Raw genomic sequence first — 69,541 nt, 5'->3', positions numbered from 1 at the left:
CAGCCAGTCAAGTTACTGTCTACTTTTATAGAATAAATTGCTATAAATTAAGTTAGCAGCAGTATAAACAGAGGTAATAGATCCCTGTCTCTGTAGTGGCAGCTGACAGCATTATGGAAATGCAGAATGTCTATTTCTGAGTTTATTCTGATGCTGATGAATTTGCACTGATGTTCGTCTCTCTCATTTCTCATTTTATCACCTCTAATGCAGTGATTTTTTCCCCCCACAAGCTTCTGCTTCCTGAGGTTTGATTTAGTCAAGTAAATCCTAAAGCCTATTTTAAAACTGAGCCATAGGAAAATGCTTGGAGTTGGCATAGTGGGTAACACTTACCCTTTTGTTTGAATACCAAAACTTTGTTTCGAAATAATAAAAGTTGTCGCAATTGAATGCATTCAGTTCAATAAAAGTATAATCCATTTTCCCCTTGAAATATGCTCATAATAAAAGAGAGCATGTATTTTTGCTTTAAGTCGATTTCAAACTTCCAACCCCTGCTGGAGGACAGCATGGAGAAAGTGAAGTAGGCAAGAAAATGAGGAAAAGAAAGTTTGGAACCTTAAATCCGTGAGTGTCTGAGTGTGCAAATATATAAAATGGTCTCATTTCCTTGGAAGAGTCTCTGTCCAGGGAAGTGTTTGAAAACCCTGAGTTTAGAAGCCTCTGTCTGCCTTTTGCTGAGCACAGCAGCATTTTTTTTGATTTTGCAAGAGTTTGGTAAAGGTGGTTTTGATATTGATGACAAAAACCATTTCCTTTCCAGTAGGTTTGAACAAAGTTGTCCTGATCTGTTCCCAGACCTAAAACTCAATTTAAAGGAGCTCTTTTAGGAGGAATAAATGTGTGGGTCATTTTGGGGTGTGTTGGGTTTTTTTTTCTGCTAAAAGAAGTAACAAGGAGAATCATAATAACCTTTCCCTCTTCCTCCTGCCCTAGAGCTTGGCTTGTCATTGAAGCAGGCAGGGAAGGAGCTATTGGATCCACAGAGACCAGATCCTGACTACCAGAGGAATCTTTCTCCTGGTTTTGGTACTGACAACCAAATGGCTCCTGGAGACTGCTCAAGTTCAGTGAGGTTTCTTGGGAAAACAGGCAAAACAACACTGACACTGCCAGCCAGGCTGCTTTCCTGCCTGTGCACCCATCCGTGAGGCTGCTAGGGAGTCTCAGTGTCTAATGGCTGTAGCTGGAAAACTGCCTTGGAATTACTCCTTTTAATGGGAAATTCCAGAATTGGAAAACTTGAGGACTGTTTCTGACCAAAATTATTCTGAATTTTGTAATACTTCTGGGTATTTCTCTCCTCTTAGCATTTTGCTTTTACCATTTTACTGAGCAAAACCGACTGAAACGGTGGAACAACAGCAAACAGCACAATTAACAAGATTCCTATTTGCCTTTTTCATCCCTGAGCCATGAAGTCAACCTCTGCTGGTTCCAGAGGCAGTCTCTGCTCTTAGCCAAAGCTAAATTAGTTACCTTGTATTAACTTCGCAGCATATAACATACCATAAAAACGCAGCCATATACCGGTGTCTGCAAGCTATAAATTGGGGCAATTCTGGAGAAAAACAAGGCATCTGCAGAAAAAATAGAGAATCATCTCTTAAAACCCAGCCTTCACGGAGGCATCAAATGGAGAACATAAATCTTTTGCTGAGGAAGAGGCAAGTACCTTCTCAGTAGGTATAGCTGCCTTCGCATACACTGCAAAGCTGGGAACTGTGGTTACAAGGAGCACTCCAGAGCACGCAGCTGTGACCAGGAGTCCAGGACAAGAGGAGACCAGAAAAGACTCTGCTGCCATCTGCTGATTTTTACAGCCCTCTGAGCTTAAGGAAAGATGCTGTAAATCTTGCCAGGTAGCACTAGCTTAGCAGTGCAGGATAATACGTACATAAACTGTGAACTTAGCTGTGGTAGAGAGAGGAATACGGTGAAAAATTCAGCGCTGGATGTCTTCAAAATATAATGAACATTCAGAGCGAATGGAAGAATGTCATGTAGATCCACATTCAGGCAAAAAATATCGCTGAGACATTATTGCTGGCAATGACTGGAGCAGGAACATTTAAGAAACGCTGCAGTTGACATTTATGTGATCATTTGTCTCCCAGGAGCATTTCTTGACAAGTTCTCAGAATCCAAATCTTACTTCTGTTCTGGAACACAGCAGGGCTCTGCTTTCCAGAATGGCAGCGTTTAAATAAGAATGCTTTTGCAACTACAGTAATTACACTAGAGTTAACACAGGAATTTCCACATTTGTTTAGAGCTGTGCTCCTGGACTCCAAGAAACAAGAAAGCAGGGATTTCCACTGCCTCCTTTTGTTGTATCGAAAAAAGCTTCCTTTTAGTAGTCTTTTCCTCTCCACTAAACTCTGCTTTCTTCCTGTTTCGTAAAAAATCAGCTATTAGTGGTCACCTCTTCTCCCGCACTGTGCCTTGTATGGTGAATATTTCCTACCCCTTCTCTCTTCGTCTCTTCACTAATGTTTCAATCTTTATTTATATGGGAATTTCTCCATGCAGACTCATCCTGGTGGTCTGACTCAGCTGCCCTCTCCTCCTCCTTTGAAGGTGATCTAAACTGAACTGAAAACTTCTGCTGAAAGCATAGCATCGATTTGTGTAATAGCACTGCAATATCCCACATCCCATACTTGGTGCATTTTGTTTCTCTTTAACCACTAATTTTGTCCATCCAGAGAAATTATTCATTTGCTGAATGTGCTGAAAATATGCAAATGCACTTAATAGAAACGGAAGAATGTCTGTTGCTTTTCTCCTTGCTTGATCTTAGACGCTGTCCTCATCCTCCCACCTACCAGAGCTTATAATTTACCAGTGCTATTTCCAGGACAAATATATCTAAAGAGTCCTAAATTTCAGCTTGGTAATAGGATTGCTAAATCAAAATACAGAATGATCCAAATAAATATATAGAGGTTTCAGCCCAACCTCACTCATTTTACTAGAACACTGCTGTGGGGGTGTTTTGAGCTGTGCTAATTTGCAAATTTCTTGGTAATAATCATCTTTTCTTCAGGTTCCTTCAACTGGAAACTAATGCATTTCAAGGAGGAAAATGTGAAGAAAACATCAACAACTGAAATAGACTCAGTGGGGAAGGTTTTCAGATTTGCTTTTTATTTGGTCATTTATTTCTTCAGAAAAAAAGCAAGCAGCTCAACTAAATAAAATAGAAGACTCCTTGCTTATGAAATCCAGCAGACAATACAATGGTCTCTCAAGTGATGTGGTAAACGCTTCCATTGCCTGAGACATCTAACCATGAATTGAATTTAGGACCATAAAACATACCATTCTTTCTGTGCTCCAGGTGCAGCCCCACTACTCAATAGCCTTACCAGGCTGGTACTGTTAAAAAGATGAGTTATGACTGGGATGTACACCAACACAGTCTCTCTACTTCTCTCTGCATAGGTACGCTGAGTGTTGCATCCTCCACAGAAATGAACAACAGCTTTTTTTCTTGTTTGGGACCCCCCCAGTCTGAAACCTTAATTACAAAACACCAAATTCTTCCCCGGGTTTCTCGCCAAAATAAATGTGGGGCACACAGACCTGTGTGCCTTATTTGGAACCAGCACTTCTTGGGAGAACAGTTTATCCTCTGCTGTATAGTGTACAACTGATCAGTACACAGCCCGGGCATATGGCAAGGATCTGGGGGTCACTGGGAGGCTGGTCAGAACCGCTTCTCAGACTGTCACAGCTTCAGCACCCCCAGACAATGTTGAAAATCCTCAGCTACCATCTGGACAGGTATTTAAGGAAGAAAAGAAGAAATTTCAAAATATTGTTGCATGGTGAGCTATGAGCTGAAGGAGCTTCCACTCTGATCCCACTCAGAGCACCTCAACTTCTTCTGTAGGTTTCTGATGCAGATTGCACAGAAAATGTCCTCATTGCAAGTTTACACCATGTTTTTACTTACACTTCAGACCAATACTGTCTTCATACAAAAAACTTAGGCTCAGCTTTAGGACTCTTTTGTCTGCTTGGTGCAAAGTATAGTTAAAATTCATTTTATAAAATTTTTATAAAATTCATTTTATAGAGGCCTTCCCCGCATTAACTCAGTCATGCCCCAGACTGCAGACTTCCCAGTTAGATAGGTCTCTTGTACCATGTCACAATGCCACAGGTCCTTATTTTTAGGTTTTCCAGTAACCCAGAAAAGTGAGCTTGAGTTAATATTTATTTCAGCTTCTGGCACAGTGAAAGATGACGCTTCTTTAAGCAAGTTTGTTAACAAACACTAGTGCAACCACATGAAAAAGTCTCTGTATCCCTGAGTGGATGTATTTACCCCAAGGCCACGGACCAGTTGCCTTTAGATAGCTGGGGAAAGGTGGGTTGATGGCTCCACGTAGCACAGTTTCTCTTTCCTTTGAGTGACAATTCCCAGAAAGGTCAGCACTCCAAGGTCTTTCTACCATGTTGTGTGCCCCTGCACACATAAGCCAAATGACCAGGATAAATATCCTCCCTCTAATAAATGTTATAATCATCTTCCATGTTCCTACTTCCGTAATTTCTTCTTGTATTCCATCTGCAAATGCTCCAAGTCTTGTAATCTGTCTGGCACAATATAGCAAACAGTTAGTTTTTCTTTAAGACAGTCAAAACTGGTACCCACCTAAATATAAATCAAATATAATCTCAGACAGATGTGGGTCAAGCAGGCAGCTGAGCAGTTTATGGAGAGTGGTAAAAAGAGTATCTGTATTCAACCAGCAAAAGGGTCATAACTGCATGTTCAGCATCCACTGGCACCTTGACTATCAGGAGAAAAAGTGGTATAGGGAGAAAAAGAGAAAAAGAAGAGAAGAAAGATGGTGCAGCCCTGCAGTAGCTAGGGCATGATGAAGAAATGAAGCAAAAGGAAAGTCAGTCCTAGTCCGTATACGATCAGCACCCCAAAACCCCCAGCATGACGGTGGTGGCCCACCCTGCAAGGTGATATCAGAGAGTGCTACCTACCTGAGACAACAGTCCCTCCTCCACATTAGATGTGCTGTAGTTACAGAGTAAACCTAGAGCTGAGCAGGCTCTGTCCTGGTCCCCAAAATGCCAGGAATAAGCTGTATATATGTCCTTTCTTTGCCATATCCCACTGTGACTACAGGAGAAATGATAATGCAGACTGACTCTTGCTGTTATCTTAACAGAAAGTTGTATCCAAATGTTTTAGGAAGGTACTCAGCTCTTCTGTCCTCACAAAAAAAGTACTTCCTCTAGAGAGAGGGTAGTATTAGGGTCACTGTGTAAGACCTTGGTGAGACCTCTGAGCAGACTGTGTCCATTACCAGTCACCCAGCTTCAGGGAAGAATTCAATATGAACAAGCGCAGAGGAAGGCTGTCAGCGTGGGGAGAGGAAGGAGGAGGCCAACAGCTATGTGGGAACTAGGAGAGCATGCCTTGTTTAGCCTAGCAAAATCAGAATTGAGAGGGGGTATGACGACTCTCTATAAATACATCAGAGCAAAAACAGCAACAAGAGACAATAATTATATTAGCTGAAAGAAAATGTTGGCACAGGAACAAATGGATGCAATCTAACCATGAATACATTTAGGCTGGTAATCAGGAGATGGTTTCTAACCAGCACATGAAGGAGATTCTGGAACAGCCACCCAGGGAGCATTGTCAGGGGATGAGACTTGATTGCTTTTAAGATAAAGATCGATCAATTTACAGTACGGATTGAATGACAGTGGGCCTGCAATAGCAGGGAACAGCACTTAGTGACCCAGATTATCTCATCTAGTCTGGTGACCCTGAAAACATTGCAAATTACCTGCTGCGTAAACAGCTGCAACATATAAAATGTCCTGCAACACCACCATATTCCCCCAATACACACCACTCTGCAATGCATGCAGGTGTACAAGGCACCTTTTGTTATTCCTTACCTGGTCCCAACACCAGTGCATCTTCTTATTGTCTTTGCCATGCCTCCAAACTTTGAGAGTCTGGAGTCCATGTGGAAACACATCACCTCTTGCGCATATTTTTGCAGCAGCTCCATAGATCACAGCACATCACAGTCATGAGGTTGACATTAGCCCAGCCAGCAACCCAAGAGTTTTGCAGGCAACATTGTCCTCTCTCTCTCTCTCCTCTGCAAACTCCGCTGCCATTTTGCAGCTGTTCGGGGAACAGAGAAGTCTTCTGCTCCTCCCAAAAGTTCTGATCTCCAGCTACAACATCTGTAGCCAGAAGCAGAAGCAATATACAGGCTTGGTCCACAGAAACAGCCATGACCCATCTACATTATTTGAAGAGAAATTTTAGCAATATAATAATTTCTGCTACCCAGTGCAGGACAGATGCTGAAGCTGTGGTTCTGTCATAAACAGAAAACTGCAGGAATGAAGCAGCCCAGAGTTACAAGCATTTTCGTACAGATGAAGGATCATGCCACTCTGTCTGAAAAGAGAGGAGCAGGACAGTCTGGCCTGTACAGAAGAGGGGTATAATAGAGAAAGTCAAGATGTGAGAGGAGGAAATGAAATAAATCACCAGATCCAAGGGAGAAAAAGGAGAATGTAAAACAAGAATACAGCTAGACCTGAATGCCTGATGTTTTATGGGACCAGGGTTGTGAGGAATTATGGTCAGCAGAGACCAGCAAGGTACCCAGGGAGTAGGCATAGAGGGAGAGCTGAGCACTGAAAGCAGCATAGTCCTTGTATGGCTCTGTGAAACTCAGATTAAACCACTTCTACCACCCTGGAAGGTGGTGAGGAGGAGGAGACCAAAAATCAGTGAAAAAAGGCAAATCCAAGACTGATTGATTCTCTGCATTTAGCCTTTCCCCTATGCATACTATCCCCAGACTGTCCCTTCCCCTTTGCCTAACCACACGCAGGAGCATGCTCTTCCTCTCCAGACCCCTCTAATCCTGGTGCAACACACGGTATTGTTTCCTAACCAGATGGATGAGGACACCGTTCTCCCAACTCGCCTTACCTCTCTCAGCATGCAAGTACAGTGGGGGCAGCGGTAGGAGCAGGGGGAGAAGGTGTGTCCCCACTGTGACAGACGCTGTGGCTCTGGGGAACATCCAGGCTGTTCTACTGATGTTACAAATGAATGCACACACTCTTGTGGCTTTGTTAATGACTATATTCCCAGATGAAAAGGCAAGAAAATGAATGCATCCTGCAAAAAAAAAACCACCAAAGATAAATAGGAATTAATTTAAGTAAATCCCCAACACTGAAACAATGCACATAACAAATCTTTTTAAGTTTTGCCTTTCTAAGGAAGGAAGTCTTTGTATTCAAACAAGACTCACTAGCCTTGTTTAAAAATAACAGTAAGGAAAATATACGGCTGAGGAAATTGGCACTCATGGTCCATTTCACCTAAAGTCCACTGTAACATTGTAGTCACTTTCTCCATATATTCATAGCCTTTTAAAATATATTTATTTTTCTTAGAACATATCCAAATGTAACAAGCCATGCTTCCTTTTTAAGGGCAGTTTGGTAGCTAGTAACATACAAGTGTTGTAGTGTGCAGAGAAGAGTAGCACTGCCTGTGCAAAAGAAAGCAGGTCTTTCATGGATAGCTGGGGATCAGAGATTTTAAATCAGGTCCCATTCCAGTTAATGCCAAATCATCTTGGAAAGGTCCCTTCCAACCCAACCTATTCTATGATTCTATGATAGTTGAGATAAAAATTACGGAAAAGTGGGGCAGGAGCGAAAAGAGTTTTGTGAGTTGCAGTCTACAACAGGGAGAATAGATAATTGTTCATACAGCTCTGAGCGCCATATTTTATTCTATACATAACTTGGCTGTGGGTTTGTGCTCCTGTTACTATTCATTCCCTTTATACCATTGCACTTGAGAGCCTGCTGAACTAAGCACTAAAAGACAATGAAACAAAGAGAGGGCTACTGAATCTAGAAACTTGCACCTTAGTGCAGGCAGGGGAAAAGAGGCAGACAAGGATAGATCGTGGATATAATCCAGGGAAAGCAAGACCATGTTAGGTGGCGTCATGGGCGTTAACCCTTAGCACACAACTAATCTTGCATTAAGCATAGGAATGTATACACACATGCTAAAACGTTATGCACTGGCAAGAGCATTTCATACAAAATGCACCTCACTGCCAAGAGGACACCTCAGGGAACATACCATGCACCTTTCTGCAGTTTCTCTCCCTGGCACATAGGCAAAAGAATGCAAGGTGTTCTGAACAAAAGGAATAAGCAATATTCTCACAATAGTCTGAGACTGACTGACTGAAGCTGCACTTCAGGTCTTAAAAACTATGGGGACTGTCTGATTTTCTGATTCCCTCACTACAACGTCTTCTATTCAAGAGTAGAATGAAGCAATTCCTTTAGGTGTTAAGGTCTTTAAGGGGCACTGACTCTTTTGAATTTCCTATCAGCGTCCTGACATTTTCCCCACCTGACCTGTATAATGTAGGTGCACACTCTAAAGGCATCCCTGGATTTTCTAGAAACACAAAAGGCTAAACTGTTTGACAGCACCCAATAAATGCCAGTGTTTTGTATTGGCTGGTTCCCTTTATTAGCTCTGAAGAAGGGGAATGATTGAAATTAGTTTTTCCAAGCATTTCTGCACAGACAAAAAGTGCAGTAGGAGGGACTACATGTTGTTGTTGTTGTTGTTATTATTATTATTGTTCTGTGGGAGGAAAGGAGCATTGATAGATCTCACCACGGGAAATCTGAATGACTGGTGCTTCAGTGGCTTTATGTGCAAGATCCTGCTCTATGCTCATTTTTGCAAATTCACCTGCAAATTCATTCTCTCTCCTCCACATACAATCACTGACACAATCTAATACCTATGAACCATCCAGCACTAAAAACATAAAACTGCAGGGGAGCTAGAACACTTTCTCATTCTAGGGTGCAGAATATTAAACATACTAACCCTACATATTTACTAGCTATCATTATCAAATGCCTGCCATCATCAAATACCAGGCTAATTTAGACTTTCAATTTTCAAAGCAATCTCTATCCCTGTTCCTTTAGGCTGCATCTAGCCTCTCCCAACCATGCTAATGGCTTATTTTGACTTGCTCCCATTCTGCCTCCACCTGACCCATAGGCCAAGTGCTCCCAGAAGTTAACTGATGTTTCCATACCGTCCATGATACGAGCAAGAAAGCTGAAGACTGTAAAATCCTTGTGACTGGAGCCATGTTTTTGTTGTACTGTGCATTGCTGAATGGGGTATGGATCAATCACTGGGACCCCTACAAACATCATCAATAATTGGAGGTAAAGAGTTCAACTCTGGCAAGGTCCTGGTCATAAATTTGCAGAAGTACTTGTCCACCTGGTTAACTCCTCCCTGGGTTATAGGCTGGAGGGCAAGGAGTGATTTTAGAGAGAGTTTCACCAGCAGCAGACACACACGTGTACATGTGTGAGACCATCTGCGCAGGCCTTGTGTTCAGCCTAAGGGCTGGTGGGTTTTAGTCTTGTGTTACAGCTGCTTCACCTGCAGATGTTGACCTGTGCATAAAGGCTGTACCACTGACTTTGGATCAAACTATACTTTCACAGAGCATAACAGGAGTAGGCCCCTGTTCTCTTCTAATTCCTCTAGGCTCTACCGTACCACAAGTAATGACTGTCATCATTATGTACTTGCTGGGACACAAAAGCATCCTCAGAACCAGAAGGCGAATCTATGAGTGCTGGGGAACGAGAATGTCTGTGATGGGTCAAGCTTAACCTCGGGCATGGCTGGGAACTGTAGCCTGCAGACAGCATGTGACTGGAAGCAGCCTCTGACAAAGGGCCGTTCGACTGTCTCCCAGCATCTAAATAAAGACTCCTGCATCAGTGGAGATGATGGGATTTAAAGTAAGAGTCAAATGAGCTTTGCTGAACATGGACCTCCTGAGAGCAAAGAAAGGCTAACCTGGCGGGAAAAAGATTTATCTTTTCTGACCAGGCTGTTTCTTGAGGTTTTTTACCTCTATCTTGAATCCTTTGAGGTAACCAGTGAGCCCTTGAGAAGGTGCTGGGGGTAATTTGCCTTTCTCTGGCCTGCCACCTTCGGACAGTGGACTGGAAGGGTGTGAGGGCTGCATGACGCCTTCTCAGGCCTGAGTGTGCTCTTTGGACACGCGTATCTTGGCTCCAGCTGGTCCTGACTCTCCACCAGTGCAGACCATCCACTCAGTTCCACAGGGAATCAGATGGGCTTACAGGAGATGTGCCCGTCCATGTGCATGCATGACTAACCTCAGGGAAGTGCTGGCTCTGTAACTGCTTAATAGCAGGAATTCACCCTTTCCCATTGACCCACCGTGGCAGGCACAAACCTTCCAACAACCCACCCACGCTGCAAGCCCTGACAGCCCCGAGGCTCCTCTCTTAAACGGGTGACAAGAGAGAGGCAGGTGGGCGCCGGCTCCGCGGGGAGAGCAGGGCCGGGACTTTGAGGGGGCACCCGGGTGGGGTGCCTGGGGTCTCGGTGGGGTGACCCTGCTCAGAGCCCCGGGAAACGGCGCTGCCCGCCCCCGCCATCGATACGCTCGGCAATCCCGCGCCCCGCCTTCTACCCCGCCCTGCGGGTGCCACGTTGGAGGTACTCGGCGCTCGGCTGGCTGCCCCTCGGTCCCGGCGCCGGGCGGGTGTCCCTTGTCTCCCTCTCCAAGATGGCGGCCGCAGGCGGCGGCGGCGCGGCGGGAAGCGGCGGGGCTGAGTGAGGCAGCCGCGACGCATCCCCACCCTGCGGCAGCGGCTCGGCACCAGCGGGCCGGCAGTCCCGCCGCCGCTGGGCGGCTCCGCCGCCGGGCCGCGCTCGGACCTGCTGCAGGGGTGGAGCCGCGGGCCGGAGCGAGGCCGGAGCCCGCTCAGGTGAGAGAGCGGGCGGGAGCGGGGTGGCCGAGACCGCTTCACACGGAGGCGGCAAGGAGGGGCGCGGGCGGCGGCGGGCCCGGGCCCTGAGGACGGCGGCGCGCATGCGCGGGGCTGGACCGCGGGGCGCTCCGGGACAGGCCCGGCCCGGGGCTTTGCGGCGGGGCCGCTGTCAGCGTTCGTTCCCTCCGCCGCGCTGGGAGCTCCCGGCGGGGCCCGTCCGGCCCCGCGCCTCCACCGGGGCGCTGGGAGCGGCGGCGGGAAGCGAGGGAGCCTGGCCCGAGCTGCCGCCCCTCCGCTTCCACCTGCCGCCGCCTGCCGCCAGCGGGGTGCGCGGCCTCCCGCGGGGGCCGGCGTGCGGAGGTCCCGGTGGGGGTCGGGGTGCTGCAGAAGAGCAACGCGTGGCCTGGTCCCGCAAGCATGTGCGCTGGGGAGCGGGAAACGTGGAGAGAGAACATCTCCCCTGAACCTCTGCGATTGCTGCTGAAACCGAAGCATTTGAAGCAGGGGAACCTAATTGGGATTTATAGGATGAGGCAAATTAAGGATATGGTTTGTATTTGCAGGGTTAGAGATCTAGATTTTAAACCCCTGTGAGCATTATCTACCAACCTTGATACCTGCCAAGCAGGTAACATTTTAAAAGAGAATAAAAGGTATGCATGTAGCTATAAACAAACCTTAGTTTCTCCAAGTCATCCATTCATGAGTGACTGTGTTCAGTTCTGTTTTGCTGAAGACTGTCTACATTAGGCCTTTGTCCTCTTGAGCACAATGCTTTAGTATCATGTGTGTTCCCACTGAAGTCTATATGACAACTGAACGTGATGGAATGTTCACAAGATCTGGCTGGAGTTTTTGAGCCTACAAGTGGCAAGATGCTTTTTTATTGCAAAGTGCAGTGCTCTAGTGTGAGTACATACGTGGTGCTTTTGTGTGCAAACATAAATTCAGCCTACAAATTGCTGTGCTTGCTACCAGCAATATATAATGGTCAGAATACTGTCTTCAAACATTTTGTGGCAGATGGTTTCCCAAAACCTGAAGAAATAACATGTAATCCTATGAATTTAAACAGAAACATCTCCTGTGTACCTGCAAGCTTGATCTAGTTGGGACTTCGTTGTTACACTTAAGTAACCACTACAGTTGTACATTCTCGGTCTCAGCCAATTTTTTATAAAACTGAGGTAGACGCAGGGGAGTACAAGCACAATTTTCCCACTCCCAAGGTATTCAGTCTAACTTCAGTGTGGCAAGATTACTGTGACAGCTAGAATGAACAAGCTCCATGGTCTTTGTGGTTGAACCCTTACACATGTGCACACACAAAATCAGTTAGGTTCAATTGGTTTAATGTCTTATGAGCAGAAGGTCAATCTTTTCATGTTAAGCTGGTTGCTGACAGGAGAACAAAAGCTGTTTACTCTGAGAGAACCTGAGTGCAGCCATTCCACAAGGGCACTGTGCTGCTATATGCCAGCAACCATGGAACAGAATGACTCAGTGAGGAGGCCTGAAACCTGGGAGCTGACAGGGGTTTGGGTGCTGCGGAAGGCCTAGTGAAAAGGAGTGCTTTCTTATGTTCCCTCTCCTAGGCTGGCATCCAGAATGGCTGCAGTGGTAGTGTTGGGAGACACATCAGAAGGATGTACACCTTCACTACAAAATGTGCAATCCTTTAGTTAAAAATATGTCTGATAATTCTTTTGTAATACAGTGACTCCTGCCTGGTTCCTTCTTTTCCTTCACTTCATCTGAGATTCAAGGGCCTGGAATCTCTTTTTAAACATCCCACTTGCTACCTACAGTGGATCCTGACAAAAAATGGCTTTGACACAAGTTCGGTTGCAGTTTTGTACATCATGAAAATCAAACTCAGCTGTCTTCTCACCCTCTTCCTATTTTTGTAAATAAATTACTTCAGTGATTTGGAGATTTTACAAGGAAGAGGTGGTCTTTTATATCTTCAAAAGAATAGAACAACCTCCTCCAATTTAATTAAAAAAAAAAAATTTCTGTCAAGCCTGAAGGGTGAACATGAACTGACCAGAAGGTAGACTCCTTTCCTTTCCCACTGTCTTCTAGAGAATCTTAATTTGGTTCAGAGGAAGTTTCCCATTTTACATCGTGATTCTTCTTTATGGGAGGGTTATTTTCATTCTTTGTTTCTCAGACCTTTTCCTGTAGATGGGAAGGGGGAAAAAAGCCCAGACATGGCAACACATTCTCAGGCTCCTGCAGAACCACCGTGGCTTATGATGACTCCAAGAAGAAAGAAGGTATTACTGCTTCATAATCTCAGAAGGAGTTGCTAAGAAAAATGAAGTGTACCCTCTGCAGGCCTTGCCAGGCCATGTAGTCAGAGTGGGAAAGGAAGCTAGTATGCTGTGGAGCCCTTAAACTTAACCTGGCCAAGTTGCTGGAGGATCCCAAGCCCTTGACTTCCAGATATAAGGTACTGGGATTAGAACTGGAGAGAAATGGGTGGTATTTCCTAATGCAAACACCCTGACTGGAAACTCTGCCACTGCAGCCTTTCTTCTTCCTGCCAGGTCAATGGAATGGGAGACTAGGGATAGGGATATGTTTAGTCATGGAAACATTTCTAGGTCCAGTTGTCTTTAGGAGGAAATATACAAGGGTTTGAAATGAAATCTTGAGTGATTGTGTTATAGCATTAGAACACTGAGCCCCATCCCTATGGTCAGAAAGTACAGACTGTTATCTTCTAGGCCCCTGTACTTGTTGGGTTTTGTGCATCACTCTGTGCGAATGTCCACGTCTGTCATTCCTTAGTGGGGTAGTTAGTTTCTTCCTTTTTTCCCATTTCACGTAAATCTTAGAGTTCCTAGAGAGTGACCAAAGCGTTGATGACATGGGGCTGGCAACTGACAGGATACAGTGAGAGAAAGAGTGCTCTACAAGGGTCTGCTGCAAGAGGAAGATGAGATAGCAACTCAGGACAGGAAGCCCTCAGAGAAAAGGTTGAAGGTGTAAGGATATGTGTAAAGCTAGTGACTGAATGGGATGGATGGGTTTCTTGTTCTTTTTTATATGGAAATGCATGTAGAAGACAGCAAGAGTAGCTAATTGTGTCCTGTATTGTTCAGTAACTTTTCTGGGGAAAAGGAGGGGGTGAATCCCAATTACAACTGATTCCGATTTCTTTGGCCTCAGAAAATAGGATAGTAGGATTGATTTAGAACCTTGCAGGTTGTAAGATAGCACAAATAACTTTTTACACACACACAAAAAAAGATTTTTAGAATTTACAGTTGTATAAATAGCTAGCAGAGGATGAATATAATGTTAACTGAAGCGCTGTTGTCTTCCTGATTCTGCAGACAGCCTGAAATGATAGCTCTTGAGAGGTATGAACTTTGCCTGTTCACCTCTTTGGGGCCTTAAATCACATAGTGACAACTTAAGTTTCTTTGAAACTTTCCTCTTTCAGCTAAAATTTCTGATGTTAGCTCAAAGGTGACTATCCTGTGATTATTTTTATTTATTTTTTAATCTGGAGAACAAGTTCTAGTTGAAAATGAAAATTTTCTTCTACCATGCAGATGGAATTCGATAAAGGAGCTTCATTTTCAGACCATAAATTGGTCAAGAGACAAATAATAATCGGGTTACATGACATTACGGTCAATTTTTTGGCCTGTCATTTTAATTGTCACCTCTCTGTACCTCCTTTCACTTCTTTTATCTTTTTCAGTATATTAAACATGAACTGCTCACCTTAATTTTCAAGGCTTGACAGCCTATGCATGCTTAGTTATTTCTCAGCTGTATTAAGAGGTAGATGCCTGTCTTTTTTATCAACTCATCAGCTGATCTCGAAGTGCTGGCTTTCACTGCCCATTTCTTAACACTTTCAAATGTATTTTTTCAAGTTTTTCTTATCTCTTCCCCCTCTCGCTTGGGGGAGTTCCCTATAGAGAGAGATCTCAGTTTCCTTATAGCCCTGTTGTGCTGCAGTGCCTACAGCAAGCTTGATGCTGGTTAGGCGGCTGTTGTGCTGAGACCAGTCCTGACTAATACCATTTTTTGTATTCTTCCACCTATCTGTACCATGCTTTTTGTTTCTTACCTTAAACCTACACTGTGGGCTCTTGGGGACAGAGTATGTTTCCTCTGTTTTAGCACCTAGAATAATGATCCTGGTTTATATACCTAGGGTTCCTTGGTTATAGTAGTACAAATAACTCTTGGTATCTCCTACAAATTATTAACTGTGTCAATAGTCCATGTGAATCTTGTATTAATTCGCTCTTGTGTGTCAGCAGCTTTTTTCTTCTTATTCTAGGACAGTGAGCTTTTTCCAGGGACAGAACCTCACAAAAAGAAGAGAAAGCACTCCTCGGATAAACTTTGCTGCAGCGGTAAGATAGTAATCAGGCAGGGGAAGGGGCTAACATCATGACTTTGAGGAAAGGATGCTGTTAAACCAGTGTCATCAAGCTTTATGGTGAGCACTTTATGGGGGGAAGGTACCTCAACCTGTCATAGGAGAAGTAATCAGAAACCTGATGCTCATCAGCACCAGGCAGCAAAAGATTAGGGAACGATACTTTCAGAGTCTGGCTTAACAAGTTGCCATTGTTGGGGTAGAGATCTTCCACCCCACTTTTCACTGACAAGTTGTAGTTTTGTAACCCATGCCTTCCTTTCTGGCATTTGCATATCTTTTTCCCTGTTGCATTACAAACTGTAATTTTACTTGAAGATGGTGTTACTTTCTGTGAATTTATAAAAATAGAATGCATCAGGGTGAAAAGTAAATGCTTTTGCGTTCCGTTTAAGTACAGAAACATTATTCTCACAATTAATAAGCTGGCCAGAAAATGACAATCCGCTTCATAAAAGCTTAACAGGTTTAAGATTTATTTTTGGCCCAATGAAAAGAGAAAGCCAAGCTGAAATTTTGTCAAAATCTGTTTTCAGAATGAAAAAGCTTGTATTTTAAATATTCTCACCTTGGCTAAAAATGGCATGAAAACCTTGCACTTGAGATGTAATTTCAGGCTCAATAAGATACATTTGCATCAAAATATGTTCTTTCACAATAGAATGCAGAGATTGACAAAACTTCATGAACTTTCCTAATCTGTCTTCCTGCCTTAAATTATTTGACCAACTCAGGCATTACAGCTCCTGAACTGCATTAGTAAGGCTGCGCTGAACTGGCTCCAAGCTTCAGAGATCATCTCTTTAAGCCAGGATGCAAATCTGTTAGCTGTAGTCATAAGTCTTGCAGGATTCCCACTTCACTTCTTTCGGCTAGTATAATGCTGACTTTAAGGGAATCATCTTGATGTACATTTTCCTTGATCTTTTTCAGGTGTTTCACCTTCGGATCTACCATCAAAGAAGAAAAAAGCAGTTTCTAGCCCATCCTCAGCTGATAGAACCATGGATTTGCTCAAGGCTATCACCTCACCTTTAGCCACAAGCTCAAAGTCTTCGAAGAAGGCCTCTGAAAAATCATCTTATTCCTCCTCTGGCCATTCTGAAAGCAAAAAGGAGCACCACAAGAAGAAGCTGAGTGGGAGCAGTGTGGAGCACTCAGTGGATGATGGCAGCTTCCACAAATCTAAAAAAATGAAACCTCTCTACGTGAACACAGAGACACTTACTCTTCGTGAACCTGATGGCTTGAAAATGAAGCTCATCCTTTCACCGAAAGAGAAAAGTAGTACAGCAGATGATGATTCTTTCTCCTACTCTTCAGCACCAGCAACTGCAAAGAAATCTTCAAAGAAATCAGCACGAGATGAGCAAGGCTCATTCCTGCTGGGTCATGAACTGCAGGGCTTTCTGAAGACATCCCGGAAGAAGCACAAACCACCTCCGGACCCACATCCACCTTCTGAGAGTTTTGGTGCCGACACCTCCCTTTTTTCAGAGGGCCATGGGAGCGAGTATGAGATTTCAGGTATGGAGGCACCGCCAGAATCTGGTTCCTCTTCTGGTGGGGAGTTGGAGGCTGGAGAGCTAGTGATAGATGACTCCTACCGGGAAATCAAGAAGAAGAAGAAGTCAAAAAAAAGTAAGAAAAAAAAAGACAAGGAGAAACACAGAGAGAAGAAGCACTCTAAGTCGAAAAAGAGTTCTGGGCATGCTCCTGTGGCAGCAGCAGAAGTAACAGTGTCACCACCAGTTCCTCCCAGTACCCCTTATGTTCTTCCTCCACCTCCTCCTGCTGTTTTTCACACAGATGGTCAAGGTGAGAAGAGGAGGAAAAAGGAAGACAAGGAGAAGGACAAAGCTGATAAATGGGAAAAGGAAAAGGAAAGAGAAAAGGAAAAAGAAAAGGAAAGAGAAAAGGAAAAGGAAAGAGAAAAGGAAAAGGAAAGAGAAAAGGAAAAGGAAAAGGAGAAAGAAAAGGAAAAGGAGAAAGAAAAGGAAAAGGAGAAAGAAAAGGAAAAGGAAAGAGAAAAGGAAAGAGAAAAAGAAAAGGAAAAAGAAAAGGAAAGAGAAAAGGAAAAGGAGAGAGAAAGAGAAAAAGTAAGGAAAAATAGAAGGGAAAATATAAATTGGGTGATGGGTAATGGTGAATTAGGCACTCCATTACAAAAGCATGTTAAATTGAAACAGAAGGATAACTAATACCGGGATCGTCAGCTTCACTGAAGCATGTCTGGAAAAATGTGTCAGCCACTGCAATTTCTGTTCGTAGCAAAAGGAATATATATCATTCTGGGTTTGTGGCACATGCAGTCTTTAGCCAACAGAGGTTCTTTGAAAGGTTATACTTAATGTGGTACCTGTACCAAGCATGACTCCATCATTTGCGAAGGTAACCAGTTTAGCTGTTGCCAGGGAGACTTTTGGACCAGTGATCTAGTCCGTCATCACAGTTCCTGTAAAAAGGAATTGACCTCTAACCTGAAAAGTGAAGACATTTATCCATTTACTCCTGTATTCAAATGAAGTTCTAATTCTTAGAGAGTACCACATTCCCGGTTTTATCATGTACTCATAAATTCAGTTTTCCATGGTTAGTGTGTAAAAATATGAGTAGGAGAAATGGTAGCTGGCATATGAATGAGTTTACAGGTGATATAACTGTAGCCGTGTGAGATCGTAAGTGGGGAGAAGCAGTTTGTGTATGTTCAGATAGACAGGAGTTGCTTTGTGTCAGGAAGTGGGCAGATGTAGCCCAAATTTGTTCAGCCATTATTCTGTTCTATTTGGTAACTTTTCTCTGGTCATAGCTTGGCAACCGCTTATGCCTCTGCTGTCAGTGTACATACACTGTCTATTTTCCTGCCAATTTGAAGTGTTGTAAGGATGCAAGGAATGGAACAAAACATTATGATGAGGACTGAATTGTTTTGACAGATCTATGACAGGTACTATGAATAGTATGACAGATCTTTTAATTATTATTTTAACTTTTTAAACCGAGATATTTTAACAGAGTTGTATGTTGATCCTGGATTTAACACAGCAGGTTGTTGTAACTTATGAATGAAATGCATTGATAGAGTTGTTGCAAGATAAGCCTTGTACTAAGACTGCTTCCATTTGGTTCCTGTGCTTTCATAAACACTAAATTCAGCCAGAACATGTAAAACACTGCTTTTTTAGGTTCCTGATCTAAGCACCACATCTTTCTTTAAGTCTTCAATAAATGTCAATTTCTTACTGAATTCGAGTAGTCTCATTACAAATAAAAATCTTTTTTTCCTTTTCTTCTTCTGACTAGCCAAAGAAGAAAAATATGTCTGCCTATCAAGTGTTCTGTAAGGAATATCGTACAACTATTGTGTCTGAGCACCCTGGAATAGGTGAGAGAATAATCGAATGTTGATAATCTAATAATGTTTTCGTTTCATTGCATTTTAACCAAGCTGTGAATCTGGATAAAGAAACGGCTAGCTCTTTCTTTCTCTACTTAAAGAGTTATCATCATTGTGTCACCTTCCTGTATATACACGTGTGATTATATTCCTGGTATCAGCTTCTTTTTTTCATTTTGAACAGTAATGGGAATGCGTACTGGCAGTCATTTTCAGGACAGCGTGGAGAGTTCCAGTTGTAGAATGGGTTGCTTCCTATGCATGGGCCAATACATTTTCTATGTTCTGTTCATGATTTTATGATTTTGTTTGTTTTAAACATTTGTTTTAAACATTTTTCTTCTTTCCTTCTGCCAGACTTTGGAGAGCTAAGTAAAAAACTGGCAGAAGTATGGAAGCAGCTACCTGAGAAGGATAAACTGGTGAGTTGTGTGTGAGATGTTTTTGTAAAATGATTTCTGTAAACTACGTGCTTATGCCAGAACATTCTGGCAGCATTGACACCATACCTTGAAAAATGCTTACCTGCATCCCCAAAGTGTGTAAAGGCGGAAACCTTGCCCTTGTGATCATAACAGCATCCATTTGCTTCTCATGGTATTGCTTCACCAGTTAGCTGCATAACATCATTCTGCCTCCAGGTCCTGGCATCAGGTAACAGAATTACCTAATGTTATGAATCTCTCTTTTCATACCTGGTAACTGCAGATCTGGAAACAGAAAGCTCAGTATCTCCAACACAAGCAGAATAAAGCAGAGGCCACCACTGTGAAGAGAAAGGCATCATCTTCAGATGGTGCACCAAAAATAAAAGGTAGTTGTTCCGTTTTATTTGTTCTATTCTTCTTTCTTGGACAGGGAAGGTAGCGTTGCCTGTGGAGTAAGGAACAAAGGTCCTTTCCTGCTTCACACCCCTACCTGATTTCTCACAAGTCTTGACATTTAACTCATCATATTACTCAAAAACAATGTTTCTGTGAGAGTGAGAATGATGTCAGTATTTAAAAAAAATACTTCCTTGTCTAATTTGTAGAATGGTATTGATTTTAGCAGTTTAAGGATTGAAATGTAAAATAAGAAGAGGCGGCAGGGAAGTTCTAGTGGGGTGGGATTAGTTTGCTGCTAGAGGAAAAAGGCTTGTTCTTGGCTTAGCATCTCTGTTTATCAAATCTCCCAAACCAAACCTCCCAAATTGTGTTCAGCAGAGGTAGGTGCTTTGTACACATAGAAGGAAAGTTTTGACTCCAAAGACCATAGGACCAGGTCCACAGAACTATTTAAGCATCTCATGCCTTTTGAGATTTGAACTTAGTAAATAGGCCTGTAACTAAAAGAATAAAAGAAGAGAATATGGAATTTTAATTTGTGTGTTTCCAGCTTCTCCAACAGGAGTGATTTCCCCTCATAAGAAATCCCCCACTAGCACCGTGGTGGTGTCTTCTTCACCAGCCAAAGTCCCTGAGACAGATCCTATTGATGTAGCTGCACACTTGCAGTTGCTGGGTGAATCTCTGAGCCTCATTGGACACAGACTGCAGGAAACAGAGGTGAGTCTGTAACCAGGAATGTCACAGCGATGTTATGTAACCTGCACACAGGATTGGGGGACTATTATTGTATTTTACTGAAAAGTTTAGCCAATGCTTTTCTGTTAGGAAGAGAAACTAGAGATGGCGTGGCATGTTTCTTTGATGCATTGCTGTTTGTTTTCAGTGAAATAAAAAGCCTTGTTTCTCAGTAAATGCTAGGCATCAAAAAAAGACAGGTCCTTTGCAGTTCTAGGTCCTTGAAGGCAATTCTTAGTTCAACAGACTCTTTAGTCTTTGCTTACTATACGTTTACCTTGGATCTGGTAGTTCCTTTCTATCTTTGCCAATCTCTGCAGAGAAGGCCTTTACCAAGATGCTTTTTGCATGTCCTGTTGTTTTCTGGCAGTATCATGTTGCCAGTGCTTTGGATAGAGGCTACTATTGTTTCAGTTTACCTGGTAACGAAGATGATGTTTGATTTTTAGAATCACAGAATCATTTAGGTTGGAAAGGACCTTTAAGATCATCAAGTCCAACTGTTAACCTAACACTGCCAAGTCCACCCCTAAACCATGTCCCTAAGTGCCACACCTACCATTTAAACCACTTCAATAGTTTCCTACTGTTAGATGATAGTGTTTCTGTGCACGCACACACGCATGAACACACACTTTCAGAACTCAGCCCAGCCTGTAAAGAGAACACATATTTGTCTCAAATCATATAATTGAATTTTATGGCTAATGTGATCATCTCATCCCACTATGCTTACTTGTTTTATAGGCAGTATAATAAACGTTCTTGCATTTTGTTTCTGGTGTGTCCGATTGAGAACATTATTCAGAGGAACAACTGGACTAAAATCTCTCCCTTTACAGAAAGGCACCTTGAATATTGTGTTTAGTTTTGGGCCCCTTAGTACAAGAAGGACAACAAGTTGCTGCAGCGTGTCCAGAGAAGAGCAATGAAGCTGGTGAAGGGTCTGGAGAACAAGTCTTATGAGGAGACATTGAGGGAGCTGGGGTTGTTTAGTCTGGAGGAGGCTGAGGGGAGACCTTGCTGCTCTCTACAACTACGTGAAAGGAGATTGTAGTGAGGTGGGTGTCGGTCTCTTCTCCCAAGTTACTAGTGATAGGACAAGAGGAAATGGCCTCAAGCTGCACCAGGGGAGGTTTAGATTGGATATTAGGAAGAATTTCTTCACCGAAAGGGTGGTCAGGCATCAGAACAGGCTGCCCAGAGAAGTGGTGGAGTCACCATCCGTGGAGGTATTTAAAAGATGTGTAGACAGACATGGCACTTGAGGGCATGGTTTAGGAAACATGGTAGTGTTGGGTTGACAGTTGGACTTCATGATCCTGGAAGTCTTTTCCAACCTTAATGATTCTATGATTCTAAATTCCCTTTTCTGAAAGTGTATCAATGACAAAAGCATTTGTTAGAGTTAGCATTTCTTTAGACTTCAATAATAAAACAACTATTGTCGTAAGGACTCATGTAGTTAAAAAAATAGATGGTACAAAATGGCAAAGAAATTGCATTACAAAAAATTGTGGAATTAAGTGTTTAATGCAGCCAACAACTTTCTGACCTTTTCTGTTGTGCCCTACTTCTTGTGAAAGAAACATAATTTCCACTACTCGTCTCTAGCCATGTTTTTTCTTTCCTTACTTCCAGGGAATGGTGGCTGTTTCAGGAAGTTTGTCAGTACTTCTGGATTCAATCATCTGTGCTTTGGGCCCGTTAGCATGTCTGACCACGCAACTGCCTGAGTTGAATGGCTGCCCTAAGCACGTTTTGGTGAGTTCCTTGTGGTTATTTCCATTCTAGCACTGTTAATTTCATTAGAGTCCAGCTAGAGTTTTTTTTGATGAATCAGTCGTATCATGTGATTATAATTGCAGTGCAGTAAGAAAAATGTCGTGGTTATACGCTTCTATAGAGGAACATTTCTTGAAATTCTTTTAAGATGAAACTGTTGGACAGTACTGTGCAACTTTTTTTCTCCCAGTGGCAACTGGCCTAATATTTGTAGCATTGATTGCAGTGTGTGTAGATCCTGTTTTAGTGACTGAATCAATCCATCTGGATCGAATAAAAGCGCCTGTACACATACAGTATTTTTGAAAGTTGTAATTTTCCATAAAAATAAAAAGCACATTCTAGCTGCTCTGTGTCACACAATCTGTTTTTCCTTTAGCATAAAAAATAACTTGTGATCTCAGGATTCCTAATGTGATTGAGTAGGGCCTTTTACATGTGGCTGTAACCTTCTCCAAGGAAAGGAAAATAGGCTGTGTTTTAAGGAACTGCATAACTACAGGTTCTTTTCCACTTTAAACTACACTTAATATTGAGCCCTGTTTTAGCAACAGCTTGTGGCATATATGTAGCGTAATATGGCCATAGACTGAGATGGCACCAGCATAAAAGGAATCAGGAGTCACACCTCCAACAGGAGTCATGAATAAAGCAGAGACGGAGTGGAGCAGAAATGAAAAATAAAGATATAGTCTCCAAAAGTTAAGAGATGAAAAACAAATCTGGCAGAGAGAACAACAAAAATGAGATATGAATTGGCACGTTACAACAGGGCCGCCCAAACATTGGTTCGTTCTGAGAAAGGACTATTAACAACAACAACAAAGTCAGCGGCTTAGTCTGTGAGCTCCCACAAACTGGTTGCCTGCACAAAAGCTGAGTCAGTGGGGTGTTCCCATCCTAAGCCATGGAAAAACATCCTATGCTTTTTTTCCTTCTTGCTCGCCAAGTGCATTCAGAGCAATGACGCTACATGACTAATGGTGCACATATTGGAAACTTGATGAACGCATTGTTATAAGGAGCAATGGAGCTTTAGGTGGATTAAGGCACTTACCCTTCACTCTGAAAACTGGTATTCAGGCTTGATAATAAATAAATTATTCTGATTTTTACCATCGGGTACATAACGACAGTGGTGTTTTAAGACATGGATAAGATTGTCAGCGGTCATGTTGCATGTAGAATGCAACTTACCTTTTCAGCCAGCGGGTGGCATTGTTAAATTCTAGAATCGCAACTGGTGTAGATCCAGCTCCTCTGTCTTCAGCAATTAAAAGGTGGTATTTCTAGGGCCGCCTTCAGCCATCCAGCCACAGGCTTGAGCTTACTGAAATACTGCATTTGAAGAACATACAGATAATATATGGCTGGGTCTTGTATTCTGATGTGCACAAGGAGGACTCTTACTTTCGGAATTCTCTTAAAATTTGCAAAGACAAATGGAGGGCACTTCTTTTTCTCATCTGACACTCTGTTAGTGGGTGTCTTTGAGGGTTTTTCTCTTTACTTCTACACTACAGAATTTCATAAAGGACTCATGAGTGTAAAGTCAAGTAATTTTTTTTATATGCTATGACTTTGATCACTTTGCTGAAGTCCTTCATCTGTAGTCTTTCCTGTGATTGACATGATATGGTCAAAGTGGCTTGTTTCAAATTCAGAGATAGGGTATGGGGTTTGTACGGAGGAGGTCACTTGAGGAAAGCCTCAAGCGTTTTCATTGTTTCCAGGTGCTTCAGCAATACTGAAGCTACCTTTATGTTTAGTTAATTTACATTTCCAAAAATAGGAAAATAAGCCTAGCAGTGGTGGTGATGACTAGGCAGATTTGGTTGTCTCCTCATATGGTAACTTGTAAGACAAGTGAACGTGCTCAGTACCCTCATCTGTGTCATTTTTTAGCGATTTTGAGTCATTTGCTGACACTAAAAAATTTTGAATTTCTTTTCCCAGTCGAACACACTAGACAACATCGCCTACATCATGCCTGGACTTTGACGGGAAAGGATCCTGGGATGTACTCAACCTCTGCGTAACTGACTTGTGTACATACACGCTACGCCGGTACTCCCGAAGGGCTCCGTGTGTAGGGTTTTAAAGTTTTATATCTGTATAGTATATACATAGGATTGTAACTACTTGACTTTTATTTTAGGAAAAGTTGTGAAGTTAAGCTGAGAAAACCCTTTTGTGTTGGTAGGTGAAATGTCCTCCACTCTGAAAGTACTTTGTACGAAGAATTCAGAAAGCTGTTGAGATACTCGCCTTAAATTCAGATCCTTTACTGGGAGAAACAGCCGGAGAATGGACTTCTTGATGTAAAAATAAAAAACGTCACCATGAGACGGGTCATTGAAACAGGTGGCCCAGGGAGGTTGTTGACTCTCCAGCCTTGATGATACTTAAAAACTGAATGAGCAGCCTGCTCTAGTTGGACCTTCTTTAAGCAGGGGAATAGACCAGACGACCTCCTGATATCCCTTCCAACCTGAAGTGTTCTGATACTGTGTGGGCAGGTAGAGATGATAATATAGTTTGGACCAAGGAATAGAACTGAACTCTTCACCAGCCCTATTTCTGTTTTGCAGTTTAATATTGGCTGCTTGAGGGGAAGGCTGGATGGCTGATCAAAGATACAGAGGTCTTTGCCTCTTAGTCACTTCTTCCAACGCCCCCTCTTCAGTCAGTAATAACTGAAAGTTGTCAGCATCGGCTGGCTGCTCCGGTAGCTGGCATTTGAAGTGGAAGATGTCAACGAATTTAATATTTTCTTGTGGATTTGCACCCAAATCATCATTACCATGATCCATCAACCAACTGCACCGGCTTGAGAGAATGAACCTCCTGCTCATTTTTCCAGGGCACGGTCAGCCTGCTTTGATGGAGAAGAGTGGAAATAGATAGGAAAAACTTGGATTGCTTCTGCCAACCTCACATCTGTTTTGTGAACAGACAACTGTTTTCTGAGATTGCTGATCCCCCATCCCTTTCACCAGCAGTATTGAAAGAGCCACGGTGCCGCTGTGAGGCAGTGACTAATGACCAGTTTGAAGCAGTTACAGCTGAGTAAGGCACGTGTGGGTTGATTGGACCAATTCCCCTTCCTTCCAGCCACACACTTGGTGTTTGGTTTTCTGCTCCTAGAAGAGGAGCTGCAGGAGAGCACTTGATTCTCATATAGGCTTTTGTGTGTCTGTATGTGTGTGTATGTGGTGTTCATATCATATGTATTTAACTTTTACCAGTATCTGTAACAGATTTTAATTTATCCTGTGTATTTCTCTGTGTGTGTGTGTATATATATACATAATTTAAAAGCAAAAAGCCCTCCCTCCACCAACAGTGTGCAGAAAATATGAATCAAGTTTGCTTCACCCCGCTTCCTGCAGGAATCAACTATATGTGTAGTCGTAAGCATTAGCATTGTGTGTGGAAACCCCAGGAAGACTTTAAGTGTTTGTAGAAAGAGGCTATCTTGTGCAGGTAGGTAGAACAACTGGAACAGAATTTGACTCTAGCCTTTCCAGCCTTATAAAAGTTTTAAAATGACAGAATAGCACTTTTTAACTTCTGAAGTAAGTCTAGCTTCTGTTTTTCGGGTAGTTGAAAGTGGGCTGTCTCTCATTGTGGCTGACCCCCAAATTGTACTTCAATTAAATCCTCGGGTGTGCAGGAGCATTTTTCTCCATATTCCTCTTTAGGATGTATTCCCCAACTGTACCTGCGCAAGATAGTCTCTCTCTTACGGGGCCTTTCTCAGTGCAGTGTTAGGTTTTCTCAGCTGGTGGAGGAGGCAGAAGGTTCTCGGTTCCCAACCCAAGCCTCAGACCAGAGCATACACACATTTTAACAACACATGACTAATCCCAGGGAGCCTGGAATTGGGAAGGGCCCAGGAAGGAAGCAGTCCGATCCTGCCCCATACTAAAGCATCTGCTGTTGGCAGCAGCACAAAATCCCTGGCTCCTACCAGCCCTTTGCAAGCGAGAGCACTGTGGTGACGGGGTAGATCTGCTCTGTAAGGAACAGAAGGGGATCGGCTTTAGCTTTGTTGTCTGTACAGTGGAAAACTCTTGAAGAGTTTGAAAAACACCCACAACCCTGGTGTCGTGTATTTTTATTTAAAATTTGTACACTTTGTATAATCTGTATCTTGTGGTATTTGGTACTAGAGGGAAAACTTTGGCAAGACTTAGCAGTTTTTATATTTTTGTTATTTTCTTGCTGTTCGGTCCAGATTACTTTACAGTTACACAAAGAAACTTTTTTGTACTGTATTTACAATATAATTTGGGGTTTTTTTAACATTTGGAGTACTGTCATTCATTACTGGCACGCACTGCTGCAGCTGTCATGAGCGCCAGCATTCCGTATTTCTCAGCAAAACACACTGATTCTAAACTCCTTCAACTCAGGCGGTTCGCAGGCGACTTACGTCGTGCCGTTTGTCCGCAACGTCGCCCAGAGGCTGTGGTTGGGGTGTCAGTTTGGGGCTCCCCCACGCTGGCCCGTGGGGGACCTTTCTGCGGGGCGAGGGACCACCTGTATGTGCCGCAGGTGCCATCGGGGGGCTTTTGCTCCCTTCAGGTTGGCGGCGTTACGGTGAGAGCGCTACGCGGGGCTCGGGGTGCGCGTGTTAACACGGGACGTCAGCCGTGACGGCGTCACGCGGCGATTCGAGGTGGTTACGAACGCGTCCCCGTTTCCAGGGCCTTGAGCGGCGCTGCGGGGTCGGCCGGGCACCGCCTCGGCCCCGCCGCGGGGCCGGGTCGGGTCGGGGGGCCCCTCCCGGGCGGCGGCCGCTGGCGTCACGGCGGGGCCCTGGCGGGGGCCCGCCCCTCCCCGGCCTGGCGCGCGGGTCACGTGAGCGGCGGCGGCAGCGGTGTCAGCTGATCGCGGCGCGGCGGCGGCGGCGATGGACTTTCTCCTGGGGAACCCCTTCAGCTCCCCCGTGGGACAGCGCATCGGTAAGACCCGCGCCAGGGCACCCCCATGCCCCTCCGCGCCCGCCCTCCCTCCTCCCCGTGCCCCCGGGGGCGCCCGCCCGCCTGCCGGACCCCCTTCCTCCGGGAAGCCGCAGGCCCCGCCTTCACGGCGGGACGGAGAGGGCGTCGACCAATCAGGGGAGACCTCCGCTCTGACTGACGGGCATTGCCGACCAATTAGTGGACGCGCAGCCCGAGGCGACTCCGTCGGCGGTCCCGCCAGCCAATCCGGGAGCGAGGGGGTCTTGAGGTGGTGAGGCGAAGTTTCCTCTCTTAAAGGGGCCGCAGACTGGTTGTCCGAACCACGCCCCCCGGCAAAGCCGAGGTCTGTGATTGGCTCGGGGCCATTCCCGCCCGCACCTCTTTGGGGGCTTCGCGGGAGGGGCGGGGTCCTACCGGGGGGGGGGGGGGCGGCACAGCGGGAGATGTTGATTGGCTGGGCTCCAGCTGCAGCAGCCTATCACATTCTGGGCGGGAAGGGGCCGCGGTCTCCCTGAGGTGACAGGAGGCTGCCAGGGGACGGGGGCTTCTGGCCGACCTGGCCCTGGGGCACCGCGGCTCACCTGGTCAGATCAGCGTTCCCCACCTGAAGGACGAACACCCGGGGGCACCCCAGGGGTGGCTGCCCACCCTGAACTGCCCAGCACAGAGCTCTGGGACAAGCAGGGCCTGGCAGGGCCATGCCCTGGCTCTGTGGAGAGCACCTCCCCTGCTCCACGGGCCTTCTCACAGGGCTCAACACCAGCTCCAGCCGTGAGATCAACAGCAGGAGCGTAGCGTCCACTCTGTGACCTTGCACGCCCATGGTCACACAGTCTCGCTTAGTCCCTGTGCTCAGGTCAACTAGACAAACAAAGGCAAAGGATGTAATCTGAGAAAGTGGACTAAAGAGATATACAATTAGAAAGAACAAGACCGTCAAATCTACACTGGTCTCAAAATAAAGGTGCAGTTCTTAAAATACTTAGAATAAAGATTTTTTTCACCCCATTTTGTATTACCCAAGTGCCTTCAGGTTGTATGTGAAGGTCGATGTTGCCTGTTTAGACTCTTCAGCACATGCAACAGCCGTTTCTAAATTTATGCACTTGCTTAGTGTTGCTTTTTTGTCACTTGTGCAGATCTTTGCTCTTTGCTGTGAACATCTGGTCCCTGATTCCGTAGTTTTTGGTGTGCTTGCATGGGTGAATAGGCTGCTGTGACTGGGGTGGGAAGGGAGAAAGCAGCTGCTTTAGGTAATGCTTTTATATGCGCTGCTCATTTTAGAGGCTGCCCAAAGCAGTGGCCAAACGGTGTGGGTAGAGGGCGCTGCAATGAGTCACACTCCAGTGCTGGGCAAGGTAGGTGAGACGCGCTACAGCAAGGTGCAGGAAGGATCACCAGGGAAGGTTTTCTGTAACAAAAACCTCCAGATGATCTTTGACATCTTCCCAGGTGAATATCACATGTTTCATCACGCTTTCCAGGAGAAGCCATCTCCTGCCCTTCCCAGAATGAATGCTCTTTGATGCCCTCAGTGAGCACGTCAGACGCGTTTCTGTGTTTGGGTAGAGGCAATCTGAAGTTATCTTCAGATGTCACGGATCACTTCTTGCTCTCCTGATCTTCTGCTCAGTGTAGCAGCTGGATTGTAAGCGGGTTCTCTCTGGGCTTTGCTTTGGTTAAAGAAGGGATTTTCAAGCAACATACCATCAGCAAAGAAGAGGAAAAAATATTTCAAGGGTGTTGTCAAACAGGAGTTGAGAGTCCTTAGTACCAGAGGTATGACAGCAGAGAGATCTTAATGACCAGGGTTGGTTGGGGTTATGGGAGTCCAAAGGGGTGGAAGAATTACAGCATATGAGGAAGGAACTCAGTGTGGAGGACTTGAAACGGCTGGTGGCTGAAAATACGAACGTTTTCTCCTTTTGAACATTGTCTATCAACATCCTGGGGACATGGAGAAATGCTATCTTCCCTGTTTAATTTGAGACGGGAACACAAATTACCCCAACTTGTTTGGTAGGTCCGCGGCAGCTGCCTGTTGAGCCCATGAGCCTGATCACCAAACGTGCATAGCGCTGCTGCTTTGGGCTGTCTGCAGAAAGCTAATAATGTATCCTTGTAAATTACTTGGGCAAAGCCATGTGTGCCTGATACAGCTTATAAAGTCTAAAATAGCTTTAGATGAAGGCTATGGAATAAAAAAAAAATCTGTGGCACACTGCAGCAATGTTCTCAATTTCCCTCATTAATATTAATCTAGTAAGTCCCATTTATTTTGCTGACAAGGAAACCGATGCTTAGATAATCTCAGTGATCTGTCACAGAATGAGTCAGTTGCAGAGGAGTAGGTTTTCTAGCTTCTTACTCCCAGTCCTGAGATTTAGTCACAGAAGTTGCCTCTGTCCTGTGTTTGGACCATGATGTCTCTTCCCGAGTAAGATTAATATAGACTAGTTTGTTTGGGTTTTTTGGTATTTGTTTTTATTGTTTGGGTTTGTGGTTTGGGGTTTTTTTTTTCCTAAACACAGTACGCCTGACCAGTGGGAAAATTGCCAGAGTGCTGAAGCATCGCAGTTTGGATTCCCCCCTCAGAAGGGAGATCCACTGCGCCTCCATCTAGGAGCTAAAAGAAACTTCAAAATGAAAAATCTAAGTTCAGGGAGGTGCTTTGTGTGAAAGAATGGACAGGAAACCACCGATGCTTTCTCCTGACCCTGGAAGTCTGGAATAACTAGTAATTATAGCAATACTGAAAGGGACAGAGACAGGTTATTTCAGGGAGTGAGGTCAGGCAAAGGAGAGAAGTAACGGTGTAGAACAGAGATGAAGAGGATTTTTTTATAGTTGGGGGTTGGTTTAAGCATGAGAACCAGGAAAGCTGAGGCTGTAAAGAGGGAGCAGGTAAGAGAGGCTCGTGGGTGAGGAAGAGGGGCAGATGGAACACAATATGCCAGAAAAATCCCCACAGCCATTCGCCTCCCACCTTGCAGGTGTCCCTGCACCCCTCTGTGAGTGGGGACCTTGGGATCGGGTGGGCAGCAGTTATCAGCTGCTGTCAGTAACTTTCTCCTCTTGGAGCCAGATGGGTCCCTGCAAGGCAGTGCTTCTCAGAAAGGCATTGCCTTGTCTTCTGTGCCCGCTCCGTCTGGGGGAGAAGGGGCAAAGGCAGTAGCTGGAGAGTCATTTGATCCCTAAGAGTTTGAGCTGATCACAGAAGTTCAGAGACCCACAGCACCGTGTCAGCACAAGTCAGTGTCCATCACCGTCCTTGAATTAGGTTTGGAGCCATATCTCTGTTCCCTCTAGAAGGCGTGCTGTCCCCTCCACCTTTGGAGGAGCCATACAGCTGAATGGTGGAGTCCTGACTGAGCTGGTGCTGAAGTTTCCTTAAGGGAAGTGAAAGCATGAGTCTTAGCAAGGAGACTTTGTACAGGATACTGATTTGGGCCAGCGGGTTTATGAATTGAAGGGAGGTTGGGAGAAAGGACTGTTGCGTTGCTTTCTGCTGAACCTATGCTGTCTCTTGCAACGAAATTCTGGGGCCCTCAAACACCTGTTGAAATGGGTGAGAAGGTGCTTGATGGCTTTGCTTAAGAATTTAAAGCCAGCGAGACTGAGCACTGTAGGGAACGGTGATTAAGGGCCTGACTTGGAGGAGGAGCACACAGTCTCTGACGATCTATGGCAGAGCATGTCATGGGCGAAGGGTTTCTGAATGGCGCCTGGCTGGTTGGGGATGCTTCAGATCTGTGACTGGGAGCAAAGGGGACAGGAGCCTGCGCAGTATCTGCTGTCCCCAGCTCCCGTACATCCCCGTGCTACTGACTGTGCTGCCAGCGTGCTGCTGCAGGGACGGCTGGTTGGGATTGCCAGCCCTGCAGTGGGCTCTCCCCAGCCACAAGGGCAGAGACAATAAAGTTGAAAAGAAGCAAAGCTGTGGAATTTACTCATGGCACAAAGCAATGTACAGCTCTGTTGTGTCAGTTATACCGAGCTCAGAGTTCTTTCTTATCTGATGATTCCAGATAACTTTTATAACCTAGCTGCAGTCATCAGGAGCACATCAGATGCCAGGCCGGAAAAGAGTCGATGCTCTGGTTCAACCCGTACCACAGTACTCAGTGGTTCTCAGTTGATCTGAGCAATTTGTGAGGCAGCAGACTGGAATCGGGCAAACCCCAGTGGTGACACACCCAGAAAGCTGGACTGGCTGCCAAAACAGTATGGCTTTGAAGCGGCCCTGTGAAGGGCCTGCTGCATGTTCAACAACCAGTTGGTTTCGGGCTTGGAGGGAGATGGCATTCATATATTCGCCGATAACCTCCACCGTGGCGAAATTCTCCATGGGCAGGTCAGGCTCAGCTCATTAGCACACAGCAGTAGGAGCTGCCTGATGAGCCCTGCGAGGCGCAGCGCTGGGCAGGCAGCCGTGCCCTGCCTCCTGTGCTCGTTGTTTTTAGGGACTTGTCGCTGTCCCCAGCCATCCTGGGCTCAGATTTCGTGAGCAGCAGACAGCTCATGTGCTAATTACGGCTCGTGAAATGGGGCCAGCCACCCTGATCCTTCATGTGACAAATGAATAGACTTTGTTTTCTTCCCCTCTGCAGGCTTTAGTAAAAGGGTAAAGTTCGGGATTTCAGAGAAAACTCCAACATATCTTACTAGTCTTGGACAGTTCCTTAGTGTTTGGGAGCAAGCAAGGAGGATTAAAAGGGCATTAGCTGGCCTCTCCCAAGGCCAGCTAGGCCAGGCCCTAATCTGTACTGGGTAAATTCAAGCGCTTTGTCCTTGGAAATGCCTCATGGTCACATTTTCCATATGCCCTGATACTTGCTTTGTATTAGCAAAGCAATTAGCAAATCCAGCTTTGTATTTTTTTAAGCCTACGTTGCATTTATGGCAGGTTTGCTGCTTCCCTGCAGCTCTGCATTGACCAGCGTGTGAACTGGGGTGACAGTAGCAGGATGGCCACAGCGCTGTGGGGTAACAGCAGGGCGGTGTGTGTCACTTCTGAGGAAGCCCCTTTTCCCCGTAAGTGGCCAGCCAGATGAAGGAGCACGCACAGTTTGCATTCCTTTCTGGAAAGCAAACCTGCTGCCTGACCTTGGCAGGATTGGTACGTTTGGAGGAGGGGGGTGGGCGGGGGAGCAGGTTGCTGCGTGGCACCAAGCATAGGGAAGCAAGGGAAGAGTGTTTGCAGATTCAGTTCACGTTTCTATACAGTGAAAATGAGGATGAGGAGGGTTGGGGAGTCTTTTGAATGGCAAAGACTTGATGGTTAAAGGCCGTTTTCATTTCATCCTTGGTTTCTTCTGTAGCTCAGAGCTTCCCAGCAGGCTCAGCCCTGTTCCCGAGTTGTGGTTTTTTTCCTTCCATGTGTGGCGTTTTTCTTCAGGGGTGAGAAGGGTGGATGTGGACTTCCTTTCAGTACAGCAACCCGTGTGACTGAGTTGTGTTCTTCATTGCCAGAGGCAGCAAACAGTACAGAGAAACTTCTGGCTAGGCTGGGGTTCAAACCAAAGTGTGTCATGAGCAGGAGGTGCCCCTCAGCATGCCGGAGGAGAGCACAAGTAAAGGGTGGCTTTGTGACCACATGTGCCAAATCCATCACACCGACCTGAGCTGCAATCTGTCTGCTGGCAAGGCTGGCCATGTCATATCACAGGAGGGAACCTGGAGCTCTGCTACTGTACTGAGTCCTGATCGCAAAGGAGCCCTGACGAAAAACATTTTCCCCCGTGTATTACCACAGCTTCACCCATCCATTGGTATATACCATGGTGCACCTGACATGCTCCGCTGTAGCCCACGGCCCTCGTTGTATTACTCTCCACCACATCAACCAATGCAATGCTACCTCCTGTGCCTCACTGAGGAAGCTTAGATCTGCAAAGGACCAGGATTCCTATATAAAATTAATACTCAAAGTGACAAAATCCTGACCTGAATCGAGGGGCCTTCAGGATATTACAGTAGTAGGCAGACCTTCAGAAAGGTGGAAGAGCATCAAGAATGTTCTGCCACTCTTCTTCCCTTGTTTGCCCTCTTCCATCTGGCTATGGCCACAATGTAATCAGTGTAATTACAGTGTAATCAATACATTTTGCAGTCAATAGGAAAGGTGGTGGCTCGTTTGCAATAAGATGCAGATAGGTAGCTTCACGCTGTGGTGTGTAATCTGTGGGAGGGACACATACGTAAGAGGCCGAATTGGACAGTGCTGTGAAGAGCTCTCTGTCTCACCCTTAAAAACGGGACATCCCAATACATGGTGGATGTGCTTACCCAGGCAGGAGTTTAAAACTTCCTTTTTCGCGTGTTATAGCCCTATCCCATTCCTGCGTGAATGGACATTTCATTTCATTCCCACAGAGGGATCATTAGCTGCTGGGTCAAAAGCATAAAAAGGCAGCTTTGCAGAGGAACGGCCTCTACAAAGGCATAGAGGACCCACAGCAGCAAGGGCCAGCTCCAGATTTTGCAGGGACGGCAGTTTTGAAAATGCAGGCACTTCTCTAAGTACCTTGTTGGGTCTGAGCTCTCCTGAAGAACACCTGTAGGTGCTAAACCGGTCTGGCCAGTTTTAATTCTCTTGTCCCAAAGCTAAGTCAGGCTTTTTAAAAGGACGGGAGAGCTGAGGAGGATGGTTCTTGTCCTTTGCTGGCCATCTGCTGCGTCTCTGTCTTTCCCCGTGATCTGGAGAGTGCCTGGGTCTTGCCTACCCCACTGGCAGTTCTCTGCTGGTGGTGTCCCTGAAGGCATCAATCAGTCAGTGGCTAGGACCAAGACGTGGCTGATTATAGGGTGGAGACACTGGTGCTCTCAGTAATAGCTGCTCCGTTTCCCAAATCTCTGCCTTGAATAACATCAAGGCTGACTGAGGAATTCCTAATTAAAGGGGACACAATCAAAGCTGAAACAATATTGCTTCAACTTCAGCCTGCACTCCACTTATGTCCATACTCCTCAGAGGCCAGAAGCTCAGGGGAGAGATGTAAATGTTAAAGAAGAGAGCCCTGCTTTGGCTGTTTATGTTTGCTTGTTGTTTTTGTAGGAGCCATGTTAAAAGAAGGGGGTTGATTCTTTTGTCTCCTTAATTTGGTGCAAACCAGGAGTGGTGCCATTGACATTACAGCCATGTCAGTGTGAGCAGACCAAACTCAGGGTTTCTGGCCCTGCAGCAACAAATCAAATAAGCCCCCATTCCTCCAGCTGCGGAGCTGAAGTCATGCTGAGCCCCCTCCCTCCACGTGCAGGACACCAGAGATCACACGGTGTGTGTTTGTATGTTTGTAGCATGATTGGCATGGACAAAGTTGAGCAACCGCCCGCCCCAGCGCCGACCAGCTATGTGCTTTGCGGTGGTGACACCTAGCGGGGAGCACTTGGTGGCCTGGACTCTGCAGACAGACTCACCTCCTTGCGTGTTGTGGTGGAAGGCAGGGAGGAGGTGGCTGGGCTCTGGGGTGTTCTGACAGCTGAACAGCCCATGAGAGTACCAGGGCTGCTCTTAGCCTTGCTGTGTCTTGGTTTCTGTTTTCCAGAGAGAGCTACTGATGGGTCCCTGCGGAGCGAGGACTGGGCTCTCAACATGGAGATCTGCGACATCATTAATGAGACTGAAGAAGGGTAAGGGAGCTGGCAAGGGTATACATCCAGCAGCAGGTCGCAGCACACCCTGTAACACTACATCCCTAGACTGCAGTGGTAGCATACACTAGTGGGAGGTAATAAGCTAGGCTTCCCAACAGTCCCTTAGATGAGACCCTGCTAGGAGACCTAGAGACACAATAAAGCTGTCAGACCATCTGTTAGATGCTTCCCTGTAATCTTGTGAGCACTGGGAGCCATTCAAACAGACCTTTGGGGTCCCCAGAGAAACCTCAATTCAAGTCAGGCTGCCTCCTGTCTCCCAAAGGCATATTTGCAATTCTTGCACTTTCGTTTATTCCTCCTTCATACTTCTCTTTCTCTCTTCTCATGTTATTGGTTGCTTCCATATGTGAAGGAGGTTATTCCTCCTTCATACTCATCTTTGTCTCCTCTGGGAGTGTAAAAATCTGCTGTCTGGTGACTGAGGAGAGAGGAAAATCTCAGGCTGTTATTCAGTCCTCTGGCTGTGCACATCCTGCTGGGGTTCGCTTCTCAGGTATTTTCATGTACAGTCACTCAGTCATACGCAAAGTGGGTGGGGGAGCCCTTTTCTCCCTCTCCCTGTGGGGAGATGTTCAGAAATCTGCCAGACTTGTTACCTCTGGACCTGAGGATTTGCCAGTAAATTCGAGGGGGACTGCTCCTTCTCACAGTGGAGATGTCAAGAGCAGCATGTAAAAAAGAAGGTGCTACACAGAACCAAAAATGTAGGCTTCGCTCCTGCTGTCCTACCCCACAGTGATGCTGACAGAGGATTAGCAAGCCCAGTTCTCAGCTTCACAGTTGTATGAAAACAAAGTCAAACATCTCCACTCACAGATCTGTCACCACTTCTTTTCCATGCCATCCCCATGGTGCAAATACAACTGTCTCTGCCCACAGTTCTCAGTCCTGAGCTGTGGCCACTTGGTGTTTCAGTTCTGGGTGCCTGATAACACAGCTGTACCCTCCCGGCATGGCGGGCTCTCCCATTGCCCTGCTAATGCCCATCCATTGCAGCCATGCTGCCCCACGGGCCGATACACTCCTGCCCTCCTCATTGCCTCAGTGTCTCCACCCCGCTCTTCTCCTCCAGCACTGCAGCTCTTCCAGCCCAGCCTCTCTTCCTGGGCTCTGCCAGAGCATGTTGGTTCATTTGTGCTTGCTAAGAAGACCACAGTAGGCTGAGACCACAGTGCTTCTCCCCTTTGAAAATGGTTAGGGAGACCCTGCTATGCTGCTGCTCTCTTGCCCACCTGCAATATAGGCAAGATTTTGCCACTGTATCTCCCCTGCTGCTTTTTAGCCTCCTTTCCTCCAGGGAAATGTTAAACAGCTTCTCTCTGAGCAACACAGGGATCCCGCAGCTCACTCTGCTTCCTGCTTCTAACCCATGCCAAGCTTTTTTGTGTCCTCCTCCACTTCAGTCTCTCTGCCGTGGGATTTTGCTCTACCCACGAGTAGTACATTTCTAGCTCTGCTTTTACTGCTGCCTCTGTTATGTCCTGTACACCTTGAATTGTTGCAGACATCAGCACAGAGGCCTCCAATTTCAGTAACAGCGCTCATTAGCAGGACCCCGCTCCTCTTGCAGAAGCTGCTTTACCAGTCATTTCTTCAAGCCACCCTGAAAACATGGTGGGGAAGGTCACCTGCTGCATATGAGTCATCCAGAGGCAGTGCCTGTTTTGCTTTGCCCCTCTGTAGATGGGTCTGAGCCTTCTGATGGTCTTCCTTCACCTGATTTCTCCTGCAGGCCCAAAGATGCATTCCGAGCCATTAAGAAGAGAATTGTAGGGAATAAGAACTTCCATGAAGTTATGCTGGCTTTGACGGTGAGTGGTCAGGGCTCTTAACTCTGTGATATCCTGCTGTAAAGCTGAGTACCTAGCTGAAAAGACACGGGTAGCTAAAGCCAACAAGGCGAACACACGTAGGCAGAGAAGGCTGTAGCTAATGCTTCATTGCCTTTGAAGGTCCTGGAGACATGCGTCAAAAACTGCGGCCATCGCTTCCATGTCCTTGTGTCCAGCCAGGACTTTGTAGAAGGTGTCCTGGTGAGAACAATCCTGCCAAAGAACAATCCACCTGCCATAGTGCATGACAAGGTGCTGACCCTCATCCAGGTGAGCCAAGAAGCTAAGCATCTGCTCCAGTTCAGAGAGAGTTTGTCTAAAGGTATTTGTACAGAAGACTACTGTAAATAATGATGGGCTGTACTGTCTCCTTCTCCCCAGTCCTGGGCAGACGCCTTCCGCAGCTCACCAGACTTAACTGGTGTCGTTGCTGTCTATGAAGACCTGAGACGGAAGGGCCTGGAGTTCCCCATGACTGATCTGGACATGCTGTCACCCATCCACACGCCACAGAGGGTACGGGAGCATTACTGAAGAGAAGGGTGTTGGGCAGCTGCCATTCTGGAGCTATGAAGGGTCTTCAGGAACTCTGGCATGCATTTTGAGGGCTTTTGGGGAGTGAGAAGCTCCAGGACAGCCTCTTTGCTGAAAGAGCCATTTCAAGCAGATGGCAGGTTGCCATCAACATTCCTCTCCTAATTGCAGTGCCCTGTCAGCTGTGAGTGTCTAACACCTCTCTCTGCCACTTTTCCCACCTCTGTCTGTAGACTGTGTATAGCTCCGACTCCCAGTCCGGACAGAACTCACCTGCGGTCAACTCCCCTCAGCAGATAGAATCCATCCTCCACCCTGTTACCCTGCCCACCGGGAGAGGCACATCCAGCAACGCGCCCATCACACCCACACCAGAACAGGTGAGTCGGACACGAGCCCCATGCTGCTGATGATTCTCCCTGCATTTGGGGGATGTTTCACAAACACTGTTCTGGGACTGCTGTCCTCGTCCTTCCCCAGCCTCTGTCCTCAAGGAGCTGTTCCTCCAAAGCATAGTCCCTTGAGAGCATTGGTCACAATGATGAGCTGGTATACCACTAACACAGAGTGGTCGTGTTTTCCTAAGGCAGAGCTGCTTGCAAGTAGAGGGAAGATCTGGTTATTGGTAACTAGGGTACTGAGACACAGAGGTTTTGAGCGACGTCTTTATAGTACAGTACAACAAAAGCTTGCTCAGTAGATGCCTCCTTATCATCTTTGTTTATCTTGCCTCACTGCTGACTTTATATGAATCAACCCTGTCTGGCTATGTGGTTTCCAAAGGCCAGGGCTTTCCCTCTTGTTTCACCATTGTTTCTTCTGCTTCCTCACCCTGACCTCATATGGCACCATGTTCAGCACCAAACCTCCAGCTGTCAGTAGGTTGCATCCCCTTGCAGAACAGAGGCTAGAAACTGTTCTCAGGAGGCTCATTAGCAGCTTATGAAACCACAGGGATAAAGCTTCAATTGTACGCTTATCCCAGGCTTGCCTTTTGAATGGGAATTCACTTTTTTCCCCTCTTATGCTGCTTTGGAAATTAAATGTTTTGAGTGGCTGCCACACAGGAGCTGCTAGCTGGGGAGAGATTTGAATCATAACAGCAGCCCATGCTGGCTATTAAAAATCAAGGCTAGTGGCCAGAGGTCCTGGGTGAGGGCCTGGCATCTGTTACCAGCAAGTGACCTTGATGGTAAGTAATGGAGCTTCCTTCTGCTGCTGGAAGCTCCCAAGAGCTGAACCAAGGAGTGACAAATGAGCTCCTTAGTGGTCATTCCCTTCAGCTCTGCGAACATACACACACATGCGGTGCATCGCCATTCAGAGCTATCTCAGCTGTCTCCCCAGTCTTCCCAGGTCAAGCAGTTACTTCCCCTCCCTTTTGCAGATCGGGAAGCTGCGCAGTGAGCTGGAAGTGGTGAATGGGAACATGAAGGTCATGTCAGAGATGTTGACAGAGCTGGTGCCATCTCAGGCCGAGCCTTCCGACCTGGAGCTGCTGCAAGTAAGGAACGCTGGTGGGGCAGAGGGCTGGCACACACAGCTCAATTTAGCAATGCCTTGATGGACTGAGACATTATGCATGCCAGGCATGGAGAACAATTGTGCTGGTGAGTTTAGTGTGGGGCTTATCAAGGAGTGATGGGGTGAGGGAGACAAAGGGAAGGTGGAGTTTCAACAGCCAGGGGAAGTTGTACTATTGAGGCTGGAATCATCTCACACAAGGACTTGCAGTCCCTGAGGGCCTTTCTTTCTGGATGATGTGTTACGCAAGAGGCATACAGTTATTGTCTGTAAAGTTCAGACTCAGTTTACCTCTCACACCAATATCTGTTGCCCATCAACCCTTGCTGACAGAGCCGGTAGCCTCTGGAGCCTGTCCCAGTCAGACTTCCAAATCTATGAGTGCTCAGCCTTAGCCTGACCTTTGTGGTAACTTCCCCATGCTGTGAGCAGGAGCTGAATCGGACATGCAGAGCCATGCAGCAGCGTGTGCTGGAGCTGATTCCCCGTATCCTCCACGAGCAACTCACCGAGGAGTTACTCCTCATCAATGACAACCTCAACAATGTGTTTCTGCGCCATGAAAGGTACCTCTCTCCTCCCTCTCTGCCCTGCTCTTCCACAAGAGTTTACTGCTCCTTGAAGGCCTTCTGTCCCACCCTTTTCATCTGCCCATGAGTATAATGCCCAGGATGTATCAGTCTATATCATCCATCTCTGAGAACAAGGACAGTTCTCAGCTTTTGCTGATTTATTGCTGCCCCTTCAAAGCTGCTGTGTAAGCTACTGATGGAATATAAAGACATCCCTGTGGCATAACCCAGAAGAAGAAGGAGGAAGCTGGATGGAAAGAACTGGTTTTCTAGTTCTGAGGCAGACAGGGACAGAAGGGACTTGCCTATGTGGGGTCAGCACCCCTTGTTTTTCCTTCCATTTCATCAAACCCATCTCATAAGATAGGATAAAGTCTGGAGAATTTAGTCCCTGTGTCTTTATGGAGAGCTGGGTTTGAACATTTTGGTTAGAAGTAGCTCTGCAGGATCACAAGAAGCTTCCTCACACCACCTCTCAGGAGACATCAACTCTGTCGGCCTTGTTGTGATGTCTTCAGTCTTGAGGGGGAACCGGGCCCTGAGCCATGGCCCTCCTTTCCTAGTATGTAGGAGAGGACAGACTGTGCCAAGCCTGATAAAAAATATCTTGGGCTGTGGGTGAATAAGCACATACCACTGAAATGCATCCTGTCATCATTCTTGCAGGTTTGAGCGTCTTCGGACAGGACAGCCTGTTAAGGTAACTCAGAGCAACTCCCCCTCTGTGCAGCCTGATTTGCATCCTGCAGGCCCTGCTGTGTCCTGCTGAGTTGGAGAGTTTCAGCCAGCCCCGCTTACAAGCTGCAGGTTTTGCTCTCCCAGCCCAGATGCATCAGGCCACGCTGGTGTGCAGGATACTCCAGTTCCCACTGCTAGCCTCTCCTTCCCTGCCGGTGGGAGCCTTCCTCTCACCCAAAGAGCACGAGCAGACCAGCAGCAGTTTTGATTTTCCAGTATTGAACACTGAGAGGACCAATTCCCATATGACCCTCCCTCTGTCCTCTGAGCACTGGCCTGGTCTCTGAAGAAGCACCTACCATACTTACATCCAGCAGAGCTGGGAGGCTGGCTACCAAGGTGTATTCTGCCCTGGGACTCTATTCCCAGCCAACCCACTGGTCACTGTCCCCTTCTCACAAGGACAGGCCTCACAACTGATGGGTACAGAAGGGCTTCCCTCTTCAGTGTTAATGGGCTAGGACTGAAGGGTCAGGGCATCCGGGCATCAGAAAATCTCCACCATCTTTTTTTTTTTTCTCTCCAAAGGCACCAAATGAGGCAGAGAACAGCTTGATTGACCTGGGACCCAGTACTCCTTCTGCAGTGAGACAGCCTGAAGTCACCAACAACCTTTCCTCTCAGCTGGCTGGAATGAGTATGTTGCCACGCAGTTTTCCCCTCAGTCCTTCTCCTGTGCTGTTCTGAGAATCCTTTCATGCTCTTGAATCACCTCCCAGAATTATTTAGTCACATGCATAAAGAAACCTAGAGAAATAGGGTGTATTGTCAACTAGTAAACTCATGCAGAAACTTGTGTATGCCCCAAGGCACACAAGTATATGTCTCAACATATACACCTCATGTTGTGCAGGAGGTGGGCATGACTTAAGAAGGACCTCAGCATTAGGCTATGGCTACGGACTGGGCCTTCCAGCAGGGCAGGGGAGAAAGTTGCTCCCTCTCCAATGCCTAGCAGCAGTGCAGTTGCCTCTCTTGCTCTGTGGTGTCAGGCTGACCACTGAGGTCAGGGAGAAGAAAAGCAGCTGAGCTGTGCTGCAAAAGAAGCCGTGAGCATCTTGGGCTCAGGAACAAGGATTTGACAAGTTGTCTACTCAGAAAGCCTGAGAAGTCCTGAGGGGTCTTCAGGACATACCAACAACCTACACAGCACTGCCTGAAGCTCTCGCTGGCTGTGAGCACGTTCAGTACAGCTTGGGTGCAGCTACAGAAAACTGGCAAAATTGGTTTTACAGACAAGACAGTGGAGATATTTTTCAATTCAGGGTTTTTCAGGTGACACCTGAGTCATGAATATCCACTCATCTCTCTCAGAGGTACTTGCCCAGAAGCACAGGTTATCCTCTTCCACAGGTTATGGAGCAATTCCCTCTGAGTTGTCTTAAATGGCCAAGAACATCGAGCCTTCAGCATCAGTGCAATAAGTTGATGCTGCTGCTGCCTGAGACTGAGCTAAAAATATCTGCTGAGCAGGCAAAGAAACTGCTTCTGTTACTTACCCGTGACACTGCACACACACATAGACTGCTGCAGCTGAGGGGCAGGATGGATGAGAGGGCCTAGAGCAGTTTAGCCTGTTCTGATGCTAGCTTTCCACCTAGAAACTCCAAGCCTATGAGCCTCTGTTTACCGCTCTGTGCTGCCTGCTCACCCTGCTCTCTCTCCCACAGACCTGGGCTCAAGCAGTGTGAGCGCGGGGCTGCACTCCCTTGACACCTCTGGCAAGCTGGAAGAGGAGTTTGACATGTTTGCCCTGACCCGCGGCAGCTCGCTGGCTGAGCAGCGCAGAGAGTGAGTGTAGCAGCCCATTCTGCCCTGTCCTGCCTTCTTGCAAGGGGGGAGGGCTCAGGGCAACTGGGGCTGTGTCCCCAGCCAGCAGCAGTTCCTGGGGCTGTCCGAAAAGGGGATTCGTCGCCTGGTGTGCAATGAGCCAATAATCACACACTCAGGAGAGACACTGCAAATTTATTTCAGGGTTGCACAAGCCTGGGTGCTTGGTGGTTTCCCACAACTCAAGCGCACCAAAGCCAGCTACCTTATCGTATTTATACAGTAATGGCCATACATGTTCCACTTATCTCATACATATTCATTCTAATCTACATAAGTTATGTAATTGGCACTGAGTTATTCTTCTTTGCTCCGCTTTGGTTTCTTCCCTGCATGCTTTTCTTTCTTCAGGGGTCTTTGGTGATCTTGACGGACGGGGCATCCTAACTCCTGTTACATAGAAACAACTTATATTTATTTTCTCTTAGCACCTGTCACTCATTTTTCTTCTAAAAAAAATGCTTGTCATTAATTAAATGGGTGAGCTGATGGCCAAGACATCTTGGCCCTAATCTTAGATTAACTATTAACAATGCCTAATCAAAAAGGAAAGAGTCTATATTCACGCTAACTTAATAATATACAACACTCCTTAGATTCACACTAACACACCTTGTATCCAAGGGGGTGGGGGGGTGGGGGTTCTCCACTATCACTGGTAGACAGTAGGATGCAATAGAAATGCACTCTTCTGATGCACAGTGTTTCTGGGATGGCCTATGTTTTCCCAGTCCTTCTTCCTGTTGCTCTTGTCTCCCCTTCACAGTGTCCTCCTGGGCATGGGGAAAAGGAAGTGGTCTCTGCATGTAGGGCCGGCGGTGCCGCATGTGCTGGGGAGACTCAGTGTCTGGAGAGGAAGGTGTGCAGTGGGACTGGCTGAGTTTTCATGTCTGTCTCTGAACTCATGTGCCCTGACTTGGCTGATGTTGAATTTGGGAACTGCTAAATATCAATGCAGCCTAATGGACAGAGTATTGAACTGGAGTGCAGGAAGGATGCAGTCAGTTGTGGCTTGCAAGGCAGGGCACTGCTCTGTGCTTCAGCTTTCCTGTTGGTGAGTCGGACTGATGTTTCTTCCTCCATAGTATGTTTGAGACCTCCTCATGTAAAGCAATAAGAGTTGGGTCTCCATAGTACTGGGTGAACCGAAGAGATCTTTTCTCTACTGCAAATAATGGATACCTGAATCCTTCTTCTGGGAGGAGCTGACAAGAGCTGTGCTGACTGGATCCCTTTGGCTTGAGAGACTGTGGCTGATCTCATGTTGCTTTGCCTGTTAGAGTCATCCACTGCTCTCCATCAGCTAACAAGCAGTAGAGCCCACGGCCACATGTCTGCCTCCAGCCCTCAAAGACCTGTGCTCCTGATCTCTATCCACTGGAGTGCCTTGCTCTGCAGCTGAGCAGTAGCAAGTTAAGGTCTCTTAAGGATGTCTCCTTTCATTCCTCTGCCTCAGACTGCAGCTGGCAAAAGTGGTGGGGAAACCCGTGGCCTACACACAACTTCATGTGTTTTGCCCATGGGTTTCCCCACCATTTTTACTGGGGGATGTGCTGTGTGAGGGCAGAGGCAGTCCATGACAAAAACAGTGGTGCCAACTGCACCCAGTCTGAGGCTGAAACCCGAGCCATTGGTATGTGCTCAGTACTGGAGGCTGTGGGAGATCTGGGCAGGGGTGGAATATATCCTCTCAGCTGTGGCGCAATCCTTAACAGACTGAGGCTTGTGATCTCTGCACAAGTTACCAGACATCATCTATTTATTCCTCACTGCCCTCCATCTGCCTGCACTTGCACTCCTGCCAGGTAGCCTCTACTCTCACTGGCTCAGGCATCACATTTCACTCACGAGCTTCTGCTCTCAGTGTCTCCCTCCGTCTGAGAAGACCTGTTGCCCTGCTACTCCCGGACAGGACGTGCTGGCAGGAGACACAGGCAGGGCCACTGGGGTTTGTTCCTGACCCCCCCCCATGCTTAATGTGTGTCTCGGCGAAGCAATGCTTGAAACACCTCAAGCCTTTCCTGCCGTTCTTCCTCATCAGTGGCATGATAGCAGCGTTGTACTTCATCCTTGATGCCATTGTCCACAGCGGCCCCTTCACTGATGAGCACTTCTTTGAGAAGTTTGAGCGCCAGTGGCCCAAGCCCCTGGCCCCCAACAAAAACAGCTCCACTTGATGGTCTGCTGGATCTGCGAAAAGGGGCCTGGGAGCAGCTGGAGAGGAGACTTGCGGAGAGTTTCTGGGAGAGGTTTCATTCTCCCACCATGGGCGGACTTTTTTCCCCACTCTGCATGGATCAAATGGTGACGTGTGTATTAGCATGTATGGTAGCATCCTAGAGGGGACACAGAAATGGGATGAGGGAGATTATGGGTGACATATGTCTGTGTGTGGAAAGAGGTTGCTGTAATAGTGCATTTGGAGACCCTGAAGCAACACTAGGCTCTTCTGATCATCCAGTCTCATCTCTGATGTAGCATAGACCAGTGAGTCTCTGCCACCATCAGTTCTGGAGTGGTATCAGTTAAAGAAATGTTTCTGAGCTGTGTTTGTGTGTGTGAAGGTAGGTGGGTGTGTAGGGGCTTGTTGCTCAAATCCTTTCTAAAGTAGCTGTAATCTTCTGGTCAGTCTGTGTTAGTTATCTCTCTTCTGTAGTCAACCCCAGAGAAAATTAATGTCATGGTTGATGCACCTAGCTCTCTAAGTCTGTGTTTTAGTCTGTTGGATGGTTGTTTTTATATGATGCCTTGTCATCCTCCCATCATGTGCCAGGGATGTCCTGTGGTATCCCACAGTGATGCTGTAGTGAGTAGATTAGTCTGTTTTGTGGTGGACTACACCTTTATCAGGGGGTTTGCGCACATTGCTAGAAGCTCTTGCGAGCAGATTGACGAGATGAAAAGTTGTGCAGTCAGAGGCACTGAATATATATGTAGGAGTTCTTGCTCTTCCCTCTCAGGCTCATCAGGCTGTGTGTTATCTAACTTCATGCTTTCAGGGTAAAGTACGAAGATCCCCAAGCCTCCAAAGGACTCGCTGGAGCCCTGGATGCCCGGCAGCAGAACACAGGAACGGTAAGTGGCCACAGAGCTTTTAGTGCATCCCCAGGAATGAGAGTATCCTCCTTGCTCATCAGTGCAATAAATATGCTGTCTATTTGGAAAAAGTCAACTGTTTAACATGACTGATGATAAGTCCCAGTCTCCACCAACCTCCATTTCCTACCTGGGCTATATACCTCATTCTTGAAGCCCCGAGGTGGGGAACTGTGGAAAGTCTGGGATTGACTCAGTCAGGAACAAGATGGCCTTCTTCTATCTCCAGGGAAGTTTGCACCTGGGAATGTATGTTTTATTCCTCTTTAGCAAGTTTCCAAGTCCAATTGCCTTCTCTCTGCCATCAGAGAAGTAGGCCACCAGTACTAGTGTGTTCTTTTCCCCACTCTAAACCCACTGCCTCCCCTCTCCCTCACCCTCTGCAACAGCGGCTTTCAGTGCAGACTCTCTCTCGACCAGGGGGAGTCCAGTACCTCTAGTGATGGAGGCCAACTGACTAAGTGGATGATGCGGCAAGGCATGGTGAGATCATGGAGTGCCAGCAGGGAGAAAGGAGGCTGGGGCTGCAAAACTAGAGGTGGCGCTGACACAGCACATGAGGAAGCGCAGCAGACATCAGCAGAGACTGCAAACTAGAATGGTACAACCCTGGTCTGGGCCAGTAGTGGAGACCAGGGTTGGGAAGGAAGCAGGCAGAGTGTCAGCCCTTCCTCAAGACAACATGTCTGTAGCAAAAAGTCCTAGGAGTTCTGAGGCAAAGAGAGCATGAGCATGTGCCACTCTTGAGCTAGAGGATGGCCTGTTTAGGGGCGGGTGTCTGGGGAAGAGGCAGTCACTGGTGGCATCATGAGGAAGGCTGCCGCCATTCATTCCCCCTGCAGCCTCTCCTGCTCAGCACAAGCTGCCCCATTTGGAGGATAACACATGTTTTACCCTGTTCAAGGCCTCCTCTAGCTAAAGCATTTGAGCCTTCAGGCTGTTGAATTTGGTCTTTTGGTAGTAGGCATTCCTGGAATTACATCCCCTCAGGCACACTGAGGCTTTGACACACTCCCAGGTCTGAAGCTTGTTAGCCTGTCTTCCTGAAATGGGCACTCTCCAGACTGATGTCTGCTCTAGGAAGTCTCCTCACATGCTGTCCTGTTGGCTTGAATGCACTTTACCCCAAAGAGTTCCTCTCTGGGTAGACAAAGCCAGTTCGCTTCGACACTTCCCTAATTTGACACATCCTCTTCCATTGTCATTCATCCATCTGCCAGCTGTGGTAACTACCTGCACTTGCTCCCTGGTTTGGGGAAATCTGCCTGTCCTTGGTAAGAAGGCATTGCTCTTTTTCTTCATCTTGCTGTTTTCCTGAGAGCAAGGGAACTATACGTATTAGGAGACTAATAAATGAGTTCCCATAAATACTCTCTCACGCTTATGCTTGTGGAGCCTATAGCAAGGGCTGCTTCTTGCTCAGCTTTGTTCAGGAGCTTGTGACTGGAGAAAAGGATCTGGGGTTTTGAATCAGACTTGGTTTCCTTCAGGGTTATCTCTGCCCACGAGGAAGGTGTCTCTTTGCTGCATAAAGTGAGCTATCCTTGTCCCTACAGGAAGTAAAATTTCCTTTAATTGTAGAAGACTTCCTCTTTGATGGGTCTGTTTCTGTGGTTTGATGTGATGTCAGATCCTGCTGTGCTCCATGATCCTACCAGGGAATCACTTCTTGGCAGGTGCCTTCCCCCTTGATGTGGTGCTAAACTTGGCATGTCTGATATCTTCAGCATCACCGACTTTGACATCGGACTATCACTGGGTTGTAGAAGGGAGGAGGTGTGGAAAAAGCATGTTTCTTGTTCTCTCGCTGCCTGACACAAGCAGCCAACTTCTACCTAGTGAGTCCTCACCAAAATGGAAAGCCTGGTCCAGTCCTAATACCCCAAAGCCAACCACCAAACCCCAGATGCTTTTAATGGCACGTAGCCTGGAAATGATGAGTGTCTGGGTGTGGATGGGGCAGAGGAAGCAGGTGAGCGGTGGTATTGGTAGCTGGGAGAGCTTTGCAGTGGCACAGGCTGGATTTGGAAGGGCCTGAGCTGACTGAACGGTGGAGCAAGAGGGTTAGCTTTTGGGTTGGCCTTTCTTCTTGCAGAGTAGGCTTCCTGGAACATCCTCTCTTTTCTTGGCCTCACTACTCTCTTTCCTTCTGTCCCAGGTGCCAGTTCCCCAAGCCAATTTCATGGAAGACATAGAAAAGTGGCTCTCCACTGATGTGGTAAGTGAGGGGCAGCTTTCCAGGAGCCAGCAGTCCTGCCAGAGTTGTCTGCAGGGCTGGATTTTAGGCAGTGTCCAACAGTGCTGGCTCTGCTGAATGTGTGGCACAGGCTGCTCGGAGGGAGCAGGGGAGGAAAAGCCAAGGACACAGGGTTTGGGATACCACACCAGTTTAATTAGCCTTCCGGGAGGCTTAGCTAATGAGCTGAGGCTCAGGGCCACTCTAATATGTCGGTACTGCAGAAGTGTGAGGAGCACTATCCTGTCTCCCTCCCTGCAGACAAAGAATCACAGCTGTGGAGGTGCCTTTGTCTACCTGGCTTCTAACCATGCCCTTCTCTTCCTTCCCTAGGGAGAGTCAGAGGATGCAAAAGGTGTCACCAGTGAAGGTAAGAATTGTCAGCCAACCTTGACTCTTCCAGAAACCTCCCTCCTTGCTAATGCTCTGCTCTTCTCTTGCCCCAGAGTTTGACAAGTTTCTGGAAGAGCGAGCAAAAGTTGCGGACCAGCTACCCACTTTGTCCAGCTCCTCAGCAGGGACATCCGTCTCCCCTCCTGCTGCCAGCCACCATCGGAAGCAAGGAAAGGAAGATGATGCTATGTTTGCCTTGTGAATGCTATGGACTGGTGTGCTGTGGAGCAAGAGGCTGTGTGTGCTGTTTTGCTTGCCTCCGACCAGGGGCCAGCAGGGGAAGGACTCTGTCCCCTTCCTCCACTCTCTTCCTGTTTTCCCTTTGAGTTGTTTTTATTTTTAAGCTGCTTTCAGGTTTCAGATAATCTTTGTTGTGTTTAGGGATGTCACACAATAGACTTGTGAAAGGGGTTTTCAAAGCTGCTAGAGAATGTGGGAGTTCAGTGGGCTTTTTTTTTTTTTTTTGGTACAGTGTAGGCAGAGTAGAAGCAGCTCCCCATCCCCCTCTCCAGTGAAGCAGTCAGAGATCTTGCCCAAGAAACCGGAGAGGTTGCACTCTGCTGCTGAAGTCATTCCTGCCTGCCTCTTTCCTTGCCCCCTAGAACAGATCTCCAGCCTGCTGCCTGCCACCGTTAGTCTGGAAAGCCTGGGGATGCAGAGCATTACAGGCGGTGGAGGAACACTAATGGTGGAGGTGCCCTGTTGCTCTAGTCTCTCTTGCACAAGTGCTTGTGGTATGCAACACCTTCCCACCCACAACCACTTCTCTTCCTTTCCTCCCCCTCCCCATCAGTTTATCCAGAATCCTGCCCACAACCCAAATGTTTCCGTTGCATGACAGCCAGTTACCAAAGCCCTTGGCTGCACACAGGCCTCGAGCTGCAAGCGGTACCCCAGCCTGACAGGGCTGTCTGCTATGGGGTAGGATGTGCCTTCAGCAAACTCTTTGCAGTTAATTTAATTCTCCCATCATTATTCTTTTCTCCCCTCTTTCCCCAATGCAATCCCACCTCCCTCTCTCACTTCCCCTGATGCCTTCCGCTAAATCGTGCCGTGGTGCGGGGAGACTCTCTGAACCTCCGATCAGGCCAATGCTATAGACTCCCTCCGGGTAGCAGTGTGTGCTGGGGACAAAGAGCTGCGTTCCCTAAAGCAGGAGGCCCTTACATAGGCACTACTATACCAGCGAGAACATCCTGTTGCTGGGGTAGCTTGTTCAGCTGGTGAGCACAGAGGTGAAGCGAGACATCGGTCATCTCATGCCAGCAAAGCAGCCCTGCAGCAGCCGGGAGCTCCTCTGCACGTGGGGAGAAACCCCCTTCTGAGGAAACTGCACACACTGCCCAGTTGTGAAAGGCAGCCAGGGAGGAGGGCACCAATACAGGGGCTCCTGCTCGTGGGATTTCTTGTTGAGTGTGGGAGAACTGCCTTTTTTTATTGCACATTAAAGGAGCAAAGTCATGAGCCTTCCTTGAAGATATGCATGCTCTGTCAGTGCTGGTGTGGGGAGGGGAGGGGAGGACCCTGGGGGGGAGAAGAGAGGTGCAAACATGCAGCCATGTTTGCTGTCCACAAAAAGGAAAGGGCACTGTGGTGCTGAGGCGAGGCATGGCATGGGGTTGAGGGTGCTGCAAGCCAAGGCAGGTGCTTGCTGCTTTTTAGCAGCCGCCTGGGGAGGTGACTACATCCCATCTCAAAATAGCAAGAGGGCAAGCTACCTCCTCTCCTTTCCCTCTCTGCCTTGTGACCAGATCCAAATACCCACCTTGTAGCCCATGAATCTCTTAAAGACATGTAAGAAATATAGTTGCTATAAAAGGGGTCTCTGGTATCCACTGGGCATCCTCAGTTGTCCCCATGCCATCCCCTGGTGTCCGGCTGACTGGGAGCTGGGGGAAGGATTCTTAAAAGGAGGTTGAACAGGTTGAAAGTGTCATTTGAGCCCCAGACTTGTAGGAAGGAGTTAAATTAGCTGAAATTGTCCAAACCTCAACACCTCCCTCTCCCCATGTCTGCATTGCAGTCTCAGCTGTACCAAGCTCAGGCAAGAAGCTTGAGGATAAGAGCTGTGAGGAAAGTTGGTCTGCAGTTGGTGGCAGCAGGGCTGGAAAAAGCAGGGTGCTGGGTTTTCTCCTCTGTAAGCACTGTGGGACGGGAGGAGGCTTTGTGTCTTCTTCAGCTTTCCAAGACAGACAGCAGATAGTATCCCTGGAAAAATTAATCGGCATTTCCAATTCCATTGCATTCCCAGTGCCTCTGGGAGGAACCAAAGGAGACCCCCTCCTTTCTGAACCAGGTGGTGTTATATATTTAATACAACCCTCTTTAGGCAGCAGTCCTCAAACCAGGGTGTGCATGCTATATTCTGGAGGTGGTGGGGAGGGGAAAGCCCAGCCTAATGAGCCTAAAAGCCAGCTGTCCTGCGCCCCATCTTGCTGATGAGGCCACAAGTGGCTCTTCTGGAAGTTGCCTGAAGCTTAAGGGTCATGGCTTCATCTCTGAGCTGCTCCCCCTCCCACAGCCAGTTCTCCAGCAGGACTTCACTGTGCCACAGGACCCCACGCTCCTCACCTACGAAGGGCTTAGATCAAACAGAGCATGCAAAGCACTCTCTCTGAAGAGCACAGCCTAAGAGCCATGGGTTTCTGCCTTACCAACTGCATGAGGGTTTCATGTGGCAAATACCGGTAAATCCTGCGGAGTGGCACAGCTGCAGACTTATATCATGAGTCCGTTTTTACCATGCTTACAGCTTCCTGGAATATCCTCCTTTTTTAATCTCCAAAGCATCCTTGTCCCAGCAGATGCTGGAAGTGAAACCTGGGTGGAGAGGCTGGGTTTTCCCACACAGTGCTGGCTCTGGCCTCTGCTGTCACCCCTGCAGCAAGCCCAGAGCAGAACTCAGCTCCCTGGAGAGGAGCCTTCCCCCACCCCTGCCAGAGCATGCAGAGTTTGCACCAAAGGCTCTGTGCTGGGAGCATGGCCCACAGGCGGGCACTTGAACTCAAGAGACCATGAGGGCCCATGAGCTACAGGCCAGTGCAGCTGCCCCACCAGCGCTGCAGACCTGCAAGGACAGGTACCTCCTGTGAGACAGGGCTCTAAGCTGACACGCAAGGGTCTGAGAGCACCTGCAGCTTCCCTCCTGTGAGTCTCAACAGAAAAACAGAGAACAAGGGGGAAAGGCAGAAGGGCCAAATCACAGAATCATAGAATCATAGAACGGTTTGGGTTGGAAGGGACCTTTAGAGATCTAGTCCAACACCCCTGCTGTGAGCAGGGACATTTTCAACTAGATCAGGTTGATCAGAACCCTGTCCAACCTGACCTTGAATGTTTCCAGGGATGGGGTCCTCCACTACCTCTCTGGGCAACCTGTTCCTGTGTTTCACCACCCTCACAGTAAAAAAATTTTTCCTTATATCCAGTCTAAATCTACCCTCCTTAGTTTAAAACCATCACCCCTTGTCCTGTCACAACAGGCCTTGCTAAAGAGGTTGCCCCCATATTTCCTATAGTCCCTGTTTAAGTACTGGAAGGTCACAATAAGGTCTCCCTGCAGCCTCCTCCAGGCTGAAAACCCCCAAATCCCTCAGCCTGTCTTAACAGGAGAGGTGCTCCAGCCCTTTGATCATTTTTGTGGCCCTCCTCTGGACCATATAAATATAAATAAATGCTAGGCTTCCCCTCCTGGAGCACCTGCAGGAGAGGAAGCAAGAGCAGATGCATGATGGAGCCCAGGCTGGTGGGTTTTGCAACTGTGGGGCCAGAAGGGCCTCCAGAGCAAGGGGCCAGATGCCCAAACCCTCTTGCAAGTGCCTGGACTTGGGCTGCCTGGCTCTGCAGGGAAGGGAGGGCTTCTGGTGACCAGTCAGCATTTGCAAGGGACACCAGCCTGTTCACACCAGTGATGTTTTGGACACTGGTTTGTGCCTCAGTGAGCACTTGAAGCTCTTGGGGCCTCCAGCACCCTTGCTGCATTGCCTGCGGCTTCCCTTGAAAGAGAAATTAAGTCACCCCTGAATATATACCCCAAGCATGGGGAGTTCAAGCTCCTTCTTGCTGCCCCTGTAATGCCCTGAGCCTTTCTTCACCCTCAACATGTTTTCTCCCTCCCCCAGACAGCCAGCACAGGAGCTGGCAAAGCCGAGAGGAGACCAATCCCGAGGAAGACTTGAGCACAGGGGAATTGGCTCGCTGCTATTTTCATCACGGTGCAAAGAGTGGGGAAGGGTTTTTGGTGGCTGCCAAGTGTGGTCAGTTCAAAGCAACCACCAACAGGTGAAAATTCAGAGTGCTGCCCGTGGCCCTCTGGGCAAGCCTGTCCCCTCCCCACCATGCAGCCAGCCATGGTCGCTATGCTCTTTACTGCAGGCCACCAGTGCACAGACTTACCCTACAGGGATGACGTCTCTTTTTTTCAAGCAACTGAAAATATGAAGAATGGGGATGAGGGCATGGAATCTTTCCATGCCCAAGTTAGTACCATCGCACTTGCTATAGATTATACCTATAACAGCTTGACTAATTTTGCAAGGTTTCTTTTGAGGAAGAACTTGGAAAAAGAACCTGCCAGGTGTGCAAGGGATCATTTTAAGTAGAGGCCAGGAGTTTTGCATTGGCAAAAACTGCTTTATGATTGTCAAAAAAATAAAATTACATCACTCCAAAGAATTCCTTTAAATGCCTTTCCCTTTTTACAAGTGTTTTCTAATGCTGCTATTTTAAAAAGAAATAATGCTGCCTTCTCACTTCTGACCACCAGATGGCTGTGGTCCCTCGCACTCAGCCTGAGCTCCACCAACTGCAGAGGACAAGCTCTTGCTTCACAGTGACGTGCTTAGCAGGCTATGCAACCGCTGGAAACAAAACAAAACAAAGTTTTTTCCTTATTCTAATCGTTATGCTGCAACCATTAGCCCAGTGCGGATTCACACGGCGACTGCTCCAGAGCATGCATTCAGGGGTTGTGACTGCATTGGGGTCAGGAAGGAGCACTTGCACTGTGCCTGAGCATCCATTAATAACCACACTAGGAACAGGAGCCACACCTGGACAGATATTTTGAATGACCCAGATCAGTTGTTTCTATGTAAGCTAAAGAAAGGCATAATGTCATTGTACCAGGTCAGAGTTGCTCCATGTTTCTAAAAATCAAATATATGCTAAAAGTTGATGAGAATTTCCATAATGTTTGGGTTTTGTGGTTCTTGGCATACAGAATCACAGAATCACAGAATGGTAGGGGTTGGAAGGGACCTCTGGAGGTCATCTTGTCCAACCCGCCTGCTTGAGCAGGGACACCTAGAGCAGGGGGCACAGGACTGCATCCAGGCGAGTTTTGAACGTTTCCAGGGAAGGAGACTCCACAACCTCTCTGGGCAGCCTGTTCCACTGCTCTGTCACCCTCACAGGAAAGGTATTTCTCATGTTTAAGTGGAATTTCCTGTGTTCCGATTTGTGCCTATTGCCCCTTGTCCTGTTGTTGGGCACCACTGACAAGAGTCTGGTTCCATCCTCTTGACACCCACCCTTCAGATATTTATAAGTATTGATGAGATCCCCCCTCAGTCTTCTCTTCTCCAGGCTGAACAAACCCAGGTCTCTCAGTCTTTCCTCATAAGGGAGATGATCCCATCCCTGGATCATCTTGGTAGCTCTTTGCTGGACTTGCTCAAGAAGTTATCTGTCCTTCTTAAACTGGGGAGCCCAGAACTGGACACAGCACTCCAGATATGGCCTCACTAGGGTGGAGTAGAGGGGGAGGATAACCTCCCTCGACCTGCTGGCCACACTCCTTTTTATGCACCCCAGGATACCGTTGGCCTTCTTGGCCACAAGGGCACAGTGCTGGCTCAGGGTCAGCCTGCTGTCCACCAGCGCTCCCAGGGCCTTCTCAGCAGAGCCACTTTCCAGCAGATCAGCCCCCAGCCTGTACTGGTGCATGGGGTTGTTCCTCCCCAGGTGCAGGACCTTGCACTTGCTTTTGTTGAATTTCATGAGGTTCCCCTCAGCCCAGCTCTCCAGCCTGTCCAGATCTCATTGGATGGTAGCACAGCCTTCTGGTGTATCAGCCACTCCTCCCAGCTTGGTATCATCAGCGAACTTGCTGAGGTTACAGTCTGTCCCTTTGTCCAGGCCATTGATTAGTATGTTGAACAGGACTGGACCCAGCACAGACCCCTGGGGAACACCACTAGTTATGGGCCTCCAACCAGACTCTGCCCCATTGATCACAGCCCTCTGGCTCTGTCAGTTCTTTACGCACCTCACTGTCCTCTCATCTAACCCACACTTCCTTAGGTTGTCTATAAGGGTGCTATGGGAGACAACGTCAAATACCTTACCAAAGTCAAGATAGACAACATCCACTGCTCTCCCTTTGTCGACACAGCCAGTCACACCATAATAGAAGGCTATATCAGCATTGCATTTGTAGAGGCAAAAAAATACATGCTTCTCTTTCACCTAGTACTAACCTCCAAATAGTAAATGATTTTTTTTTTTTAAAAAAGAGCAATTAACAAAAATATATCCTGATTTCCCATAACATCATCTCACAGATCAGCACGGAAGTATCCCATGCTAGAACACTGGGAAAGCTGTTCTCCATCCCATAGGACTTTCATGTTGCTCTGCCATGTCAAAACTTCCTCAAAGCTTATTTTGTATAATAAAATTCCCCCTTCCTTCACAAAACAAGAACAAAGCCACTTCTGCTTCCCTTCAGATCACTCTTAGTGGTGCTGCTTAGGGCAGATGGAGATGCTGGAAAGGGGTGTATGGCAGGGACCCAGTGGATAGCAGAGAGGGGAATTGTGAGGAAGGAAAACATTCCTGTAGGTGACTCATTTTTATCTGTGTGGGGGCATAAGCAAATGGAAGCACAAGAAGAGAGGAAAGAGACAAAAAAGAAAAAGGAAGCAGGATAGGTAAGTGTGCAAATACATGAGAGGAAAAGTAGGTGCCTCAATGCTCGTGAGCAAGGAAATTAAGATGGCTGGGTGAACAAGTGTCCCCTTTCTTTGTCAGTGACTGGTGAGACCTGAGCGAGGGAACGGGGACTTAGGGGCACAGGTTCACAAGCAAATCTTCCTCTTCCTTATCTGCCATTGTCCTTGCAAAATCTTGTGTGTGTGAGGGTGCACGGGAACCGCAGTGGGTTCAGACTGCGGGAGCGAGCAGATTCACTTCCCCCTCCCAGCAGGGTCACCAGAGGTCAGGGGCATGGAGACGGGTGAGGGGGCATAGGATCGCTCCCCGTGGGCAGGAGAAGTTTGCTGCAGCGCTGTCTCCATCAGTGTTTCTGTGGGGGCTGGACCTTGGTCCTTGCCGGGAGCCCCTGGCTGGGTGGCACAGAAGTGTTTTGCTCTGCAACAGCGAGGCTGGGGCACAGCCCTGGCAAGGAGAGCCCTGGGGACGCAGGCTCTGCAGCAGGCCTTTTCTCTGTGGGCATCAGTAATTCCCTCCCAGCGCTGAAAAGCTGCATGTGCCAGCTTTCAGGTGCTGTGTTTTCCTGGCCAATCTTGGCAAAAAAGTGTGGATCAGGCACAAGGTGAATTTGACAGCGGGGTGAGGCGAGGACATGGCTTTCCTGCAGCTTTAGGGGAGGCTCTTTCTCCCACACAGAGCAGCAGGAAAATCTGTGTTTAGAAAAATTGCTGTGAGGCATTTCAGTGGTATTTTTAGTTCCCTGACAAAAATAAAAAAAAAAAAGGCCTTAAATACCAGGCCAGTCTCAGTGGGAGATAGGTGCCAATTTCTCTGAGCTTCTTTGTACAATTTCAGTCCAAATAGAGGAAAAAAAAAAAGCCAGGGTGTGGGCAATCTGCTTCCAGCAGTGCCCCTCTGCCTGTCCCCATTGCCTCCAGGCAGGGACACGTTCTGTGCACTGATTCACACCATCAACCACCAGCTCCAGCAGAGCAATAAGGGGGTGGCTCACGCCGTGCCAAGCACCTGTGGTCCCTCTCACCTCTGCCAGACCACACCTGGCAGCTGAAAAATTTAATTCAAATCCTGTATTGCTCAGGTGCTCTTGTTAATGATTATTTAGCCTAACAGCCTCAGTCATGGTCCCAAGGTCCTGCTGGGCTAGGCACTGCATGGGGAAAGGGGGTCTCAGCCACACAGAGCTGACAGTCCCAGCTCCCTGGTGCCCGGGATGCCAGGGAAGACCTCCGCAAAAAGTGGGATGTTCTTGCTCTTTTACACTAGCAGCTGCGGTCTGTGAGCACCGCGGTGCATGGGGGTCTCCAACACTGAGCCCACCCTGCCTCTAAATGAAGGGCTTTGAAGAAATATCTGCCTGTGATAACCCCTCTTTTCTTATTCCTCCTTGTTAGCATGTAGCATCATACTTTCAAAACAAAGCTCTTTCAAATAGCAGCTAGGTCAGGTAAATTCAGTCTTGCCTGCCTGCCCTGGAACAATCTTCTGTAATAAGTGAAGAAAAATGGAGGGTGAAGGGCAGGACACAGGCTATGCCACAGGCACCCTCTATGGCCTTTAGTAAGTTGCTTAAATTCAGCACACCCTGCACACCAGCCTCTAAAATAAACTCCTCACACCCCGTATCTCCTGGGTTTGGTGTTTTCAACCAGCACAGGCAAAGTCAGGCACCCATCCAGCACCCCAGAAAGCAGCGTTCCCGTGCCTCGATTCCCCCTGTATGGAGTGGAGACTGTCCCGGTCCCAGGGCAGATGCCTACAGGATCCTCCATGACCCCAGGTCAGCAAGGTGGGCAGCTTTCCTGGCATGGGACACCCGCTTTTCTAACCTTTCCCACCCCCCCAACCCCCCCCCATACAGCTGCAGAGCACTGGGAAGCACAGCTGGAGGGGGAGTATTTTGCCACTGCCAGTGATGCCACATGTCCCGCAGGGACTCCCCACTCTTGCATGAGCCCCAAAACCCCACAGCCTGCCTTCCACTAATGCTGACTCGCCCTTTCCCCAGCGTGGGCGTCCTGCTGAATCAGGGTCATGCTGGGCCACCCCGTATTGCTGAGTAAAGGTTTCGGGCTGTGGCGGAGCGGCTCTTTTGCTGAGTCACGGTGGAGCAGGGTCCATGTGAGGCTGTTTATTAAGGGGCGGTTTCCTGCGCACCGCCCTGAGATTGCAGCTGCTGCTCTTGGCCCCAGTCCCACTTCTCGGGACAATCGGAGAACTCTCCAGAAACAGCCCCGGCTGCCCATGGTCTGTCAGCTGCGCAGCCCCACGCAGGAGGTGGACACACGTCTCCCTGTACCCCAGGGGCAGGGAACCGTGGACAGGTGGTTTGGAAACCTTGGTGGGATGGGGTGGGGTGTTGTCTGGGTCTCACACTCTTTGCAGAATTTGATTTCCAGCTCCATCTCCTCCCCTCCTCTGAGAAAGGGGTGTGAGCTGTGGCACAGGGTCCTCCTTGTTACATATGTGTGATTTTCTAACCCAGATTTTCACAGTTTGTCCCGTCTCGCAGTCAGGGCACACTTTGTTTTACATGGTTGTAGCACTGAAACAAAGGAGGTGGCACAGTCTGAAACATTTGCACAAATGGGGTTTTTATTTGCTAACTGCCCTACTTCCTTCCACACCTCCCTTTTGCTCCCAAAGCAAATCCCCAGCAGCACCGAGACCCTGAGGAGTGTGGTGGGCTCTGTGTGCCCTCCCCCAACATTTCAGTGTAGCCATAACCTGGAGACCTGCTTCACATTCAGGTCACTGCCTGACCCTGGGTCGCTGGTCGCAAAGCAGACATGTGCCTTGCAGGGTGCTTGCTCTGTTCTCCCTCCTGCTCCCTGCTCTTTTCCCAGCCAGCTCAGAGCTCTCTGCTTGCTCGTAGCTATGTGCTAGAGACACCCATACGCTGCAGCACATATATATCCATAAATCTATAAAAATATGTATTATAATCTGCGTGTCCTATTTTTGTCATGCACGTTCATTTATGCCTGAGACACCTCCCTGTACCTCCCTCTCCCTCCACGTTGGTCCCTGGGGTTCTCATGTGCGGGGTTTGCCCAGCACAGCCGTGTCTATAAGACCCTCCCAAAGGTACCAGCAATGCCAGTCTGGAGGACAGCTGCAGTGCCTGCGCTCCCCGTGGGGCTTTCCAGGCCGTTGCACTCCCGACCTCCCTTTTTTCACCTATATCTTTGATCTAGACTTGGATTGTTTGATCCTTTCGGCTGCAAGCACAGTCAGTTCTGCCAGGGACAGGCTGGGCTGGGCAATCTCCCTTTGATAAATACAGATTAACCCACAGAGTATCCTTGTATACTCCAGCACTGATTCCCTTCCTCAGCAAGTGATTTTAATCCATTACTGCAACTTTTTGTTTTTGTTTGTTTTTTTTTTCCCCTACCATTACACAGCAAATCCTGGTCACTGAGTCGAGTCAGCCTTCCGGGTGCAAACCAGGAGACTGCATTTTGCTGTGTCATGGTGCATTTTGCTGTGTCACAGTCCAAGACAACCCATTAACCCCTCCGAGCACGGAAGGCTGGTTTTCACTGGGTGGTTCCTCCCTTGCTCAGCCGAGCCAAGCCGAGCTGCCAGGAGCTGCATGCCAGACCCCAGCGTGGAACAGCGCTTCCCACACGGGTTCAGGAGAGCTGACTTGGCACTCCGTGTCTGCCTGTGTCACCAGACATTTCTGACCATAAATCTATTGACAGAACATGCTGTTAAGTCTATAAAGAGAAGAGAATCGCCCACTTCCCTGTCCCTGATGAAAACACCGACCCTCAATAACTTTGTGTTGTTAACCATTCATCTAACCCACCTCTTGATTAAGCATTTTCTCTGTGCAGATGGAGGCTTTTAAGCCAAGCAGGAACCATACAAATATCTTGGCTGAGACTACTTGATTCATCTTTGCTAGAAATCTCCTGGGCAGTTTCACTGGTGCCCATGCACATTGCCCCCACAGCGAGTAGCTGCGGCACCACCCTGCTGCTGCTCGCTGGAAGAGTAGGAGATGACAGGACTTCTGGCAGGCACAGGGGAGACCACCAGTCTGATACTTTGATGAGGTCCAAGCAAAATGTCCCGGTGACCTGGATGCGGGCTGACCTCTGCTTTTCTGTGGCCCACTACATCCAGAGCGAGTTGCTCTGGGGGACAGTTTGTTCTTCCCACTAAAAGTACACACCTCCTTCCCCGTGCATTGCTCTCAAGTGTCTGTTGACTTTCCAAGATCTCTTCGAGGAAAGGACAGTCCCTCACAAATCTCTGCCAGCACATTGGCACACTCGGTGTCATTAACCTTCCACACACCACATCGCAACAGCACAGCAGAAGCAATACGAGTCCTCGCTGCTGAGCACTGGATGGGACCAGAAACACCCCAGGCCAGCAACTGCAAACATGATGACACCCCACTTTCAGTTCTCCTTCCATCTTGCTGCAGGACATTTGGGCCTTTCCAGAGAGCTGGGCCCAGTCTCACAGCTGCTCCATTACAAGTAAGCCTAATCAGATAGAGATCAGACAGCATCAATCAGTTATGGGGCACAGCTTGCTTGCCTGCACCTGTGGAAAGCTCACAGCAGAGGTGAGCTGCAGTAGGGACCTTCTCTCTTGTGTCCAACCAAGAGAAGGTAATGCTCCAAGATCTAGAAGGAGGTAAATTGGCTCCATGTCCTGGGGCAGTGTGATTATGAGCCATGATTTATTCCTGGGAAGAAGTATCCTTCCCAGAATGGCAACGACATGACTAGACACACTCTCTTTCTTCCCCTCAGTCTCACATCCACATCTGCCTCAACCCTGGATGAAAAGGAAGGAGGAGGACCTTTTGGATACATCCTTCATAGTGCCTCCAAGCATGCAGCCTCTTGGAAGCAGGCAGGCAGGCAGGGGACAAAAGCACTGTCCTGAAAGCAACCAGAAAGTCCTTGGGGAGGAACTGGGTGCATTACCAGAGCTGCAGAACAGAGATGAAAGGAGTGGCAGGGCTTGAAGGTTGGATTTTTTTTTCATATTATTTCATAAAATGAATAATATTATTCATTTTCATATTCTCATATATTTCCTACTTCCCTCCACCAGAACTACAAGTTCAATCTGTGTTCCAGCTTCCTGTGTCAGAATAGGACTCACTGAAAAGGATAGAAAAAATATGAGGTTTAAGGAGCGATGCCAGAGGGAAATGCTCATTTCAGGGCCATCCCTGTGGCAAAATGGCATCACTGTTTTCAGGAGGGACTGGCCATGCATCCCTCTGCTCCCATGGACTCTGCACAGGAGTCCACTCTTGGGATATCTGGGGCCTTGTAATGCTTGCTTCAAGATTCACACATACTGAGATATATTTATTTTACCTTACAGAAAAACAAGCAAGCCAGAAGCAAGTTGTCTGCAATGGCATGGGGATAAGAGTGGAATGTGACAGCTTTTTTGCTAGCGTGCGCTGTTGCTTTAAAAGACAAAAGCAAGACAGGAAAAGTCTGGCTGAGTCAGGGTGGAAACGCTGAGTAATCCTTCCTGAGAACTACACTGCGTGCCAGATGTCTGCTAAAGTCAGAAAACAAGCGTGGAAGGATATTTCCTCCAACAAAGCTTTCTAACCTAAAACACCAAACCCAGTTGTGGCCAGGTGTAGGTGCAGTGACAAGGAGACACGCAAGGCACACGGCTTGGATGGCAACACCCACCAGCAAAGCCACAGAGTGGACTTGCTGGAGGGGACAGACAGACAGAACATGCCACAGTCCTTCCCCCTCCTCCCCAGGCTCTGTGTCCCTACCACCCCACACACGACTGCAGTATGGGGCTTTCTCACCCCCACAGCGGCAGGGGAATGCTGGCTCTAAGTGCCCTGCTCTTTGGGTTGAAAGCAAAATTTGTGGTTTTCCAAAGTACAGCTGGCCAATACATCGTCCATCGGGGCTAGTCCTTCTTCCAGCACAGCTACAGTTGGAAAAGAAGGGCCCCGCTTCATCTGTTGGCTGCCCCACTGACCACTTCACCAGAGAAAACAGCAGAGCCACTAGCTACAGGCCAAAGCACCTTGTCCAACCCTCTTTTCCCCAAAAATAGAAATTATTTCCCTTTGAAAGTCTCTGCAGACTTCCTCAGTTTCCCCCAAGTCTTGTATGACATCTTTTCAGTCCACCAGCCACCCCAGCCTTCTGGGTATTTAGGAGATGGAGTGCTATTCTCCTAAATCGCCCTGCACAGAGCTGTGGTAACGGCAGGGGCCAGCTGCCACACAAATCAGACAGCATTTTTTTACCATGCACAAGGGAGCATGCAAAGGACTTCTCTGTGCATAAGCACAAGCACACCTGTGCTGGTCCTGTGCAAAGTGACAAGGTTTATTCACCAGCGCCCAGCACTGTGCAAGGGCAGTTCTGGCATTTGCAGACCAGAGCTGGCGCATGCACGTGCCACAGCAGCTGGATTACCCCGGCTGCCCCCAGGGTCCCTCCTGTGCTCCCTGCTGTGAGGGGGGTGCTCCTAACCTGTAGTGCTGAGCTCCCCGTCCCGTGGCCCACAAGTACCGTGTTACCTGAAAGGCTCTCTGAAGGTGTGCACAGCCATGGGAAATAAGATGTTTATACCTGAGTCGTGCTAGGGCAGATGAGGATGGGGGTTGTCCCCAGGTAGGGTGCAGCGGGGACACAGACCAGGGTGTAGGGAGAGGGGGCTGCCCACCCTGCCCCAGGCATTAGCTCTGTAAATCCACCCCTCCTTGTCCAACACCGCTGCCCCCAGCACAATGAGCACCTCTTGCAGCACCTGGGCTCTGCCTGCCATGGGTGCTGCTCTGAAAGGGTTACCGAGCCAGGCATACTTGAAGGAGAAGTTGCTGGATATCCTCTTCTTTGTGCTTAGTTATCAAGACGCATCAGGTTACTTCCTTCTGGTCCTTTGGGGCTGCAGGGAAGAAGAGGGTGACAGCCACGCTGGAAAGGGAAGTGCAGTTGTGTTGCAAGAAGTTTGTGCTCACACTGAGGTCAGCAGTTCGGCTGCTCACGTGGCCTGGCACTATAAAACTGGATGCGAGAGCTGGGCTGCCCAGCTCAGAGCCTCGCTGTCCTGGGAGCAGAAGGGAAGGAGGAAAGCACGAGCAAGAAAAAACATCAGGGAAGCAAGGAGTGAAACGAAGTGGAGAAACATGGAAACTTCCCAGACACACAACTCCGAGAGGTGAGAGTGGGACGGGAACAAGAGCGAAAATTTTTGCCGGAAGAGTATCATGTTTCTCCCCTTGCTTTTAGGCATGCTGTTCCTGTTTCTGCTCTGCAGGGAATGGCATGCTTCTGCTTTCACCTCTGGATGGAGTCTGTCAGTCTTCCTCACTCAGGACAGCATTGGGGATGCTGGCACTCCTCTGTTCCCATCCGTGGCTCTCGGGAATGCTCTGCTCCTTTTCCTGCCATCCCATTTTCACCCTTTTTTCCTAGAGAGCTAAGATCCGTTTTGCCAGAGGAAAGCGACAGCACTGACATCTCTTTTGCTGCTCTTCCCCAGCATGTCCAAGGACCTGTCAGAACTGATGAAGGAAGCTACCAAGGAAGTGCACGAGCAGGCGGAGAACACACCATTCATGAGTAATTTCCAGAAGGGGCAGGTGTCGCTCCAGGAGTTTAAGGTATTTCATAGCAGCGTTTCTTGGCGATGGGATTTCCTTGCCAGGAAATACTCTATTTGATCAGATAGGCTGCACAGGGACTAAACGGGGGAGGATGGGGACCGCACAAGGAAGGAGGTCCTTTGCATTACAGCTGTCTGGTATCAGCACCTCCCATACGAAACATGCTTTTCACCAAACTCCAGCACCCTTAGTTCTTACCAGCTCCTCTTGCAGAAGGCAGGGCAGGACTGCACACATCAGGATGTGCAGCCAAGCTGAAGCAGGATAAAAAGACAAAGAGGTTGATGGGATTAATGCAATTGCTTTTCTCTTTCTTTATACATGCCTGCATGTTAATTATTGGCAATGATAGTTAATGGAAATATGACTATGTGCAGATACTTGAGTGGCTGAAATGCCAAAAAGAGGGAGAATACTAAATTTACAGCACTCTAAGCAGCTAGAGGTAGAAATAATGATGGAATAGTGAGAAAGTGAGGGCGTGGGATCACCTCTGGCACTCAGTTTTGCAATGTTTCAGTTGCGACTTGGGTTATACCAGAGCTGAGATCACGAACAATAATAACTGAAAGGCAGGCTGAGTTTGAGCAAGCCACGTCTGTTGCTAAGAGGCCTGTTGCTTTTCTTAAGATAAAAGAGAAACATTTGCAGTTATTAGTCTGCACCTAACCTGGCTAGATACGCAATTCCTGGGATCTGAGCCACATAACAAAGCCATGAGCAAAAACAAACCTCGCACCTGGGCCAGAAATTCCTGGGAGGCTATAGGATGTGACGCATGGGCTTGCAAATAACAGCTAGTGATCCAACCTGTGGTTTAATTACTCTGTTGTTGAATTGTTCCTTGGCAAATAAATCGACAAGAGTAGGAAAAAGACTACTTATCTCTGACAGGTCACATTCAGGATACTTAGTCAAGCACAAATTTAATCTCAGGTGCTGAATTCCTGCTGTTAGAGATGCAGCATTGGTTAGGCAGTGAACTTTGAGACAGACAACAACATAAAAAGTCAGGCCTTCAGGAATACAGCTCAGTATCTTAGAAGATATTTACATGCTGTCAGGGGGAGTCAGATGTGGCGTGGGTTTTAAAAAATAATGACAGTTTTCAAAAGCCATATTTTCCATTTAGGCACCACCCACCTCTGAAAACAGCCAGTCAAATTATATTTTCTTAATTTCTTAGGCAATGTTCCCGTATTTTGTTTCTTTTCCAGTAAGCTGAGTAACAGGTTGTTGTTTGAAACCTTCTATTTTTGTTTACTCTCTTGGCAAACCTATGTATCTACCCTGACACGTGACTCCCCAGAATCTTTGTTTCCACAACGAAGCGACTACCGTTTTGCTTGTCAAAGTCCAATTTGCTGGCACAGTGGCAAAAAGTTGAAAGAGCACCTCTTTTATGGCAGAACTGATTGCTTTGTGGGAGAGTAAACTGCTTTCTCTCCTGTCATGAGTGTAATTTACCCCCCAACCGCAACCCTGACTCACCTTTGATGCTGATAAGGAATTCCAGTGTAAGGAAGGAGTGGTGTAAATGTGTACACAGCTCCTGAAAACAGAAAGCCCAGGGAAGGAAAGAACACAGCTAGATTGTCTTGCACCATGTGGAAAAGCTGGCAGATAGAAGAAAGTATCGCGTAAGCTGGAAAAACAACAATAACAATGGTTTCAAAATAGAGAGGAGAACACATAGCCTCGCAGTACTCTCTCACAAAGGCATCTTTCAGAGGCAGGCTGTGCTTCCAGCCCCCTTTTATCTTGTCTCCTCGGGGCAACCAAGGAGGCAACCCCACTTGAGAGTCTGAATGAGGAGAGCGGTGGTGCCTCAGTTACCAGGATGGTGGGATGCCATCAGGACAAATATGCTGAAAAATAAACAGGGTGTGTCATCATCTCACAAGGCCCCGCAAAGGGAAGCCACATATTGAAGCATTCATATTTGAACAATGCACCAGAAAATAATCCTTTGGGAATATGCTCTCTATTGACGAAGGGGATGAGGAGAATAGACCAGGCATGATTTAATAGGGCTCCAGTTTCCATTACATCAAGCTGCAAGACCTTTAACTTGAAAGTGAAGGCAGCAGCTTTTAAGGGCAGGTAAGACCAATATCTGCTGGAAAGGGCTTAGGGCTGCCTCCAGCAGAAGGGGAAGGGCTAAACTGCACCTTGCAATTCTGTTTTCCACATGGGAAACCTGCAACATCACATATGTGCATGACATACTGGGTGTGCCCATAAGTAACTTTTTCGTTAGTAGGATTTGTCCCCAAAACCTGAAGAAGACAGACAGATGCACCTGTAGCTCATGCCCTTCCTTCTCTTTCAGCTGGTTACAGCATCCCTGTACTTCGTCTACTCTGCTCTGGAGGAAGAGATTGAACGTAACAAGGACAATCCAGTTTATGCCCCTGTGTATTTTCCGGCGGAGCTGCACCGGAAAGCTGCCTTGGAGAAAGACTTGGAGTACTTCTACGGCAGCAGCTGGAGGGAAGAGATCCCCTGTCCTGAGGCTACTCAGAAATATGCTGAGAGGCTTCACTATGTAGGCAAGAACCAGCCAGAGCTCCTGGTAGCCCATGCCTACACTCGGTATTTGGGAGACCTGTCTGGGGGGCAGGTGCTGAAGAAAATTGCCCAAAAGTCCCTCCAGCTGCCCAGCACTGGAGAAGGGCTGGCTTTCTTCACCTTCGATGGAGTGTCCAATGCCACCAAGTTCAAGCAGCTCTATCGCTCCCGCATGAATGCCCTCGAGATGGATCTTTCCACTAAGAAAAGAGTCTTGGAGGAGGCCAAGAAAGCATTCCTGCTAAATATACAGGTAACAACCTGCCTGCCCACACCCTCTCTGAAACAAGATAATAACTACAGAGGAAAGGCAAAGCCGGTATTTCTGCTGTGGAGCTTGTAGGAAGTTGTGGATTAGGGCAAGCTAGTCAGGGTTGGAAGGCTACACTTGTCCAACCTGGGAGCCTAATAAAAGGTTGGTCTCTGAAAAGTTATTCTAATAGTACAGCTCCACAGGCCCTCTGTGGATGCTGACTAGACGCACAGGCACCTTGTTTTCCTTCCCATCATGAGATGGGCAATAGCCTTCTCCTGAGCTGCAAGCTTCAGAGAGAACTTGTAAAGAAACAAGGAGTTTGAAATATATGCGCTTGACCCCAAAGGCAGATTATGTTCTGTGTAAAAAGTGCCAGGAGACCTGGACTGAAGGCTTGTGTCTTCCTCTACTTCCTAAAGTGCCTGGGGCAGGGGCAAGGGGTCCAGTGAAAGAAGAGGCAGACGCGTAATGAGACAGTGTTTTCTCTTCTCAGATGTTTGAGGCGCTGCAGGAGCTGGTGTCTAAGGGCCAGAAGAATGGTCACCCTGTGCAGCCAAAGGCAGAGGTTCGCGCAAGGAACGTTAACAAACCACATGATCACGGTAAGACACTTTTAAGGGCAGGTGTTTAACATTGCCCCTTGTGGTTTTGTTCTCCTCCCTTCCTCTGTTCTTGTTTGTAAAAGCCACTGAGGAATGAGCATGAGGTGTTTGCCCCGTCTCTTCTCCAGCCATCAGTAGGTAGTGCAAGATGTGGCACCGGTGCGTGCAAAGCTGCTTCTAGACATGACAGAGCACATGACATGTGGGGTCTCCAAAAATAGTGTCAATGAGGGAGTTTTACAAGAAGAGATTCCCCTCTCCTTCTCCTCAGTTTCAACAGGTGTGAGGTTCATTAGCCACATGAGTTTTGTCCACAAGAAAAACTGGCCTTGAGTTCACAGAAGCAAAGGCTGCAATTTTGGGCCCAGATCAGCTGTGACGCCGCGATGCTGCAGAAGTGTCTTCCAGACACGCAGCCCTATCCTACACGGGCTGTGCTTATGGACTAAATCTCCCTCTGGTCATTTTCCTGCCTTTCAGAAGAATTTACTGAAAACACTTCTTGAAAGTGTGCTGGGTTTATATTGAGCATTGTTCTGGACGGTGAAACGTAACCAGCTGGGAAGTGGGGGTGCACAGGCTACCCAGCAGCTTTGTAAAACTGAAAAAGCTCCATCTACTGGCAAAAACTGATCCTGACCGGGGCAAAGCCCGAGCAGCAGCTGCAGGCAAAGCAATTCTTTTTCAAGGAAGTCAGGCTTGTGAGGGAACGAGGAGCGGGCTCAGATATTTACAGAGGAGAGTGGTTTCCCTGATGACATGTGATTCAAATAAAAAAGCTCTTATGACCTACCCATTCTGAAACTGAAAGGGAGATTTTTCGGTGCGTACGGCATTGAACCACAGTTTTCCTGTGGCAAAGAATGAAAAGCAAACCTTATCTTGTGCATCTCAGGACAATGAAGCTTAAAGCAACTTCTTTGGGAAAGGCAGTAAAAGTTCTCTGTGAAACATTCCTGCTCCTTTCCCAATACATTCATAAAAGTAGGATTTTCAGAAAAGTTTGGTGTTGGATGAAGAATCCCATCCTAAAGTTGTACTGTGAAAATTATTTGTCTGGAGTGCTAAAGACTACCTTTTAAAGGTTATTTAATGCCTAACCAATTAAATCAATGAGATGTAGGGGACAAAATGCCTTTTGGCTTAAGTATTCGGCTGTCTTCTGCACCCATCAGGGGTTTGATGGAGCTGGGCAGTGCATTTAATAAGCCCATAAGGAGACAAGGGAAGAGGCTGGTACTCACGTCCAGGAAGAGGGGTTGTGAGCCTTCGTGATTCCCAGGCCAAGTCTGCTGCTTCCCTTCTTCACCTACACCGAGAGAGCAGAACCTGCTGCCGCTGTTTCCCTGAGCCCAACCGGGCTCTGAGCTTCTTCCTTCTCCCCTTAGCAACTCCAGCAGGGTCTGCTCCAGCACTGGGGAGAGCAAGCGTGGCATACCAGCAGCTTCTTGTCTCAACCTCTTCTCACTCACCTTTTCTTTTTTCCCTTCCCTATTTGATTTAGGTCCAGCACCTGGGAAAGAAAGTGAGAGGACTAACAGGAGACACACAGACATGATACCCACCACTCCCCTGCTGCGGTGGATCCTGGCACTCAGCTTCCTAGCCACGACAGTTGCCTTGGGCTTATTTGCTATGTGAAAGAGCAGGACCTTCACCTTCTCTTCATGCCTTCCCTCGCCCTGAACTAATCTACCTTCCCCAGTCCTTGTGAGAGAAATTCCCCCTGACTGAGTACTGTGATCTTGGCTCTGCCACTAATATTAGGAAACTCTTCTCCCCAGAAATCAGAGAGAGTGCTGTAAGGGGAGGTCAGGCAAAGTCTCTCCCATGCTTGGTGTAAGCTCTTCTCAGAGACTAACTTTATCACCAAAAACTAAGGGTAGAAAAGGCTAAAAACAATGGCCAAAAATTGACATTGTTTTACAGAGTGCCTGCAAAAATCCTACAGGAACAGAAATGCAGCTTTGACATCTTGTCTTTCCTCAGAAATACGAAGCTCCCCAGAGCTCTGTTTGCTCCATTTTTATACTGCTAGATAATACTGTGATCACTTTTTTCTGTGGAGCCACACGGCTCCTGTGGATTATAGACTGTTTTACATGACACTAGAGGGTCTTTGTTAATTCTTTTTCCAATCATTTTTGGTTTTTTTAAAAAAGCAGAGGACGGTTGTTGAACATAAAATGTCATTCTCTTGTATGGTTATAATTTATACACATAATAAACTTCAATGTAAAGTCTTCAGGCCTGGTGTTTCCTATTATTAAAGCCTTACCTGGGGAGAAAAGAGGTGTCTTTCTTCCTCCCAGTTTTATGTCTTTTGGAGCTGCTGCTTCCAGAGACATTACAATAGACAAAAGTGGGAGAGATCATCAGAGCCAGACTCTGCTCCCACTCAGTGCTAACAATAACCTGTTACAAGCTGGGGCAGGTTTCTTCAGCTCCTACCCACTGGTCTCTATTTCTAGAAATGGCATGAAATCCTGCAAGCAGATAAAATATCTTTAAGGGGTGGAAGCCATATGTAAAAGCTGGTTGCTATTCTATTAAAAGCAAAAGGGAAGGACCCTCAGCTGGTCTAAACCAGGACAGCTCTCCCTGACCACTACCAGCTAAGGGCTCCGCTACCAGCCTTTGCGAGAACTTCAGCATGAATCAGAAAACTGAGTATGTTTTCACCACCCAGAAATGAAATGCACACTAGGTTTTGATCCTATGAGGTAGCTAAATGGGAGACATCAAGCATGCAGCTGCGTGCCCTCACCTAGGTAACAAACCAACCCAACTTACTGCCAGGACTCAGTACTCACAAGGCATTGCTACAGGCAGGCTGAACACATGGCACTGCTGGAGCAGACCATGCACACAGCATTCTTACGCCCCCTTTTGCTAAGGCAGATCTGGAGGTCTGGCTTTGTGGCCAGCCACTGTTATGGCCATAGGCCTTATCTGCTTCAGAGGGTCTTCTAACACAGGAGTCACAGCAGGAGAGGCTGCAGTTCAGGTAAGGCACAGCAGGTACGAACAAGGCCATTATCTATCACCTCAGAGTCCTTTCTTCTCTTTCTTCCAGAAAGCCTCTGTGATCAACCTGTCTCCATGATTCTGCCTGTTCTGGCTGTAACCTTAATCCCAAAGACATGCTTTCCTACTGATCTGTTTTAACGACCAGCACTGAACCTGGTCAAAGAGGAAGAACCAGAAGGCAGGTCCTGCTGAGAATAAGCAGTGGGAAAGAGGGACTGTCATTATTATCAGGCTCTTATCTACCCTATATCCCTTCAAAAATCCCCTTTAGTACTTCTCTATTTGGACCCATTTGCCAACCTCTGGTAGAAAAAATAGTTAATTCTTAAAAAAGATAGTCAGATGTTTGAAAAGCAGCAATATGAGGCTTGATAGGTATTCAAATACAAGAACTTACTGATTCATTCAAATTTATATTAAACTCTACTTATCCAGTCCCTCTAACCCAGCCCAACTAAATCATTATGTTCATTCAACCACGCTGAATAACTAAACATCCCAAACATGCAAACAAACGTCCATGACCTGAGAAATGCACTCTACCACCTCAGCCTCTCTCTGCTGCCCAAAGTAATCGTAACTGTGACCTCAAAGTTAGGAAATCTAGATTCAGACTGACATGACCCCTTCCCTGCTCATGGCCGAAGAGGTATGGTGCTTGAGGTATCTCACAGCCATTGTGCTATCGCACACTAAAGGACTCGGGACTGAGCCTAAAGAAGCGTTCAGCGGTGAAGCCTAAAGCTTCTCTGCAACATATGAGTTGGTTTCTCTGCAACAGTGAGACGGTCTTTATTTTCCACACAGGTTAAAACCTCCCTTGCAAGGCACTATGCTTCCCGGCCTTCTTTTCATTTAGGATGCACACCACCACATTTTGGAAGGGCCAAAACGCTTCCCCAACAACCCATCAGCCTTCCCCCAAAATTCAAAAGTCAGGAGAAGAGCATCCCAGAGAGCATATATCCAGAGACAACAGCCTGTTTGCAGGCCACCAGGACGGCAGCGTGGCCACTGCCATCCCAGTGGGGCCTGGGCCAGACCCCCT

The 69,541-nt window shown here is 47.5% G+C and overlaps 3 protein-coding genes across 9 annotated transcripts; all 3 read left to right on the top strand.

Moving 5' to 3' along the window:
- Positions 1-10,653: 10,653 nt before the first annotated feature.
- Positions 10,654-26,373, top strand: HMGXB4 (HMG-box containing 4). Of its 6 annotated transcripts, XM_064455664.1 has the most exons (11): positions 10,823-10,902; positions 13,079-13,184; positions 15,215-15,290; positions 16,250-17,317; positions 17,354-17,415; positions 18,620-18,701; positions 19,071-19,135; positions 19,422-19,527; positions 20,091-20,260; positions 21,920-22,042; positions 24,020-26,373. In XM_064455664.1, exons 2-11 carry the CDS (start codon positions 13,119-13,121, stop codon positions 24,062-24,064), a joined length of 1,863 nt encoding a protein of 620 aa, XP_064311734.1. In that variant the 5' UTR covers positions 10,823-10,902; positions 13,079-13,118; the 3' UTR covers positions 24,065-26,373. The 6 variants fall into 6 exon arrangements, with proteins under 6 accessions (XP_064311764.1, XP_064311748.1, XP_064311756.1 ...); XM_064455678.1 differs by lacking the exon at positions 13,079-13,184 and adding an exon at positions 13,749-13,889 and having other exon boundaries at positions 10,811-10,902; positions 16,250-17,415; XM_064455686.1 differs by lacking the exon at positions 13,079-13,184 and adding an exon at positions 13,749-13,896 and having other exon boundaries at positions 10,811-10,902; positions 16,250-17,415.
- Positions 26,374-26,832: 459 nt separating this feature from the next.
- TOM1 (target of myb1 membrane trafficking protein) lies at positions 26,833-48,923 on the top strand. Of its 2 annotated transcripts, XM_064455706.1 has the most exons (16): positions 26,833-27,033; positions 34,581-34,665; positions 36,425-36,503; positions 36,645-36,794; positions 36,906-37,040; positions 37,292-37,438; positions 38,446-38,562; positions 39,015-39,148; positions 39,821-39,854; positions 40,421-40,529; positions 41,563-41,683; positions 44,722-44,797; positions 45,239-45,301; positions 46,977-47,036; positions 47,388-47,424; positions 47,501-48,923. In XM_064455706.1, exons 1-16 carry the CDS (start codon positions 26,982-26,984, stop codon positions 47,647-47,649), a joined length of 1,548 nt encoding a protein of 515 aa, XP_064311776.1. In that variant the 5' UTR covers positions 26,833-26,981; the 3' UTR covers positions 47,650-48,923. The 2 variants fall into 2 exon arrangements, with proteins under 2 accessions (XP_064311776.1, XP_064311780.1); XM_064455710.1 differs by lacking the exon at positions 45,239-45,301 and having other exon boundaries at positions 26,835-27,033.
- Positions 48,924-61,429: 12,506 nt separating this feature from the next.
- HMOX1 (heme oxygenase 1) lies at positions 61,430-67,706 on the top strand. Its single transcript, XM_064455653.1, has 5 exons — positions 61,430-61,586; positions 61,911-62,031; positions 64,367-64,858; positions 65,355-65,463; positions 66,968-67,706. Exons 1-5 carry the CDS (start codon positions 61,555-61,557, stop codon positions 67,102-67,104), a joined length of 891 nt encoding a protein of 296 aa, XP_064311723.1. The 5' UTR covers positions 61,430-61,554; the 3' UTR covers positions 67,105-67,706.
- Positions 67,707-69,541: the final 1,835 nt, after the last annotated feature.

This window comes from Phalacrocorax carbo, chromosome 1 (assembly GCF_963921805.1).
Source record: "Phalacrocorax carbo chromosome 1, bPhaCar2.1, whole genome shotgun sequence".
Taxonomy (NCBI): domain Eukaryota; kingdom Metazoa; phylum Chordata; class Aves; order Suliformes; family Phalacrocoracidae; genus Phalacrocorax; species Phalacrocorax carbo.
Note: the sequence above shows the minus strand (reverse complement) of the source record. Positions and strands in the feature narration are given on the sequence as shown.

Coding starts and splice junctions, on each gene's coding strand:
- HMGXB4 (XM_064455658.1), top strand. CDS start 13,119: ATGGCAACACATTCTCAGGCTCCTGCAGAACCACCGTGGCTTATGATG. Junction 17,416..18,619: donor AGGAGAGAGAAAGAGAAAAA/GTAAGGAAAAAT, acceptor TCTTCTGACTAG/CCAAAGAAGAAAAATATGTC. Junction 20,261..21,919: donor ACAGACTGCAGGAAACAGAG/GTGAGTCTGTAA, acceptor CCTTACTTCCAG/GGAATGGTGGCTGTTTCAGG.
- TOM1 (XM_064455706.1), top strand. CDS start 26,982: ATGGACTTTCTCCTGGGGAACCCCTTCAGCTCCCCCGTGGGACAGCGC. Junction 36,795..36,905: donor AGGTGCTGACCCTCATCCAG/GTGAGCCAAGAA, acceptor CCTTCTCCCCAG/TCCTGGGCAGACGCCTTCCG. Junction 47,037..47,387: donor AGTGGCTCTCCACTGATGTG/GTAAGTGAGGGG, acceptor TTCCTTCCCTAG/GGAGAGTCAGAGGATGCAAA.
- HMOX1 (XM_064455653.1), top strand. CDS start 61,555: ATGGAAACTTCCCAGACACACAACTCCGAGAG. Junction 61,587..61,910: donor CAGACACACAACTCCGAGAG/GTGAGAGTGGGA, acceptor GCTCTTCCCCAG/CATGTCCAAGGACCTGTCAG. Junction 65,464..66,967: donor TAACAAACCACATGATCACG/GTAAGACACTTT, acceptor TATTTGATTTAG/GTCCAGCACCTGGGAAAGAA.